This window comes from Diadema antillarum, unplaced genomic scaffold (genome assembly GCF_040938485.1).
Source record: "Diadema antillarum isolate AM-2024a unplaced genomic scaffold, OU_Dant_1.0 seq00001199_RagTag, whole genome shotgun sequence".
NCBI classification, from domain to species: Eukaryota; Metazoa; Echinodermata; class Echinoidea; order Diadematoida; family Diadematidae; genus Diadema; species Diadema antillarum.
In genome coordinates, this window is record NW_027271993.1 from 729,478 (window position 1) to 801,566 (window position 72,089).

Consider the following 72,089-nt stretch of genomic DNA (forward strand, 5'->3'; position numbering starts at 1 on the left):
GATTTCGAAACTGTGATCACCACTGGTTCGTCATTAATGGCCTTGCAGCATGAATGGGGTCATCCCACGATCTTGAGTGACACCCACGAGTTATCAAGCCGACGAGATGCACAGCCAACGAGTCATACAGCCAAGTAGCTTGCCACTAGGAAAAACTGCCCATCAGCTCGACACTAGGCAAAAAAGCCCTTGTCCGACACTGCGTCCACAGTAAGCCCGGTGATGTAATGTTGATCTCGTGGGCTTTATTTTTCCCTAGCGTCGATCTCGTGGGCCCTATTTGCTTATATAGTGTCAAGCTGTCGGACCTTATAGCTCGTGGACCTATTTCACTTGATGTCGAGTTCATCGGTCTTGTTCACTTAGTGTCCAGCTCGTGGGTTGTATGGCTTGTGGGCTGTATAGCTCGACGGCTGTACAACTCGTAGGTTTACTTGTATGATTCATGGACTAATTGATTCGTGGGTTAGAATGTGGTCATCCCGCTAGACCGATCCACATCCACGAGTCATACGGCCCACGAGTTCGACATTGAATAGAGGTCCATGAGTCGTACAAACCACAAGTCATTATATTCAGCCCATGAGTTTGGCACTAGGCGGTTGAGACCGATCATGAGTCAGACACCAGGCTAACAAGGCCCACGAGTTCGACACTAGGCAAACAAGGCCCACGAGTTCGACATTAAGCAAAAGAGGCCCATAAGTTCCACACTATGCAAAAACCACCCACGAGTTCGACATTACATCACAGGGCTTAATGTATCGAACTCGTGGACCTTGTTTGCCCAGAGTCGGACTCATGGACCTGTCATGGGCTGTATATGACTCATGCGTTGTATGACTCTTGGGCTGGATGATTCTTGGGTGTCGAACTCATGACGTGCACCCACAGGAATTACGACATGACCTTTCTTTCTTGCCAAGGGTCACACAAAAATTATATCGAATTATGTTCTTGGAGATCATGTGTTCAGAAAGAAAAAGGGAAATATGTTGGAATGTAATGTAGATCAAGATGTTGTTATAGTAAAAGTGACGACGCTCTTTATTTTAGAAATATTATGCGCTCATGCTAATTAGTACATAGATGGTGTAGACAAAGACGAAATACGGAAAATATACTGATCTGCTGCTGATGAAAATTACTTTACGAGTATATACCTCTCATGTAAGCAATACTAATGTTGATGAGTGTAAAGTCACGTGTTACAAGACGTATTGTAATCACGACTATCACATACGATACCAGCATCTTGGAGTAGACACTCGGCATAATGATATAATAAAGGAAACAAAGACCCTTTCCCTGAAGTGGGCAGTTTCCTTATTAATGCTCGTAGCATCGATAGTGTCTGAAAGTTTTTTTCAGAGTTAAGAGTTTTCCTCGGTTTTAAATTCCATCCTCAGAAGCGTGCTCCATAATCTGAGTTCAAAAGACCGATAATTTAATTCTCTGGAACATTATATTTGCCTATCCTGGCCTATAATGGTGTTAGTATTTGACATAATACATTATTATGTTCCTATAAACTATAACGAGACGAAAGAGACTGTATTTCAAGTCATGAATATCGTAATACCAAAACGCATCCTCTCTGTGTTATAAACCTGCCTGTTTCTCCAACTATAGAACTGGGCAACTCTCTCTGCATCTGCTACGTCCTTAACTTATCTGCAACATTTTCGCTCGTGTGAATTTGTTCACTCTTGGTGAAGGACACCAAATCATGTGATTATACAAAGAATTATTTTTTGCCGCCTCTGTATGATGAATGGCTGGTTTTAATGAATATTATCAAAGGTGTTATATCCTCTATTACTGCTCCATATAGTTTACATACTCAATATGTCAATTTCTAATGATTTCTTCAAAGATCAATAAATGAAACTTTCTAAAGAAAATCTTATTAAAAGGTAAAACTGTGACTTTCAGTAGTTATGATAATCAATTTTAATTTCATCATCACTGTTTAAAATTTTAGAAAAAAGTAGTAATAAAATGGGACAACAGTCATGACGCCCTCCTTGATATAGTCTAATACTCCAAAAGAAAGCTAGTTCTTCAAGTCATTTTGCCATTTGGTATTCTCCCATAATTATGCTCACATTCGAATGTATTGTTTGTTCATAGTAAGCTGTTAAACATTGGATGTTTGTTTTTTATTCACTTTAGAACAAATTAATGCAAAAGTATAACAATATTGCACTCCAGTCTGTATAGTTGATATATCCTCCCCCCCCCCCCAAAAAAAGGATAAATAAATAAATAAAAAATAAATCATATCACTATATCCCCACTCAGCGTAATAGGTTCCTACCTCTCCTAGGAAAGATAATAAGTTATGTAAGCTCGGAGCACTTTTGTCACCTCTGGCTTTAATTTTTGAAACTCCCGTGAATAACGCTATCAGGATAGCTCCTTCTATGATCGCTAACTTTGAAAGAGAATAAAGTTTTTTTCTCTCATACGATTTATCATCCACAGAATCAAACTAGCCCTTGGCCTGTTATCATTCACTTACTGAATCTACATTGTTCTTCATTTTATTGCTACTGTTAACCGGGTGCAGTTATCACAGCTTTGTCTCTCTTTCGGTTAAATTGCAATAATATCATAGTCATTTCGGCAATTCCTATATTTCCTTTCCCTCCCCACGCCCCACAAAAGTAACGCTTCTTGATTTACTTTTACAGGTTGCTGTCTGTATAAACTTGTCTCTTCTGTTGTCTTGTATTGTCGGTCTTGTCTCATTAGTGGGCTTTCGAACCTATTTTTGTACTAATTTTCTTCTTTAGAGGGGGCTTTTGGCTTTTTCATTTTCCTTACATATTAAAATATATTTTATCGCCTTATGGTGATCTATAATAATATTTCGTTATCACAATGTTTCTCTATTGTGAGCGCCTATATTCTTTTCGTTTCACAATACACAGTTGAACATTATCTTTGCTACCCAATGCCCAAGTAGCTGAAAATGATAATAAATTTGATTTGAATTGAATTGAATTGAATTGGGCAATTTATGAGTATAAGTGTGTGTGCGTAGGGTGTGTGTATGTGTGTTTGTGTGTGTTTGTGTGTGTGTATGTGTGTGTGTGTATGTGTGTGTGTGTGTGTGTGTGTGTGTGTGTGTGTGTGTGTGTGGATGGGTCAGTAAAATTGTGGAGGGAAGGGAAAGGTATACTATCAGCAAGGTATGAGGTATATTATAGGCCTACATGTCATATGCGCCTGGGAATGGGGTGGATGTCTGGATGTAGGGCAGTAGACTGTACGTGCCCGCGGATGGGAGATATGGCAGATGCCCATAATAACCCTGTATTTTGATATTATATGGCCTATACTGTATCTATATCTTCGACATTGAAGGGATGGTGTGGCTGCCTCACTTAACACGAGTTGCTAAGTGAGGAGTTTCGGTCGAGTTCGAAGAACGATAGCACTCCAACAGAATTTATTCCGAACAGAGAGATATGAATTTGCGAAAACGAATTTATTGGAATCCAAATCTCCCATGTAGAAGTAGAGTAGAGTAGATAAAATACTGCAAGAAGAATAGAACAAATAAAGCGAACATTTAGTATGCTAATCAACGAACAATATTACAAGGAAAACAAATTCATAATAGCGACTAAGTGCGTGTGATATTAAAGAAAAGTGCTTACAAATAACTCTCCTTATACTAAGGTCAACAGATGTGCATTCACTGAACATAACAGATATAAAACCAAATCAAACCCACATGTACATATCCGAATACAGAAATGTAGATTATTTCTTAAGCCTTAAATATTACTGAGCATTACAATTCATAAAATGATAAAACAAGTACAGCTCTATCTGTTTTACTAGACTGTTAATCTATAATACATTGTAAATACACACATGCGAACATACTATTCCAACAATGAATATGACCTTTAGACTATCATTTGAGTTACTAAAATCAGAGAAATAAAGGGAAACAGCATTACAGAAAGTAACTAGCAATAACATGAAAATCTTAACTTTTGTAATGAACTCAGAGTTGATGAGAAATTAAGCATAGTTATTCAGCCTACAATGTACATTAATCTTATCCTTGTAAAAACTGATTTCAATTATAACTCTGAGCAAGAAATCTTCCAAGAATTGAGTTCAGAAATGCTAGAATAGTTTTGGTTATTGAAATTACTAAATACAAATCACCTTGTACTGAAATAAAGAACTGTTCTTACCAATTGGAGGCTTTAAACTGTTGAAACTGGTTTCGGAACGAGGGAACGAACTTCGAAGATACGAGATACGAGATACGAGATACGAGATACGAGGTACTAGATATGAGATGCTTTCTCAACGATGATCGAACATGATACTGACTAGTTTGGCTTTCTTGCTGGCTTTCCAAGCCCAAGATGTTGCAAAAGCTAACTAGTTCCCACGCCAAGGCTACCAGCAGAAGTTGGGTTCAAACAATAGGGGACCACACAATTTGAAAGGGGCCTTTGTTGTGTGCTTGGGAGGTTAAGTTTATGACTAAGATAGGGCCCAAGCGTCCAACTCCTATACATAATAGAGGCTGGACAGACATAGAAATTAACAATAGGGGCTGTGGGGGCAGTGCTGCAAGCTTCATATTAAACGCCAAGTTGCAGGTATACAGGTGTATGTAAGATACATGTGTATGTAACTGTATACCAGCTATGTACAAAATTGTCACCATGAGTTATATCACAGTACACAAGTTGCATTCAGAATACTTCTGAGCAATATATACACAAAAAATAGCGATGAAATGAAATGAGAACTCTTATATCTCTTCACTGCATACTGCTGCAGTGACAGATGGTATAGTATTGGTAGGGATGAGAAATGGGCTTTAAACTTTTCGCGAGATATCAAGAGCATACGTTTCTGTTACCCAAGGTTTATACATGTACTTTATTCAACCATTTCTGTTTCTTTTTTACTACAGTGTACAATGTATAATTACTGTAAGGCCCCTCAATTATTGTATAATACGTATTTTCATTCTTTTTAATGTTCACTTTGGTTGATTAGGCCCGACTGGCATACGTCATCGTTGCCTAACCATTACAATTTTCATCAAACATATGCAAAATTCTTTGCAAAATTGTTCTGTTTTGTTAACGCATTCAAAGTGATTGTGTATAAAAATTGCATTTGCATTACATTGAATCATCTGTGAAGATATATCACTAGTACAGTTAGGCTCCGGGTTGGGGGGGGGGGGGCATGTATGCCTTGTATTGTATGGAGAGATCGAAGCAGGATGCACCCCTGGATCGATCATGTCGAGACCTCGCTTGGCTAGTCGCAGTCTGTCGTGTACTACTCACACCATTTAGAGAACGTGCTGGGACAAGTAGCATATCGCGTCGGATCAAAATCGGAGACCTCAATATTTCATAACAAAATACATGTAGAATTTGGCAACCTATTGCACAACGTCGCGTGTATCGGGAGACTGACTGATGTGAGAATGAACTCATTCAACTGTAGATTCAGCTGAGAAAGAACAGGAACGTGAGCCTGAGAGAAGCACATTGAAAGGTAGGTGAGACGGTTATAGGAGCACGCTGAGAACGATTACTAGTATTGTAATTTTATACTCGTTTTCTCAGTTAAAAGCAAAAACCGCTTGAACTGCGTTGCAATGTGTAGTCCCGTCTACTAAAAGATGTGTTGGTTTGTTAGCTTGTTAACATTGCATAGACCTATTGGTAATCATGTAGAAATGCACACCATGCACACCTAGGAACTCCTACCATTTCCTTCCTTAATTTGTTCATGAAAACTTCTTGGGGCTATCAGAAATGTCAGGATGGAAAATTTCGTTATAACCGTGTTCGTTATAAGCGAATTTTGTACCATAGACTTCAATGGCGATAATTCTGGGACCAGAAGTTTTACTTCGTTATAACGAAATTTCGTTATAACCGTGTTCGTTGTAACGGGAGTGCTCTGTATTGGTACAGACTACAGTACAGAGTAGAGTGGACCAGACAGAACAGAATTTGCAGGCTACTCAATTTGATAATAATACTAAACCTTTTTAGGACCTACCATTAAGTGTAAGCTACATGTAAATCTAAGTTATCAAGATCTAGACTATGTTAATTTTTTGTGATTTCAATTCTTATGGTAAATAAAAGCATCAAATTCTGACTTGAAACTGTTGTAGGTCTTTCCACTGTTCACACTCGTACATAGAACCTATCTGATGAACAGCTGTGTTGGGTCTAATTTTATTCCTAGATCCTTCTCTTCTCTTGTCTCGAGTTTGATTATATGTTTTGTTCCATCTCTCATGTCATGTGTTAGGCTTACTGTTGATTGTTTTTAGGTCATTATCATCTCCCTTCGTTAGTGCATGCATGATTATGAAATCAGGTTGATTTAACTGACTCAGTCTTTCTAAATTCTGATCAAGAGTGTCTCCTTCATCAGTTCTTTGAGCATCATTGTTTGCACCAGTACTTGGCATCCTTGTCATGTTTCCAAGAAGGTGCTTTGGCATCTTCCAAAGTAATACTCTTTTCTTCTGTACTGCATTTAGTTGAAGGTCTGATTTCATGATTCCTTGAAAACAAATAAATAAATAAACAAACAAACAAAACAAAACAAAAGTGAGGTCTTGCTAAAACTCTATGAGTACTTTCCCCGTTCGTGAATTAGCACAATGTCAATGTTCATCACTATAGTAAAAATAATAGCCCAGTAATTTGGCATCGTGTTGTTTTTCATGCAGACTTCAGGACAGGAATGGCCGGCTGCACCAAGTTCCCAGTTGTGAACAGTGAGTATTTCCTAGGCTATGGCAAGCATAGCCAGGGAGGTGGAAAGCTCTGTCCACCTCCCTGCTATCACTGCCTCTCTTGCCCTCAAAGATCAACTAGAATCTTGACCGAATTTCTGATGAATCTATAGATCAACTCAGTAGTAGGTATCTTGATCCAGAACTGTTGAATAGATTGAAAAAGAGGAATTACAGTCTATAGACACTGTCCAGACCAGGCAGCATCCCTGGTCTAGACAGTTACTATGGATGTAACTGGTTGGTGCAATGGTAACTACTGTAAAACATGATATATTCGCGGCACGAAATTTTCGCGAATTGGAGCCGACGGCCTTTTTCGTGGCAAGAAATTTTCGCGAATTGCCTCTTGCGTTCAATGCATATAGTGTAGATACGAAATTTCGCGTGCATTTTAATTTCGCGAATCTTGGCGCTCGCAAAATTCGCGAAATTAAAATGCACGCGAACATTTCTCGTTTTACAGTATACACAGCCCTGTCACGCGCTGCATAGCATTCTGTGCTTCACACAGTGTCTGGTGGACATAGCTAGTACTAGACATGACTGGCTTGTCTCTAATGTAAAAAGAATACCAAATTACACCTTAGCACTTCACTTTAATCTACTAGAACTCTACATCATTACCAACCATTCATTTATATCTGTTCACCCAAGGAGATTGTCCACATATTAGTAAATTTTCATGAGCTTGGAATGTCCTCCAAGAAAATGAGTTAATATGCTGCTTCAGTTCAATTTTCCAAACATAAAAGGCATCTTAAAAAATGAGAATATCGTTATTTGTTTGCATGTTGTCAGTAGGACAAGATTAGTAGCTTTGTCTAATCCATAATTATGCTCTTTAGTGAAAGTGAACAAATCATATACTCCAGGAATTTCCTGCATACCAGGCAATAATTTTCCTGATATTGCATCACAATTTGCAATGCACATTTCATGCCTCTGCTACACAAACTGTCTTTTGTGTAGCAGTTTTCTTCCATAGAAGTGTACAGGATATCATTTGGAAAATTATTCATCAGCTGAAATTGCTAATCAAATTCAAGTTGGAATATAATTTCTTGCATACATATTAAAATGTCTCAGTTTGACACAAAGTTTTATTTTTTATCAGAATTTTGATGCTAGTAAGGAATTTGGCAGCATAAAGGGAGAGCTGCGCCCCTGAAGAAAAAGTATATGGTTTGTCGTGTTTATCATTTTCCTGTTTAGTGCACTAACCAGCCTTGTTTGCCTCTCCCAGACACTGACTGAATAAAAAGAGCCTCCTGTCAGCCTGTCATCATGTTGCAGTCGGTCCTACGTCAGTCGGCACTGAAGATGGTGCAAAACAGTCACCCCTCAAGATGGTGTCAAATGTGGTGGTTCACTCCAGCAATGCTTCACTCTCCGCAGTCTTTCTGTCTTGAGAATACTGTGAGAATGTCGACATCATCAATCCCAAAGAAGTTCTCGCAAATCAATGGTGCTGATAAAATGACGGTATATATATTCATTATGTGTAGACATCATTGTATAAAAGCTGTACCTACTTGTGTACGAGTGTTTGTCGTTTAATTCCTTTCGGAGATGATCCTCTCAAGTTGATACATCCCTGTTATTTTGTTCCATGATTTTTGAGAAAGCTCCTCACCTGATATGTGGGCAGGCATTGGAGTGAGTGAAAAAAGAGAGAAAAAAAAAATCTTAACCAAGGAGCCTATGATATCAAAGACCTCAGATACAAAAAGACATCATAGATATCTGTGGAAAAAGAGTAGCTCTTACTGTCCTATTAGTGATGCAAGTGACATTGTAGTGATTTCTTTTACTTAAGTATTGACTTATTCCTCTTTATGATGTGATGTGATCATACAAACACCTATGCATCACAGAAACACTCGTAAAATGAAGAAATGCAGAATTGATGCATGAGACTTCCCATTACTTGATTAGCAGAGATGATGACAGTGACATTAATGTAAACTGAAATTTGAATAATTGTGTGCATTTGAATAGTTATATTTGCTTATTGCATACATTTATCTGTTTCTAATACAATTGTGAAAATGGAAACAAGATGTACAAAGATTTACTAGTGTTCCATGTGAGCATGTTGAAGCCTTGGATGTCTTGTCATTGTATGTGGTATTATTACCTCACCTCTCCACAGATTTGTGTTGAAGGCAACATTGGAAGTGGGAAGACAATGTTGCTGGACTACTTCTCCTCTCAGACAGACAATGTGCAAGTGCTTCCGGAACCAGTCAACATGTGGAGAAATGTAGATGGCAACAATGTCTTTGTGAGTTTCATTTCTCTCCTATTAGATCTTATTTTTGTGTGAAACTCCCCGGACCTTGAATTCCCTTGCCGCATCATTTCCTGGATGATGAGCACATCTACATTGCAGTTTTGTTATTCAAATATGAGTTTCTATGAGAGACACTACCCCTCTTCTGCCCTGCGTTCTAAAGTAAACAATGTCATGTAGCAGATTGATGTTGTAGCTTTCCAGTTTAAGGCCCTGTGATTTTGAACGATGCTTGAAAGAATCCACAGGCAAAATTTCTCTATTGTTAGTGTGTAAAGTGTAAGGATTGTGTTAAGATACAGTGGAACCTTGTTATAATGTATTCAGATATTTTAAACTACCTGATTTAATGAGGTACGGTGTTATTGTATGAGTCCCATTCCAGTAATATTCTTCTGTTTTTATCCCTGATATTACAAGATACCCAATATAACTGGAAATTTTGTTTATAGCCCCAAGCAGCTCATGATAACGAGATTCCCCTGTACAAGTCTTTTTTTTTTTCCTGCCCTGTCAGAACAGCTGTGTTGCATTGCTTGTCTTTGAATAACAAAGTATACCAGAACAGAACAGGAATAGGTTTGCCAAAGACTATCTTGATACTCTCTTTATTTGTTGCAAAACCTTGGATATATGAGTGCAAATTTGATGAACAATTGACAGTGCGAACATTGAAAAAAAAGAAGAAATGATCAATATGTACATACAGAATGGGCATGATATATGCTGAAAAATAAATTCAGTGTTAAGATTACAGTCCTTTGGGGAAACCTTTCCACAAACTAGTCTCCATACATGCGATTCACTGCTCAACCAGAATCATGCAAACCCAAAAGGTAAGCAGAAGCTTTCAACGAGAAAAAATGGGGAGGGTCTCTGAAGTGGTGATTATTTGAGAAATGCTTTTCTTGTAATATGCCAATTTCTCAATAGATGCTCAATAGTGCTATCTAAATTAGTACATGTATTGTAAATACACATTGTGACAGTACCTGCTTCACTCTTGCTTACCAGAAGAGAAAAAGTAATTGTTAAAAGTGTGTTGTTTTGCTCTTTCTAGGGTCTGATGTATGAAGACCCAGCCCGGTGGAGCTTTCTCTTCCAGTCCTACGTGCAACTCACAATGTTACGATCTCATCAAGCTCCTCACACTCGTCCCTTGAAAATGATGGAACGGTCTATTTACAGCGCCAAGTACTGCTTCATCGAAAACCACCTGAGAAAGTAAATAAGCTGTTTTAGAATAGAAATCTAGAGTGGATATCTCATTGGCTAGGAGACAAGGTGGCAACTTACTGGCGACTCTAGTCTCATAAATTGGTCGCAGAGACATCCTGGCAATGTCTCCATGACATCAACTCACCTGGAGACTAGCCTAGTCTCCAGAGAGTAGTGAGAGAAAGAAACTTCTTTTTTAGGAGACTTTTTTTTCCAGTCTCCCTCCTGTCTTACAGATGTCTCTGTGAAAATGCAAGATTGCAGAATGCAAATGGGGATATGCAAGCTTATCATAATTATGTTTTCTAGTCGAATATTTATATATGAAAGCTGTGCGTCTAATCACTCAAAATTTATTTAAGAATGCTGTGTTTGCCATATTCAGAGTTAAAAAAAGAATGTCCCTATTGTGTGGTAGTCTCCTCTTAAAATCTCACACTTTCTCCGTCCCTCTCTCTCTCTCTGTGTCTTTGTGTGTCTGTCTGTCTGTCCACCCTCCCATTTATTGCTGTCTCTCATTCTCTCTCACCAACTGCTTTCTTGTATCATCTCTCCCCTACTAGTAACATGATGACCAAAGCGGAGTATGCTGTCCTCACTGAGTGGTTTAATTGGCTCTTGACTCGCTCCTATGTCAATGTGGACCACATCAGTAAGTGTATCACAATGGATTTTAAAAGGAAATTGTAGTCAAAGAGATTATTGGACTTCAGACGTATGATGACCTTGTGGCATCCTGGGGTCCCTTTCATGAAGTCATCACATAAAAGTCTACATTAATCTTAGAATGGCCAAAGTTACTCATACATAGCTATGAGAGACTTTCAAATTCATTTCATGAAGTCTTTCATAAGTGTGTCTTACAAGAAAAAAGTCTCTCATAAGACTTGTATGAAAGGGACCCCTGGAGTTTACGCTGTGCCTACTTTTAAGGAATATGTGCAAGTTCCCATTGTATTGCATTAGTCTCATTGCTTCTTTCCGAAAAATTCTGTCCCATGAATAAGATCTCCTAAATGTTTTTCCCTCTGCAGCAAACATTGTTATGTTTTTCCCTCTGCAGCAAACATTGTGATGTTTACACAAATTCTGAATCTTAGTAATTACAATGTGTCCCAACAAAATGGCAAGGGCAGGTTTATCTGTGAGGTGTGAAAAAAGTGCATTATCAGGAACAAACTGAGTATGTTTAAGGTACCTAGTGATGGGAACTGGATGATGCAATGAGTTGAATTTAATATACTTGTTCATTCGTGTCACCCAGGTAATGCAAGAGTGAAGAATGTGTGTTTAATTTTAGTATGTTCGATATAGTTCAAAAAAATTCTATGGAAAACAGGAAAACAGTGTAGCTCATAATTCATCTACTTGGATTTTCAGCTCACTTGAGCCTTGAACCAAGGCCCCTGAGTGCCTAACCCCCCCCCCCCCCCCCCAGTTTGCTTTGTTCTTCTTGGTTGACAGTCTGCAAGAGTGTGTGGAAGGTGAACATGTGATCCTTAGATGAGCATGAGGCCCCCTGGTCTCTTGCTATCTTCCTGTGACTTAACCCGTTGAGGACGGTTTGATTTTATGTGGAAGACCTAAACTGGACCCCTTGAAACACAACTTTTCCTCTCAAAGTTCACCATCTGTTGAGTAAAATTACATTCTTTTCAAGCTGAAAAAGTCAACTGAAATTACTTGTAATGTGAAACTGCTACAATTATTGCCGTCAAGGTGAGTTCTGGGCGCACACCAAGTTGTTGTTGCTGTTATTTTCCCCCTTATCGCGTATGTATAGTTTACTTGAAAGCATCGCCCGAGTGCTGCCTCCAGAGGCTGAAGGAGAGGAGTCGTGTAGAGGAGAAGGGTATAACTCTTGATCTCCTGATGCAGCTTGATCGTCTCCATGAGGAATGGCTCATCGACAAGACATCTTTCCCTCTCCCGGCTCCAGTCATGGTAGGATACTTCAAGATTTTAGTTACAATTCACAAAGTTGTACATGTACAATGTAAGTATGAAGTATGATGGTAGAAGGCTTAACGGTGCATGTATTCTTTCTGGGGTATGTTTTTGGCCCTGAAAAGGGCCTACCCAGTCACAACGTTTCGGCAAGCATGTTCTCACCATTCTCAAGGGAATGAGAATGGCAAGATCTAAAAGTGAGAACATGCTTGCTGAAACGTCGGGACTGGGTAGCCCCTTTTCAGGGCCAAACACATACCTTAGAAAGAATTCATGGTGCACCGTTAAGCCTTCTACCACCAAACGTTCTTCCGCCACAGAAGCCTTCAAAGATTTCATCAAGTATGAAGTAGCAATAGGAGTTTTCACATCAGCCCGATGTTTTGAAATAGCGCGCTATTTTCTGACTTGGGAAATTGGAAAATATCTCGAGCTTGGATTTTTATCGGGCTGATGTGAAAACGCCTATTGATGATACTGATAATGATGTTGCCAGTTGTATTATGAGTGGTAGAATCATTAATTTGAGGGTGATGATGATGATGATTATGACCATGTTGATGAAGCCATATTTTCATAATGATGTGATTGATATGATAGCAATGATGATGATAGTGGTAGTACTGATGGTGATGGTACTTCAGGGTACCATTTCATGAAAGTTGTCAGTCCTGACAAGTTGTCAGTCTCTGACAATAACCATAGTAACAGTCAATGACCAGAGCATCTCATCCAATCAAAACCAAGGATTTTGCTGAAATTGACAGAGACTGACAACTTGTCAGCGGTGACTAAATTGATGAAACAACCTCCTGATGGTGCTGACAATGATGGTGATGAAAGCGATGGTAATGATGATGATATTCATGAGGCTGATGATTTGTGGTTGGTACACACAACACTTTTGTCATGATAATATTTTTCATTCATTCTGTGATGAAATTACACAGTAGACAAGCTCACATGGAAATACAATTGTCTGAAAGACACTGTATAAGCTGTTATTTTCACGAGGATTTAACTTTCACGAAATTTTGCAAATCAGTGTTGGACTGCAAATTTAATGTGTGAAAATGTTGCCATGCATACACTAAGCTAAAGTAGTGTACTAAAGATAAGCCTCAGTGTCAAATCACGAAAACAACATCTCACAAAAATGTCTGTGACTTCCCCATTCGGAAAAATATCAAAATGCAAAAATGACAGCTTATACAGTAACATTAGTATACAAACAGCTGAAATTATTGATAGTTGAGGTATGCTGTCGAATTAACAGACTTACTATCTATTAATGTATGTAGGCTACATTCCATTTTGTTACATTGTTAAGCATCCCATAATTGTAAGGTGGATCATAAATATAGTCAGTTCTTTGTGCATGATATGACACCTTTAAATGTGGTATCTGTTCAGTTCACTGTACAATCAGAACATGATCTGCCTCCCTTAGGTTTCTTAGGTTTAGTTTAATATGAGTTTCAGGGTATGGACTAGGGGTATGTTTGTTGGTAGAATTTATGTTTGGCTTAGCGTGCAGATATCTCATAGGGGTAATTGTCGCAGGAGCAAACATCATGGAACCCATCATATAATTAACAATCAAACTTGTTATGTACTGCTCTCTGGGCAACAACACTACCACCAGGCTATCCCTGGTTGCCAGCAGTGACACAATGAACATGGAACAAATACCCCAGCTCTGAAATTCTGACATTGTTATGCTAAGTAGTCAAATGCATATTAAATGAAAGCAAGAGATTATTGGGCAGAGGGATGGAGATATGATGTACGGGGGAAAGCAGTAGATGACAGGCTGATTCCTGCTGGTTCCTTCTCTCTTCTTTTTAGACATGTTTACTGAATATGGTGACAGCTGTTGTGATCTTACAAATTTTCATTTGCACAGAGGGAGACAAATTGAAGAAAACTCATTCCTCAGCTTCACCCCTCTGCTTAATAATCTTTTGCTTTCAAAGAATACTCTTGAAATGTTTATGGATCTTTCAAAAGCATTTGATGCAATACATCAATATATTTTGATTTATAACTTAAAAAAGATATGGTGTTCATGCTTTAGAACCTTAATGGATTACGGGTATTGATTATTTATCCAGTACAATAGCAAGCAGTATGTATTATTCAAATCATATAAATCCTGGAAATCCAATAATGTATCTACTTTATGCTGCCCATAGATCAGTTTTGGATCCATTGTTGTTTCAAATTGTATGATATAATTCGTAATTCCGTAGAGCTCTACATGTACATTTTGTATATACACACACACGCGCACACCATATGTTGTATACAGCCACAACACAACCCAAGCAACACACACACATCTACCTAGCCGACAATAAAGGTGAGGAAGACTTAAGGTTGAAAGCTTTTACCACCAGCCGGCATCTTATGACATCTTTACATACCGGTATATACTGTGGATGAAAATAATATATTTTCTTCCTATGAGAACTTTGAAACACTGAAATAGACAAAGTTTCTCAGTTGTTTACATGCAATAGATTGTTCCTAAAATTGCCCCCTCCCTCAAAAAAACAAAACAAAACAAAACAAAACAAAGGTTACTATGTGTAGGAAACTTTTTTTCCCCAACAAAGCTTTGGTAGTTATTGTCCCTGCCGAACGAGTTCGAGCAGGGGACTATGAAACGGGCTCCGTACGTGTGTGTGTCCGTGTGTCTGTCTGTCCGTCCGTCCGTCTGTCTGTCTGTCTGTGCGTCCGTGTGTGATCAAAATGTTCAATTTGCTACTTCTCTGTCATTTATGAGCCAATTTTGATTCTGTTTGCTTTATATGATAGCACTACATGGGAGCTTTGAAACTTCTACACAGAATTTCAGTTGTGACCTTTGACCTTGACCTTTGACCTATATTGTACATTTTGCTTCAAAATGCTACTCCTTCGCCATTTCTAACCCGATTTCGATTCCGTTTGCTTTATGTGATGGCACTAGGTGAGGGCTTCAAAACTTCTACACAGAATTTTGACCTTTGACTTCTTTGACCTTTGACCTTGATTTTTGACCTTTATTGTACATTGGCTACAAAATGCTACTCCTTCGCCATTTCTAACCCGATTTCGATTCCGTTTGCTTCATGTGAAGGCACTAGGTGAGGGCTTCAAAACTTCTACACAGAATTTTGACCTTTGACTTCTTTGACCTTTGACCTTGATTTTTGACCTGCATTGTACATTTTGCTACAAAATGCTAAGTAAACATTCCTTTGCCATTTCTAACCCAATTTCATTTCCATTTGCTTTATGTGATGGCACTACAGTCTAGGTGAGGGCTTCAAAACTTCTACACAGAATTTTGACCCTTGACTTCTTTGACCTTTGACCTTGATTTTTGACCTATGTTGTACATTGGCTACAATATGCTCCTCCTTTGCCATTTCTAACCCGATTTTGATTCCGTTTTCTTTATGTGATGGCACTAGGTGAGGGCTTCAAAACTTCTATACAGAATTTTGACCTTTGACTTCTTTGACCTTTGACCTTGATTTTTGACCTATATTGTACATTTTGCTACAAAATGCTACTCCTTTGCCATTTGTAACCCGATTTCAATTCCGTTTGCTTTAAGTGATGGCACTAGGTGAGGGCTTCAAAACTTCTACACAGAATTTTGACCTTTGACTTCTTTGACCTTTGACCTTGATTTTTGACCTGTATTGTACATTTTGCTACCAAATGCTACTCCTTCGCCATTTCTAACCCGATTTCGATTCCGTTTGCTTTATGTGATGGCACTAGGTGAGGGCTTCAAAACTTCTACACAGAATTTTGACCTTTGACTTCTTTGACCTTTGACCTTGATTTTTTTACCTATATTGTACATTGGCTACAAAATGCTACTCCTTCGCCATTTCTAACCTGATTTCGATTCCGTTTGCTTTATGTGATGGCACTAGGTGAGGGCTTCAAAACTTCTACATAGAATTTTGACCTTTGACTTCTTTGACCTTTGACCTTCATCTTTTTACCTGTATTGTACATTGTGCTACTAAATGCTACTTCCGGCGGGGACATATATTACGCACCGCGTAATTTCTACTTTTTATGACATTAATTTATAGATTATCTGAGCTCCATGTGCACCAAAGTCTCGGGAAATGTATTTGACTCCAAATTGACTTGATTATCATGTTCAAAATCCTCACAGCACATTAATCAATCAGTGTAATTCGATATTGCAAATCTGTGCAAAAAAAAAATGCAAATATTATTGTTGTTATTATTATTATTATTATTACTACTACTACTATTACTATTACCTGTCTGTCAAATAAGTGGGAATTTTACACCGACTGACTACTTAGTATCTCAGAATTCCCTTATTATTCTAGACAATGCTATGATTCTGCCTTTGTGGGAAAATAATTCTTACTCTCCAAAAACCTATTGTGTGGTTAATCACTAATTCCCATACTCAACCTCTTGAAATCATCTTTCGGAAGAATAAAAAAGAGCTATAAGGATTAAGAGCATTATAATTGTTAGGGCCTGGCATTGTGAAATAGAACGTCGCCATGACAAATTGCAACAACAGTATAGGCCTAAACAGCTCAATTTCGACGTAACGTGATCTATCCTTCCAACATGTCTACATTGATGAGCAAATTATTCGCTATGGAGGGTTGGTAGGACGAAGGCAATCGAGTGTCACAATAAATCTCCACCACCCACCCTCCCCCCCCCCCCACACACACACACTTCTAAACCAGTCACCCTCTCTGCTGTCTTTTCTTGAATAAGAATAAGGATAAACCTATGGAAAGACTCTTAGCTAGGCTTTATGAACACCACATTCAATCTCGGCAAGTTAAACTAACCCTAATCCTTGCGTGAAAGCAATCATCGAGTTAAATCCGCGGCTGGTGGCGTTATTCTGATCGCATATCTCGTATTCTTAAAAGAGAAGCTAATGCTTGTTTTTAAAGGATCACACTTTCGCAGTTTCCTAGACATTACATAAGTTTTCCAAAAAAAAAAAGAGGAAAGAAACAGCGCTCGGATTTTCTTTCATATCCTCAAGGCCAAGCAACTGCTAATGTTTCAGGAGTGCACATCCGAGGAAACAAAAGCACACAAGCAAAGTGGCTTCCTCAAAACTTTGGGCTCACCAGAGAGCGTAATTTTCGACAACGCATCCTATTTGTCCCAATGCACGGCTACCCGTGAGTTATTTAATCATTTAATCAGGCATCAGCTTGAAGAAGGAAGTCTTTCTCAGTACCAGCTCTTGAATAGCACTCCTCTATAAGGGTCGTTTAAGCGTCTTGGCGCTAAGAGGATAGAGCCGCCCAGCCACGAACTAAACCGCAGAAGGCCAGAATACCTTCTACCCCTGTCTGTCCAAGTATATTACAGTATGTTAAAGGAGCGAAGACCGCGCAGCCGTGGTGGTTCCAAATGAGTATCCTGCACTCAAGTTTGCATTCAAAAAGCAAGCTCCTAAAGGTAAGTAGAATCAAGAGAATCGGTGCTTTTCCTATGATACATACGCTCTTCAAATTTTGCTCACATGTTACCTAGACAGGAGAGATTGATTCCCACCTCCATGCTAAGACTGAGCTACTAAGATCGAGATACCCCAAGTTTCTTGACTGTAACGTGTGCAATATTTTGTGTCTCAGCACAGCAACTTGGATAGACGCAGTGTTTCCTTTAAAGACCTGTATTATTGAATATGAGTTTAGAGTGTTATGGACTAGTGCGAATATAGTTGATATCTGTATGCTTATTCATTTTTAGAAATTTAAAAATATGTAGAAGTGTCATTATGACTGCAGTCTTAATTGTATCATCGTTGTTACAATCGATCATTATGAGAAGTTCATTAGTGGTATCATTACTGTTGTCATTACAGGTATCGACATCATTATACTGTTTATCATCATTCGTATTCTGTACGAGTTATTAAAAAAATTATCTTTGACAGAAAGTCGCTTTGAGGATCAGCATAGATGCGGGACCAATGTGGAGACCAATCAATTTAATTATTCAAATTTGAATTACAGTGTATGTCTTGAAATTTACGTGACCGCTTAGAAAGCAATGCTTGTAAGCAAGCAACCAATACTTTTTTTTTTGCGTAACATTTTGTCCCTATTTAACAAATGCTTATCATCATCATGTGAGCGATTGTAACTTTTCTATATTTTCGTATTATACTAATCGAACTGTCAAAGTTACAAGAATTGAAATAAGAATATTTCATAAAAATGAAATACGATTAAAAAGAATCAACATTTGCCACAGTTATGCAGCTCTACTTTTTGATGTTATCTCGTCATCTTTTTATTTATTTCGTTTTTGTTTGTTTGTTTGTTTTCAGAAAGAAAAAAATGTTTTATGCACTGGAGTGCTCCTTCTCGTGATGTTCCAATAACGTGGGAGCCCCTTTTACTTCGCAAAATAGACGCGACTGAAGACCGTGAAAATGGCCGTCTACCACTTGGTCAAGTTGGCGAAGAAACAACGCCTGTCCCTCCTGGTCTTGGGGCTCACAATGCTATGTGGAGCGATTCTTCTCGCCAACCGCAGGACGACTTTCATGTCCGCCTCGACTGCAATTGAATCGAGAGTGTCTAAAGTGTTTGTTCCTGATCACGACATCCCCGTCGTCGACGCACTCGACAAGGGATGCTACCTGCAGACGGCCGATATGGCTCAGCATCGGCATTCGCGTCGGCTTTTGGCAGAACGGGACTGTCGGCAGAGGCTCCCGTCAGTCTTGATCGCGGGGGGCGCACTTTGCGGCACGGCGACCTTCAAGAGTGCACTCTCTTTTCACCCAGACGTTGTCGTTCGCGAAGGCAGTGATCCTGCCCTGCTCAATGTGAATAGCAAGGAGGACGATAGTAACTATCGCCTGTCGATGCCGTATTCGCTTCCCCACCAAATAACTGTCGATTCTTCACGAGAGTACATGTACAGCAGCAAGTTTCGCTTAATTTTGAGGAAGAACTTACCAGGGCATGACACTAAAGTGATCATCCTTATCAGGGATCCTGTAGCCAGAGCAATGACCGAATATTTGGTGCTGTCGTCGAATTTTGCTAAAGAATACTACGACGAAGGTGTGATTATAACGGTCAATCAGTCAGACGTTTTCCGTGAAGCTGATATTACCGTCTTGAAAAAAATGAACTACAGGAACTATGATGGCAGAGAAAAACGAAGCACGCGAAAACGAGCCGTGCCTTCCGCTCACAAGAAAAGAAAGCATAAGTCGAAGTTGAAGGCGAAGAGACGCAAAAAGCATCGCAGACAAAAGCGGAATGCTGACAACCAGCAGCCATCAGACACTGACGAACTTTGGAAGTTACAGCAAGATCTCAAAGGTTCATTTACGGAAACGATCAGCGATAAGTACGGCAGCATCAATCCTACACAGTTTTTGATCGAACGAAGTAAATACGGCTCAAGACTTCGACTCCTCTCTTTTCTTGGTTTTCGCCTCTTGGTTTTAGACGCAGAGGCATTCGCCAGGAACCCAGTAAACACTATGACATTAGTAGAACTGTTTCTCGGTCTGAAACCCTTCTATGATCGCAGTTTCTTTGACTTCGATCTTTCCAGCGGCAAACTGTGCTTTAATGCAGCTGAAGTCGGATCGTGTCAAGAGCCCATTTTCTTGAACCGCTCGATTCCGACCGTCCCGGATCAACTCGTCAAGGATCTGAGAGAATTCTTCGTACCCTGGATGAAAATGCAGCATAAGGTCGCTGATGCCTACTTCGAACATCGTGGAGAGCACCCGATAGTATTGACTCCATTTAGATAGGTATATAGGCGACCAACCATACTTCACCTTGCATGATATTGTAACCTAGATTATAGACCTTATTCACGTGACGTCAGGCTACGTGTTCGAACAGGGTAAACAAAGAGATGATGATATACACGTATATGGTTTGCAGCATTCCAGCTATTTTGCAATAAAGGAGGAAGCAGCCAAATTGTCCAAGGAAGGTCGCGGAATTGCTTGAACAACATAGAACGCAGGGGACTAGAACTGTCAAAGCCATTGTGCGTGTGTTCAGCCCATATCATTGTTGATACTGGACACTAGACGAAGTTAATGACGAAATAATGAAAAAGAATAAGATGATGCACCCAAACGTCTTTATAAACAATTAAAAAACAGACGCTAAAAGAAAGTGAAAATAAATTATACGTAATAATTTACGAGCCATTTTTTATGTGGACCAAGATTTTGTAAATATAAGACTGATAATCTTTATGCTAGCACCAATGTCCTGTACAAGATTTGTATAGCTGCTAAGACCCAAGGCTTCGGCCCGATACATTGTTTGCTGGACTGATATCGACTTGATTGTCATCATCAACGTTGTTTTTTTATGTAAACGAGAAAAAAAAAAGGTAAAATGAAAACAATTTGATGTCTTGCGGTTGCCGCTTGTGTTTAATCCTCGTGAATATTGTTTCATTCTACTGGACACTGGAAGTTTCCTTTGGATTGTGGCTAGTGAGTCGATAGGCAAAATTACGATATCAGTGTTTAAAGTCTTCAGGTTCGTGACAAGATCACTGTAGAGAAGGGAAAAAAGTATATGTAATTATATAACAATGATAATGTATCTCGGGTTCAAGTAATCAGCACCTACTCCTCCGTTTTATAGATGTGCATTCATGTCAGCAGTTCATTTCATTTTCCCCATTCAATCATTAATACTAAATGCTGTATGACCGACACCATTCTTTTGTTTAACGCGTGTTAAAATTGACATAACACAATATTCTTTTCTATAGCAACTTTAATGAACTTTTCCAATACAAGGTATATTCAGTTCAACTATTACGTGGAGACTCTTTATTCATAGTATTGCATGATAATAGATTGAATGATTAAGTATCATTACCATACAGTAGAAAGCTACAATGTATTTGATTTTGTCTGTGGAAGTCCTCCATCGCCGTAATGTATACACGTAGGTCATTTTTTATCTATAGGCATATGTCAGGTATCAGCGAAGGGCGTCAATGTGTGAATGGCTCAATAACTGCATACAGTGCACTCCCGTTATAACGAACACGGTTATGACGAAATTCCGGTTTATTTACAACGAAATATATATATATATATATATATATATATATTTTTTTTTTTCAGCAACATCATCTGCTCTATGTTTTTGTTGTGTATTTGTTCGGTTATAACGAAATTTCGATATAAAACGAAAGAAAATTGCCGGTCCTGAGGACGTCGATTTAGCGGTAGTTCTATGTATCAAAAAATTTCAGTGAATGTGTTTTATAATTCTACTTTGGTTATACATTGTTGATACATACTCTTGTGACATCACGTTTTCTTAGCTTTCCTGCACAACGATAAGCCCGTGAATTTGACAACCCTTTAAAAATTTGTATCTTCGAACAGTTCGTCCGATGTCCACAAACTTTGTAATTGTTGAGTTCACTGCTTTGTCTTCATTCAAAGAATCCTCATAACGTGTTCAAAATAAATTCCCCTTAACAAGCATCACGGTTACAATAAATGATATAAAATGAATTAAAATCTGAAATAAGGAGTGACTGCATTGGTGTCCTACAAGTGGAGTGAGTGGAAGATATTTGACAAGAATGAAATACATGTATTCAGGATTGCTTATGATGGATATGTTGATTACTGAGTATGCATTATGTTTCCAAGCATATGGCATATTTTACGTTATATATTTCCCATTTTACATGTATAAGCCCTTCAATATAGGCCCTCATATATTTTTGTAATCCATATATTTGTACATTATGTATATACATATACATATACGTAGACATATACATATATTATATACATTATTTCGTTTTGTTCAGTCAATCCATAAAAAGGTACAGCAAATACAATGCATATCCAATGCTTCGTCATTATTTTGTTAACAAACTTTAAATAAAGCCGTCCTTTAAATTCAACGTGAAAAGACCAGAGACATGAGGAGAGGCTCAGAAGTCTTGTTGAACATTACGCTATGTTGGCGCAAGTAAAAGGTTAGGCCTACAATACCGTATGTCCCCCCCCCCCCCCCCCTCAAAAAAAAAAAATACAACGGGGCCCTCCGCAATGATATCTTTAAAAATAGTGAATCAATCTAAATACAAATTCAGGGTATGAAAATATAACTTATTGCCCACATCTTACAGAAAAGCCCATTGCTTCAGTGGTCAAATAGAAATACGGAATTTTGTAGAGGATGTCGGGAATATCTTACCTCCAAGTTCTGTCTATTATTCACACACAAGATCATCGAAGTGCTAAACTTGGAAGAATCAGACTCATGACATGCTTTACAAAAATCCACATTTCTCTGTGACCGCTTAACCAAATCGAATGGGGTTTTCTGCAAAATAGAGCTAAAATGTTATATTTTAAGACCCTGAAGTAGCATTTAAAATTAATCGTAGTGGGTGTTATGCGAAAATCTGATTGTATTTTTTTTTTTTTTTTTTGGGGGGGGGGGGGACATGCTGCAGTATGTCCCTCAAAAACTACAATCAGATTTTCGAATTGATGATACCCAACACGATCGACCTGTCTAAGTGCTACCTCAGGGTCTTAGATTATAACATCTTTGCTCTGTTTTGCAGAAAACCCCATTCAATTTGATTAAGTGATCACAGAGAAATGTAAATTGTTGTAAAGCATGTCATAAGTCTTATTCTTCCAATTTTAGCAATTCAAGTTAGAGGACAAGTTCACCTTCACAAACATAAGGATTGTGAGAATGTAGCAATATTAGTAGAACACATTGAAAGTTTGAGGAAAATCAGACAATCCGTTCAAAAGTTATGAATTTTTGAAGTTTTTGTGCAGTACCCGCTGGATGAGAAGACTACTGCAGTGTATGAATAACTTAGATGTCACATGCGTACAACAATATAAGGAAAATATAAAGAGAATTTCACAAAATTCCATCTTTTGAAAAAAGTACACATTCCCCTGACTCGTTACCGACAAATGTTATGGGTGATATTATTCCCCCTGCCTTTAGAAAGAGGCAAGTCAAGTGCACTTTTATTATGCCAAAAAAGTGAAAATATGTTGAATTTTCTTTTACATTTTCTTTATACTGTTGTACGCATATGACTCACAAGCTGTAGTAGTCTCCTCATCCAGCGGTTCCAACACAAAAATTTAAAAAAATCATAACTTTTGTATCGATTGTGCAATTTTCCTCAAACTTTCACTGATGTGTTCTACTAATATTGTTGCATTTTCTCAATCCTTATGTTTATGAAGGTGAACTTGTCCTTTAACACAATTAGATAGTACATGCTTTTTTATTTTGAAAGAAAGAAATTGTTGATATTTTTTTTTGTTGTTTTTCTGAAGGTTATTGATGCCGATCGACCCATCGAGGAAATGATGAACTTTTACAAGGAGCATTCTGACGACATCTTGATCCCAAGGAAGGAGTTACACCAGACCTGATCCTGGGTTAAAGGTCAAGGGATTGGGTCATAGCGCCTTTGTTGGTGACGAATGGTGGCAGAAATCAAGCGCGTCCTTCCCCTCGACTGGCAGGGCCGGTGTCGTGTAATTAACGTTTTGCAGGACTTGGCCGCCATTTACCACTCTTTAATCTGGTCAGATGGGTGGTATTTGCAGCTCGTACTGTCGCGAAGTAGGCACGGACAGAAGTGTGCTCTCATGATAACAGTATCACTGTCAGACAACTGAGTCTCACGCGCATATATTCCTCGGAGGAATGCATCTATGATGAATCAAACCCACGGAATCTTTTGATACATCTCTCAGGGTATTTTTTTTACGGAAAGAGGATGTTGATTTTTGTCAGTTTATATTTGATTGATACAGTAAGTCATTTGTTCGTTTGCATAGTTTGCATGTTTCCTTTGTTGTTTGTTTTTATACAGTGTTCTGATTTACGATGATAAGCGGCATGATCAAGATCGATGATGTGGTGAAAATGAGTGATGTATACAGCTTCTGTAATCTTTCTCTATAGTGCAATTTTATGTAAAACAGTGAACCTTTCATTCCCCTTTTTAAGCCTTGGTGCAATGTGAGGAACATGCTGAAACATACTAAGATTTGCCAACCCATCACCCAAATGCAGGAGTGATGTGTTGGTTGATCGCACTTCTCTCATGTTAGGTCATGTACCGTTATGGCAGCAGCCTTGACTAGAATGCTAAGTCATCCAAAACTAACATTTATCATTGTGCAGTGGTCCAGATGTACTTGAAATGCAGGCACAAATGCACATTACAGGTTTTGTACTATGGTTTGAGTTACAGTGTATTTCATTTTCTGGAGATTTGCATAGTTCTCTAATGTTCTTTCTTGACTCCAGTAATATCTTTTCGGCAAGACTTAGTCTAACATTGCGGTCCAGTAGATATTAGGAACCATCAAAGATATTTAAAAACATCAAAGCACTTTTCATATTTGGGCGTATGAATTATTTAGGTTGCAACTGATGTCTTTTCTGGATCGCCAACAATAATAACAGTTACATGTAGCACAACAGTGTCAACATGAAGCAAGTAGGCCAGTTGAGGCCGAAAGAAAATTTGCCCGTTTCCAGCTTACTGCATAATGTGTCCAAATAATGTCGATGCTCCTAAAGTTGTGTGCATAGAAGCTTTATTCTGTGATTTAATGTATACCAAAGATATGATCCGTGTGCTAATTTATTCAACACCCTGGAACTCTGTTTAACTTTATATCGTAGTGTATGATAATAATGTTTGGGGATGGTGTGTCGAAAGCATAACTCCATCGGCTGCCATCGTGTGTGGATTTGCTGTACTGAGCTGGAGCAAATACCTTCTTGGCAGGAGTTCATTCAGTAAGACACATGGATGTGCTGGGCAATAGAATATAAGGACATGCTATGACATAAAGTGTCCCTATCAGTCTTATTCCAGTGCATGAATTCGACATGCTTTCTATGTTTCACATGAGGTTAAAAAGATGGGCTGCTGATTGTGATGCACAAATGCACTCCATTCATTTTCTTATCTTTTTACTTTTGTTTTTCTTAAAGCCAGGGTACCGTCTCAAGAAGTCAGTGACCTTACATTGGAGAAGAATAGTAGCATGATGTAAAGTTGTCATTCAGCCAGTCAGACTGTAACATTGATTATGCCTATGTTTTATGCATATTTTAGTATGTACAGGTAATTTGTCTATGTGTTAGCCAAATTTTCAGTGAAAAAGCGATAAAAGCGATTTATATGGCTTATCCTAAGAGAAAGGTAATTAATAGTGCTGTCTGCACTATTTTAAAAGGAAAACAAAAACAGGAGTACCTGCTTGATAGGAAGTAGTTTTAATCGATCACTTAGACAGTCACTTGAAATTGTGTGTGTGTGTGTGTGTGTGTGTGTGTGTGTTCAGTTGCGAAGCGACAGATGAGTTGAAGGTCAGGGTGCAAAGGTCAGGTTGCCAGAGGATAGCTTCAGAGAGGCCGATTGCAATGTAGTCTGTTTTCCTGTGATCAGAGATATTGAATTTGTTAGTGTGTATGTTGATGCATGTTGTATTCTATTGTATTATGTTTATATGCACAAGATGTTTCACTTATTCCCATCATTATTACGCAATATGCATGCAGTGAAACTTCTACCATATCTTCCTTTAACATGCTTGTAGATGTTCGTGTTTAGGTATTTTGCGCATAAATTTCTGTAGCAATTTTTATGCAGTTATAATTTGTGAAAATAAAGCACTTATTTGTACCAGTATTTTAGATAAAGCAGAGAAAACAGTAAAGACCACTGTATTTTGCATAAAGTTCTTCCTCTTCAAACAACTGTGAAATAAATGCTTGATGTCTGTTAAATCTAAGTTGATACTTTGATTTACTTTGAATACCATGTGTCATAATGCGTGGATTATTGTGTATGTATGTGGGTATGCCATTTTGTTCACCTTTCAGTTTTTCTCAGATTGTTTGAAAACTGGTCATTTAAACTTATCGTCTCTTCGAAACATGTGGGATCCAGCCCGTAAAGAAGTTAAACATTTTCTTCATTGTCGGATTAACGAACCTTTGGATTTACGAACCTTTGGTATAACGTTCAAAATGTATAATGTTCAAAATAAGGAACCGTATTTCATTTTTGGATTACCAAACCTTCAGAATAACGAGCATCACCCGAAAAAAAACAACAACATATATATATATATATATATATATATATATATATATATATATATTGCTGTTGCGATTCTACTTACACTATAGCCCGAAACCCAGCGAGAGGAGGAGCTTAATCACAATCGTGGAGCTGTTTTTAATAGTCCACCTAGTCTGGAGGGAATTTCGCTTAAAATAGAAATGTATTACATGTATATGCATGTCCTCGTTGAAGGAGAATTTTCCCAAAATATTATGTGGTATGAATGAATGCATTAATACATATTATATTAACAGAACACATCAGGGAAATTTGAGGAAATCGAACAATCCGTTCAAAGGTTATGAATTTTCAAAGTTTTGGAGCTTCCATCGCTGGATGAGAAGACTACAACAGATCGTGACGTCACTTCAGAACAACAATATCAAGAAAGTATTATAAAGAGAAGTCACCACATTTTCACTTTTCATCTTCTTTTTAATAATTTGCGTAGTCATGAGAATCAGAACACATTTCAGCAGCTTCGTATAAACAGTCAAAGGAAGAACAAATGTGGGAGTGTTCAATATTTGGATTGTGTTTAATACATTTATATACACATGAAGAAAGTAGACTTCACATATAATGGGGAATGTATAATCATTCCTCACTTTTCAATGGGAATCAGCTTATCTTATCGGTCATTGAAAATTCAAAACTTTCCATTTGATTCTTTGTTCTGTCTGCGTCAAGTCTTCAACAGCAGTATCTATATCATGTCTTTCTCGGTGAAAATTCCAAACCCATTTTTCTTCACGATGTCGTCATTGAGGGCCACACTGTCCAGAAATTGACACAAGATGGCCATACGAACATGGAATTTTCAATTCAACACGAAGCTGGTCCCGAACTTGCCCCCCTCCCCCCTCCCCCGACGGAATTCCTGGATCCCCCTTGCTTTGAAGTCTACACGAATATGTGATTCTTCTTAAGGGCTTTGGGATATTCTATTTTATTTTATGTGGTTTTGGGGGGTTTTTTTTCGTGCTCGCCAAATATTTGATGCTGGGAAACTCCACCGGCGGTCATACGATGGCAGTAAGATGCCCTCACGAATGACCCCAAGTTTATACGATCAGAACCTAATTGAAACATGTCCCTTATCGTGTGTCCATCTGTGCTCACAGAGTGACGTCTGCATTGCAAGTCCTTGCGCACTCTTAAATATCAATCGCCCCATTCCACAAACCAGTACTTCTTAATTCTTAATGTTCAAAAGAGTTTCTGTCCTAAAGATATGTGAGTGTTGGGTCAATGTTATCACCTCCATCATGAAATTTCCTAATGCCATTGTTATAAAGCGTGTGCACATTATTTTGATAGGTATCCATAGTTCGATCTTATTGCTCTGATGAGCGAAAGATGAAAGAACAGAAAAAGCACATGCTCACGGTTTCAAGACAGACAAGAACGTATTTGTTGGTTGCCAGTTTTAAGGGCCTTAGAATAGGACCGATGTCGCTATTCAGACATTGCAAACGAATTCATAGTTATGAGCAAAGACATTCCTTTTTCTTGCAGCCAAATTGGCTGTGAAATTGACCGCAGCACTTGGTTCTCCACTTTCATCATAGTAGTACATCTTCACGAATTACTGAAAGTTAATATTTTTGCTTGCTACATGGATTGTAGTTTGTTTTTCCCTGTACAAAATTAAGTATAAAATACACAAAATTCATTTAGATGATTGAGTTTAGTTGCACTAGACGGCTGCTTCTCGCCGACTGCCAGCCATACTGTTCATACCTTCGTATTAGAAGTAAGATATCGTGACCGACCTAGGAATTAGTGTTGAACATTCAGACATACGTGTTATAACAGTAATGAACCACTTTTCTGCGGGCGCATCTACCACCGCAGGTGTATATATAGTTCTGATGGCGCTTTACTTTTTATGTGGATTACAAAATTGTGTTATTTGCTCAAGTTTTTGACATGGAGTGTGTTGAATGTGAATGCATGTATTTCACTTCAAGATTACATCAAAGGTATTACCAATGAACGTGGCGCTCTTTACTAGGGACGAACTTTGAGCTGCGTTTCGAATGTCTCCATTCGGTTGCCCTGAAAAATCATAGGATTTATGTAAAAAAACAAACATTATTGCAATTGTATTGTAATTAATCTTTAAATTATTTGCTACCATTTGTGTCTTCACATGTCCAGTTTGTTTTTTATGTACAATATTACGATATTTTTCGCAGATTTTCATACGAGTAGTAAATCACTGCCTCATCGTATAGGCCTAATGCTATTTGTAAAAAAAATGATGAAGAAGGCTAGGGCAGCAAATGTGGAGGCACCTTTGTGGTTTTAGGATTCCTTTGATTTTGCTTGCACGAGTCTGTGATTTCACTTGGCTTTTCGAAAGTTTCTAAATACATTTAAACACAATACATATAATAGATCCAATGCACGACACATTATATCATTTAACAACAGAACTTTTGCCACGTTATCAACGCATCAATTCAGCTATCTTCACTGTTTGACCATCCTTATGAAGAAGCTCAACACCAAAGGCATTCCTCGCAATTTCCTTATTATTTGCTATAACATCGAGATGGGAAGAGTTTGAGGAAGAAAGGGCACAGAAAGTTAGGTTCACAGCTCCATGGCTCTTTGGCAATGATTAACGAAAATTGCCCATTTCTCTACATACTTTCAGCCTATGGAAACTCTAATTGGCTGAACATAAAACAGAGTCGTTAAGTAGCGTCAATAGAGAATTGAAAGTGCGGTGATGATTAAGTATTGCGGAACCATAAAGAATCAATAATTCTGTCTAAACTTCCCCTTCCCCCTACCTAGCCATGCCCGGAGGTAAACCGATGGTTACTACGCTATATTATGCAACATGTATAGACAGATCTAGGAATCCTCATCAAAGAGCTTTTTAACAACGGTTACACTGGCTTCTGGCTCGCCACTCTCAAGGGACCCAGCCGCTGCAGCACCGTTCTGATCGGAATCGGACTTGGGGTCCATCTCTGCAGCTGGACTCGACCGGCTGTCGCTGCTGCCCACGCGGTCTTCGGCACCGCTTTCTCCCGATTTCAAGCTCATCGTCGGAGTCAGGCTCGGGATGGGACTAACCGCGCCCACAGGGAGACTCGGCGGAGGCGAGTGGTTCGGAGAGTTGCTTAGAGAGAAATGCTTCAGCGGGGTCAGGGGTGTCTCTCGACGCCGGAACAACCGGCGAGCGCTTGCGTAGAAGTAGTTCGTGGCCTGCTTCAGGACCGATCGCTTCAACCCCGGAACTTTAGTGAAGATCCGTAGGGTGACGTCTTCAAATTGTTGGGGCAAATCGGCTGGAAGCTGAAATTATTGCAATCACAAGTAAGTTTGTTTGTTGAAGACTACAGATAAATTTTGTAACATTAGAGGGAAGCAGTCCTGAGATTTTCACTGTACTGATAATTAAGAAGAGTAAAAAATATAAGCTTTCACCAATTTATACGCTTGGACATCAAAAATTGTCTCCGTACGCGATTTTTGAAAAATAATTCCTGCAAGCGATCGTGAAAGAGCCGGCAAAAAGATGCTACGTAGTGCATGCACCGAACTAAAACATAGTTAAAATTATATACCTCATTTCTAGAATCCTCTCATCTGATTGGTTAAAAGGGGAGTCATGAAAATAACTGTGCCCTATTTTTGAGTTACTGTGACCGGGGCCCGGGCACAGTTAGTAAATAGGTTTTAGAGACAGTCGCGACCCCGCACACGTAGATCGCTCATAATACGCACCAATGATACGACCGCCGCGCATTCAATCAGCGTGCTGTAAAAGAGACTAGCGGACTGGTTTGGAGACAATCGCATCCCCGTAGTACACGTAACGTACACTGTACACATCACTGTACGCACCAATGATACGACCGCCGCGCTGTCGATCAGCATTGATTACGAATGCTGTAAAAGAGACTAGAATCTATATTTTCGGTATCTATATTTCGGAATCTATATTTTCGGTATATAAAACAAATAATAACTGCTTGACATTCGGGTCACAATTAAAATTATGGGCCCTCGGTGATGTGAAAACCGTAACCATGCCCTCAGCTTCGCTTCGGGCATAGTTACGGTTTTCACATCACCTTGGGCTCATAATTTTAACTGTGCCCTCATAAGCAGTCATTATTTGTATACTACGTTTTAGTTCGGTGAGTGCATGCCCTACTCACCAAGTTGACAGCCGTGCCTCTAAAACCAATTTAAGTGTTCAAATGATTAGTTGCAATTTCATCATATAATGTGAAAGTTTGTGGTTTTATAATTTCAAACAAAATATTTCAAGCGTAGATATATATAATTTACGAAAAATTAATATTGTAAACATAAATTTATATGTATTTTTAAACCAAATATACCATGAACTTGACATCAAATAGGCACGGTCGTTTTCTAGCTTCCGTCCGTGTTGCATACTTCTTAGCGTAGAAACCACTCTCGCGCGCAAATCCTTACCATACCAATGTATACATACCAAAGAGATTATACCTATTGACCGATTCGGGTTCGTTGAGGGCAGCAGACATTTTACGGCACAGGGCGCAGCCATAGTGGGTGTATCGGTGTGTATCAGCCGACCCCCCCCCCCCCCCCTGTTCTCCCCCACCCCGGGGCAACATGTTTATCACGCACTTGTAACAAAGGTTCGCGCACTAGCAAGCATTCGCGCACTCAGTACGAGACGCCTATTGGCTAAAGCAGTTTTTCATTCTGCGCGCGTGCTAATGTAGGGAGAGGGGTGGGGGAGTGTGGAGGGGGGGTCGGATGATACACCCAGTATGGCTGCGCGCATGCCAAAAATACACATAGCGCGTCACAGAATCGGTCAGTAGAGTAAGTAGTCGCCATACGCGTGCGTACAAATAGTGCGTCCAAAATTGAAGAGGGAGCGCACACTCAGCTCCTGGCACTGGATCTAAGTCTACGTTCAAGTCATATCTTCTCATATCATATCTGGAATGATATGTTATTCTTTATTACACATTTTCATTTTCAGAATCACAATGTGGTTATTTGTTTGAATATTAGTTTTTACGATGGTATCATATCATTTGAACCATTTGGTAGAGTCCAGACCTTTTTGTTGTTCGCAAAATAAAGAGTGGAAACTTGGGTTTAGACTAGACAGTACTTGAGCATTATGACGTTTGTTTCGCGTACATTCCCACTCATGCCATAAAATCAAACAACATCAGCACCATTATGACGCTTAAACAAGACCATTGTGACGTCACAATAAAACAACGCACGGTCACTGCGCCGAATACTGAAGTATTCAAGTCGAGCGCATAAAACAGTGCGCTGCTATCTACTGATTAATAACTGTACAGGATCTGTGCAATGGCGGCTCCCACAACGCCAGTGCCGTATATTAAGAGAGTCTGGCCAACTCATAAATTGAACGCCATGTCGTTACCCAGCGTACAGTGCGCTTATGGTTTTAGCGTGTGCGCTTTGGGGTTAGCGCGCGCAGGCGTCCCAAAGGCGCAAGGCACTGTGTTGCTTGACTGTTTTTTTTTTTCTTTTAAGAGAGAGAGAGAGAGAGAGAGAGAGATGTTGAACAAAGCCAACGATCAATCATTTTTACACATTCAAATAGACACAAGCACACAGGTATATAAACTTAATAGGGAAGCTGTTTAAAGGACATAATTCTAGAATATAAATATGATAAATTATTGCTGTATGAATAAAAGTAGAATTCACAGTATGTCGTGTCGTAAATTTTCACTAGACTGTAGGCCCCCTATGCTATATTGTTTATTTAGCAAGTTGTCCAGGGAACAAGAATATTGTCCAGGGAACAAGAATATTGTACAACAAAATGATACAATGTATATATATTTACAATTCTATAGCTGTACTGTGCACAGACGATAGACGAATTTACCAGTTTTACTGTTTCGCACATAAATAACCATCAATTACCATCCTATTTAGTACCATACTAGATAAACTGACATGAAGGCCTACTAGTATAAGTAGGCCCTAATTCAAGAGGAATACACCTATGTATATCCAATGTATATACAACATGAAAAGTCATCGGCAAGTGCATAATTATAATGGTATGTAAAATGATCTCAAATTGTTTAAAAATAATGTCCCCCCCCCCAAAAAAAAAAGACGTGTAATTGAACAATTGAACAAGCACAAGTACCTGGATAACATGATAACCATGAGGGATATCTTCAGTGACATCCGTACCAAATATAAACTATGATCAGGACCATTGAATGGATATGAAATGAGTTTTAAAAAATGAAAATGTCCAAATGGCGACCGGTATACCTCCGCCATATTACATTGTTCTTAGCAGATGTAGAGTTCGCCTTGACAATGTTACACGACAGTTTCACATATTATTCGCAAAAAAAATGTCACAAAATTTGATGCGTCGAGTGTTTACTTTCCTTGAACTATATAGGTGTAAATGGATGAGTTTTATTTAAAAGAGAAATAATGAGGAATTTGAGCATTTTTTACTCGTAAGTTGACCAATCTATTTTCATGGCAATACTTTCAGCGGTTATTTTACAAATCTGCGGAAATTACTGTCATTTTAGTATTTTCACTTGACCTTTGACCATCATGGCCAAAATCCTTCCCTATGCGTCATTGTGTACGAATGGTGGCATGCAAATACCGCGTTTGGTTTTAAGTTTGTGCATTGGGTATAATCTCCAAGGTATGGATGAACTGGGTAATAATATTTCAACAATAGATAGTAGAATTTTAACATTTTACCCGACATCGATCCTTGACCTTTGCCACCTCCCATGACCCCAAACCCCACCCCCACCCCCCCCCCCCCCAAAAAAAAAAAAAAACAAAACAAAACAATCACAACAGAATCACGGTCGGGCAGAAAGTTTCGTCTGGAAATACATGTGCTCACCTTCAGAAATTGAATACAGTATGGGGGAAATGGCAGTATTTTAAGATTTTAACCATTATGATTTTGACGGTTCACTTTGAGCATGTTTACGCAATCACACAATCATGTCAAGTTTCATGGCCAATGGTTTCAACAAAATTGATTACGAATGAAGGACAGACAAATGCCTCAGGCGACACTTCGTACGTTATAGCGGTGACATATACAATCTTAATGAGAATCAAAACTTGGATAGTCTGAGAGACACCGCGAGGAATCCAAAGGAAAAAAAATCATATATTAGTTTTCCCGTCACTCTCTAATTTCCCACTTCTTTCCTTCGTTTTGGATCTGTCGGAAAGCGGTGCATCATTACATTTGAGCCAGGTCGGTTAGCGCAACGCCATGCTGCGCAGGAAAGGCATGACGAATTTTCAGTTTATCGCAGTAAGATATCAAAATATCTTTCGCATACTTCAATAAAATAGACAACGGCAAGGACTTAACTTCTGATTTGAAGTGGACCCAACACATCAACAATACTGTCAATAAAGCCAATAACGTGCTTGCATTTCTAAAACGCAATCTTCGCATAAAATCTTCTGATGTTAAAGCCACAGCTTACAAAACGTTGGTTCGACCAATTGTTGAGTATGCTTCCACAGTTTGGGACCCATCTACCAAGAACCTAATCCACCAAGTGGAAATGGTCCAGAGAAGAGCTGCGCGATTCACTTTAAATCGCTACCATAACACCTCGAGTGTCACCAAAATGCTACAAGAACTTAATTGGACCACTCTGGAACAGCGCAGAGAAAATGACAGGCTAATTATGATGTACAAAATACACAATAATCTCACTCCTCTTTCAGCACAGGACTATATCATCAAACAGGCTACTCAGTTAACGAGAGCCTCGCAACCACACTCCTATCAGGTACCATATTCGAGAACTGAATCGCATCGCCATTCGTTCTTCCCAAGAACTGTAAGGAACTGGAATTCCCTGTCGTCAGAAATTGTTTCAGCGCCATCTGTGGGATCATTTCGAAACCGTCTAACGGTTGATCACAGTGGCTAGTATTTTCGTCAAATTTTCTATGTGCTTGTAAATATCTGTAAATAAATTGTATTATAATGTAAATAGCACCAGTCTGCAAGAATCTTCAGTCTATTGAAGGAGGCAGACTTAATCAGAAGAAGAAGAAGAAGGACACTGCACCGCGACTGATATTGGGGATTTCCCAAAGGCAAGCAATACACGCGTAGCTGCGCATGTTCAACAATGGGCACTGCGTATGAACTCTCCTCACGCCCGCGTGATTGACTTTGGTAACGACATGGCGCCTGTAGATCACGGGACCAGCTTTTGACCAATCACAGGCTTCAAAACACATAAGCCGAAAACCGAGTTGGCCAGACTCTCTTAATATACGGCACTGCACAACGCGAAATGGCAGCTCCCTCGCGCGGCTGCCTCCCCACTCAGTGCCGTATATTAAGAGAGTCTGGCCAACTCGGTTTTTGGCTTATGTGTTTTGAAGCCTGTGATTGGTCAAAAGCTGGTCCCGTGATCTACAGGCGCCATGTCGTTACCAAAGTCAATCACGCGGGCGCGAGCAAAGCTCATACGCAGTGCCCATTGTTCATTACGCGCAGCTACAGTACGCGCTAATTTTGTTTGCCTTTGGGAAATCCCCAATATCAGTCACGGTGCAGTGGGGATAATGAATTGTCATTGCCGTTGTCTACTTTATTGAAGTAGAAGGTATATAATATAATATTTTAAAGTTATTTTGATATGTTTCTGCTAAAAACTGATGATTTTTCATGCCTAAATTCCTGCCCAGCATGGCGTTGCTTGAACCACCTGACTCATGTGTAAATGATGCACCGCTTTCCGACAGATCCAAAACGAAGGAAAAAAAAAGTGGGAAATCAGTGTGCGACGGGAAAACTGTATGATATGTTTTCTTCGAATTCCTCACGGTGTCTTTCAGACTATCCAAGTTTTGATTTACATTTGTATGCCACCGCCATAACGTACGAAGTGTAGCCTGATGCATTTGTTTTGGTCGTCCGTCCGTCCTTCTGTCTGTCCTTCATTCCGTAATCATTTTTGGACACCGTTTGTAATGAAACTGTTTGACATAAGATGCATGTGTCAATGGACGAAGTTTTGTCTTTAGCTTATAAACTTTTGTGTAAACACGCTCAAAGTGAAAGGTCAAAATCATGTACGTAATGGTTAAATTCTTAAAACAATATTACTATTTCCCACATATCTACATGCAATTTTTGAAGGTCAGTACATGTATTTCCAGACAAAACTTACTGCGGTGACTATGATTCTCTTGTGATTTATTTATTCATTTATTCATTTATGGGGGTAGGGGGTATAGGGGTGGGGGTCATGGGAGGGGACCAAAGGTCAAGGATCAATGTCAGGTAAAATGTTAAAATTCTAATATCTATTGTTAAAATATTATTACCCAGTTCCTCCGTACCTTGGAGATTACCCAATGCAAAAACTTAAAACCAAACACGGTATTTGCATGCCATCATTACTACACAGTTACGCGTATAGGGAAAGATTTTGGCCATGATGGTCAATGGTCAAGTGAAAATAGTAAAATGACAAGATTTTCCACATATTTTTAAAATAACCACTCAGGGTATTGCCATGAAGTATAGATAGGTCAACTGACGAGTAAAAAAAGCTCAAATTCCTTAATACTTGCTCTCTTAAACAATAAAAGTAATCCATTCACACATAGTTCAAGGAAAGTAAACACTCGACGTATTATATCTTATGACAAACATGCCATTTTTTTTCTGTCAATTACAATGTATATGAAACTGACGTGTAACGTTGTCAAGACGTACTCTACCGTATGTACCCCCCCAAAAAAAAAATTACAACGGGACTCTCCGCATTAAAAATAGTCAATCAATCTAAAATTCAGGTTATGAAACTATAACTCATTGCCCACATTATTTACAGAAAACCCCATTCGAGTTTCTTCAGTGGTCAAAGAGAAATTAGGGGTTTTCTAGAGGATGTCAGAAATCTCTTCTCTCCAAGTTCTGTCTATTGTATTCTCACACAAGAGCATCGTCGAAGTGGAAGAATCAGACTCATGTCATGCTTTACAACAATCCACTTTTCTCTGTGACCGCTTTACTAAATTGAGAGCCAAGATATTGTATTTTAAGACTCTGAAGTAGCATTTACACAGTTTAATCCTATTGGGTGTTATCAATGCGAAAATCTGATTTTTTTTTTTTTTTTTTTTTTTTTTGGGGGGGGGGGGGGTTACTGTACACCTGCTAAGAGAACAATTTATGGCTGAGGTATATGCCGGTAGCCATTTGGACAATTTTATTTGTTTTTTAACTTATTTCATATCTATATATTAAATGGTCCTGATCGTATAGTTTATATTTGGTACGGATGTCACTGAGGATATCCCTCATCATCATAATATCTTATCCAGATATTTGTGCTTTCGTTCAATTACAGGTCTTTTTAAAAACTATTTCTAAACAATTTGAGATCATTAGTTACATATCTTAATACGCACTTGCCGATGACGTTTCATGTTGTACATTGTACATAGGCGTATTTCTTTTGGATTACATACTAGTAGGCCTTCATGTCTGTTTCATACATAACTATATGGTACTAAATACATAACTATATGGTACTAAATAGGATGGTAATTGATGGTTATTTACGTGCAAAGCAGTAATAACTGTGGAATTCGTCTATTGCCTGTGCACTGCTAGAATTGTAAATTTATTTATCATTTTGTTGTGCAATATTCTTGTTCCCTGGACAGCTTGCTGAATACAATATAGCATACAGTCTAGGAAAGTGTATGACACGGCATACTCTGAATTCTTCTTTTATTTTTACAGCCAAAAAAAAAAATTATCATATTTATATTCAAGAATTATGTCCTTTAGACAGCTTCCCTATTGATACCTGGGTGCTCAGTGTCTACAATGATCTATTTGAAAGTGTAAAAATGATTGACGATTGTTGGCTTTGTACAACATGGATGGAATGAAAGAATGTCCCTCCCCCAACCTACACCCTTTCTCTCTCTCTCTCTATGAAAAAAAAAAAGTCAAGCAACACAGTGCCTTGCGCCTTTGGGACGCCTGCGCGTAACGCTAACCCCCAAGCGCACACGCTAAAACCTTAAGCGCACTGTACGCTGGGTAACGACATGGCGTCCAATTTATGAGTTGGCCAGACTCTCTTAATATACGGCACTGTCCCCACTGGACTACGCCCGCCCTCTTGTGGTATAATCTCTTTGATACATACACAGTACACTCGATCGACTCCGTCCAGTCGATTTTGGCATTCAAACCGAAGATAACCTGTGCATGAGAGAGTCGAATTCTTCAAAGAAAATATTGTTTGTATCTCAATATTTCTGTAAGTAGTCAGATAATCGCCTTTCCTCGAAAAAAAAAATATGACGTGAGCCGGGAAGGGTAAACACAGGGGGTCGTAGGGATATGATTTCGCTCCACTTTGCCGTGCATGTCCAGTCGGCACTGGCAGCAGCTAGCTCAGTGGCACTGTACTGCATGCGCAGTCCAACCCCGGCTGCAGGCCCACGGTAAATTAAACATAGCTAGCCACTTTCCTTACCTCTCTACGCTTTTTTCCCTCGGTTCTCTTCGAAGTCGATGCTCGAGGTATTTCTGTTTTATAACTCATGTGAGCAAATGGTCAGGATTGCATCTGGTTTCAGGAGTTTTCTCGGTTTATAACCGAGGGCCACAGCCTGCCGGTCCACGTAAAAACATCGCTTTACAAATTGTCCACGCACAGGTAGGTCACAACACGATTTCGAGATTTTGTAGGCCCTAAGTTTCTTATGTTCGGCATCGTTGTACCGATATTTCCCAGCCACACAGCTCACCTTTCACGATACTTTTGTTGGTCTGGGACGGAAAAAAGGATTTTCCTGGGAAATTTTCTGCACGATTCGAGCAAAACTACTGATGTAAGATAGCCTGACCAGACGACGCTGAATGCGGTCGCCCCTGTAGTGTACTAGCAGGCCTGTGTAGAATCGTTTCTATCTACAAATATGTACACTCTGTACGTACTATATATAGAACATGCATGAGCGGCGACAGGTAGGGCTGCAGCTGCGCTTGAGACTGGAAAAGTGCGAAGGGCAAACCGCGTATGGGGTGCGTACGCGTATCTACCGTAGATCTATCATCTAGTTGTACCGTCCACACGTGCGAATATAATACATTATAAAATGGGTTCAAGAATGTAGCCAATTGGAAGCGCTGAAATGAGTCACGTGTGCGTGCATTATTTTCTTCAGGTAAGCACTAAGAAGAGTCTCTCTTCCACCTCCCTGGCCTGACGTACGTCACAATGTTTTACACTAGCAGTGCGCACTCAATCAGTTGTTACAAGTGCGTCACGCGCTACTATACGCGCTGTCAATCCTGTAAACAACTTCTAGTTCGGGCCGCGCCGCGGGCTGCCACAACACAGCCGGCGGCCTTTCTTGTGCATAACAGTACGTGGCGTACGTATACTCTTATACGTACGTACAGTACTAGGTGAGTGTGCGGGATTTCCGAGTGCGACGTGCGTAAATGTTTGGGACGAACATCTTCGGACATCTTGACTGTTGAGCGAGTGCTACATGTAGCTGACTGGTAATTGACCCACAAAGGTACGTGAATAATGCTGTTAGTTTTCGACCCATTTTATAAAACTAATGATGCACAGGATTATTTCGTGGCGTTAGTGAAGGTGCGGCTCACTCTCGAGTATTGACAACGGTTGCAAACATGCACTCGGCTGCGCCTCGTGCATGTCGCACCATTGTCAATACTCTCGAGCGCGCCGCACCTTCACTAACACACTCTATCCTGTGCATCATTAGTATACAATACATACACACACACACAAACACACACACACACACACACACACACACACACACACAACGTAGAAACAATGTCAAATACGAGTCGGAGTAGCCACCGACGTCTTCATGCATCCGGGTAAACTAGGGAGCGTACGGATAACGAGCAGAACACGGCTGGGAAGAGTTGTGCATCGACGACGTATGACTCTCCGCCAAGACTTGCTCATTAGCATATTCACCATGCAGAGTCACACTTTTTCAACCAAAATGTACGAGCTTATTTGGTGATTTTAAAGTTTGTTTTTGGTGAAAGTAGTTCATTGGAGGTACCAACAACAACATATTTTTTTAAATTTCGTGAGGACTGTGTCCCTTTAAAAGGGAATAAAACCTATTATATATCCGGATTGAATGAATGCATGAATATCAGAAGAACACATCAGTGAGTTTGAGGAAAATCAGGAAATTCGTTTAAAAGTACTTCTACATTTACTCAATCCATATACGTATTGGGTTTCACTCCCCATGAAGAACTGATGCACACGAGTCTGCGCGAACCAGGTATGCACTAATTATTGTCCTGATGAGTACGCCCAGTCTTAGATGGTAAAACTTGTATTTCGTGCCACATTGGTCTTATTTACCTTGTCCTCTTGTAGGAATCTTGCCTTCACTTTACTGTTTTCCTGCGACTTCTTGTAGAATGGAATATGCAGGAGGGGATTCTCGTTTCCCTTGCCGTAGTCAAAGTGAGACACCTGTTGGCAAAAGGGGAAAGTTGTTGTTTTTATTTCCGTATCCAAATCAAGTATGCAATGTAGAAGAAAATATATATAGGTCCTAAATACACCTATACGAAGAAACGGAGGATTGCACATTCGGTCGTATTTATAAAGTACAACTATTCTTCCCTGGGGGACCACATTTACCGTAGTAACAAATAATACAAACACTGGAAAAGAAAATACACAATGGAAACATTTACAGATATGCAGTGAGAAATTCTACTGTAATTAAAGAACAAAAAAAAAGTAAAAAGCAAAGGGAAAATAGTACTGATGCTACGTTTGATATACGTGTACAGGGCATACATCTTTTTTTTTTTACCACAGTGCTCAATCTAACTAATAAGATAATTGCATTCCAAAGGATCTTATAAGGTTAGTATGCATTATGGACTTTATTTGGTACAGATGTAGTCGATTACGCATCAATATTCCCCTATACAGAAAGTCATTATACAAGTATTAGACTTTGGCTTGCGTAGATTCAGATTACGAATCCACTCGAGGATCTCTCTCTATATAGGGTTGATTTCCATGATCTGCTTTTCAGTTCTAAGGAAATTTTCCGTTGTTTTATTTTCGCGTAGGCAGGGAATTTATCTCGATTTTCGTTCTCTGTGTAGATATCGCAAATTCTGAATTTGTGTGGTAATGGGCGACACAGCCTGACTGTTGACATTTTTTAAAACACCATCGTAAAGTGTCTCAGTTTTAACAGTTTGCTCAGTAGATAACAGGGTGAAGCTAAATTAGATGACATACCGCTATCTCCAAATTTTCGGAGCGCCAAATCTTTTCGTCCGACGACAAACTGTCTTCGTCGTCGTCGGCCACCACGCATTTCTTGATGTCCGCCGGGTCGATCGTACGCAGCTGAAAGGTAGTAAGTAGTTACACTTTGATGTCAATTGATTCGAGTTCAATACAAAAAACCTATCATCTTAAAAAAAAATGTGGAGAAAAGCCACTAAACACTTTTCCTGTTGGATTTTTTTCATATTTTTGACGACAAGTTTATCAGTTCTAGATACTATGACCTGTTAAAACAAACAAACAAACAAAAAACCTCGAAAACAATCAGAAAGTGTAAGTGACATATTTCCACAGTGGGTTGTGAGAACTGTGCATCAAATTTAAGATGCACTCAAACACGAAATTGACTCTACACAAAAGTCGAAAACAGAAAGCCTAATGTTTGAGTAAGAACACAGTATTGTATTTAGATATATTTGCAGTAAAGTATTTTTTAAATGACTCGTAACCATTATTTTTGTTAATGATGGACCATTACTTGTAAGATTTGAGGGCTTCTGTGATCCATGTCACTGAAGTTAGAAGCATTAAAACTTAAAACGTAATGAGACAATGCTGAAGGAAAGGAAAGAGAGCATTCTACCACTTCTGCGGCGTGTTGGATTTCAACGATGCACTGGTACAGTTGCCGATTGTGAATACGATCGAGTATCTCTCGCGCTTTGACCATGCCCTTCTCCGACGACCTCGAACGCATGATTTCGTTGATGACACCGTCGTTGACCTGACAAAACGCTTCCGGGTCTTTCACGCATTCTAGCAGATTGTACTCGGTTCTGGTTAAAAGGGAATGATATCAGAGATACAGACATCTGAAGTTGCGATGAAAGTCAGTACTTGTACTGACTGTTCCACAACAGAAGTACAATTGTCAAGGTCAAGAACTTTTACTCCGTGCAGCAGTGTTTTGACGTATGAAAGTTAAATTCACCGTCTTGGGTGTCAGTATTAATGATTATAATAGAAGTCCGTCAAAAAAAGTTGCTTATGTCGCTGCTACATAACCAGTATGAACAGTACATTACAGTATACGACCATAGGAGGAATTAAATGCATTAAATTTGAACAAATGAAATGATTCCGATTCGTAACTTTATAATGAAAGATGAAGGAGGGCACACCGACAGATAAAGCATGCACACTTTAATCCGATTTCCGTATTTTTTGTTTCTCACATGCATACTTCTTTGCGTTCATTTGTGTATCTTATTTTCCGGTTTAGACGGACGTAATTTTCATAGAAGATTCGTGCTCTTTTACATGCCTGATTTTGGGTTGTTCTTTCTTTCATGCTTAATCATTAATGTCAACCTAAACGCTGCCGTGAAAATAGCACATCTACTACACTGGGAGATCAACATTTTCATGTACAGTAAATGACAAGCCCTCTCTTCGCAGTCTGTCATGATGCGTCTCACTATGTACGTTACCTTTAGAAAGTCGCGGTCACGAGAACAAAGAAAACCGCAAAATGAAGTGATGGTTGCCGAAAATAGAAACCTGTTTGCTTGATCGAAACCTTGATACTTCAACTACTGCCTACTAGTATTCGAATTTAAAGTCCCAGAACGTTTTGAAATGTCTTGAAATTTAGAAGCATGAGGAAATCGTTGCAAGGCTGTCACATGCTTGACTGCTTCTTGCAGACTTTATGAAATCTTGATCATCCAGTATGCAGCTTTATCACTAATGAGCTTGTTCATATGTGGTATAAGTCCTGAAATGACTTAATTCGAACTCCATTTCCAATAAACATGTTGAAAGCTAAAATTCAGTTAATATAAACAAATTACGGCAATGAAAAAACGATGTTTGGTGAATTTATTAGGTTTTCGAAATAACAGGACCCGTGTGAGGTCTAGTGATTGAGTTTTATGACTCTCACTTCATCGTCTAACCAATATCTATACTTATATCAATCAGTATCTATCAACCACACAAAATAAGTAATGTGTGCAGTGGAATAACAAAAGAGGAAGCCATCATTTTCAAAGAATGTTACCCGTTTCTCCCCGGAAATTTGAGGTGTTCTGACGCGGCGAAGAGGGCATCTCTCAACCTACAAATAGATGGACATATAAAACAATTCAGGTGAATGAATAAGCTCTGTGCTCTTAGTTGAGGAATAATTTCGATTGATGAAAGAGGTGAAGACTGCAACAAAACATTTCAAGCTCTGCACAGCATTCGAGTGTAATTCCGAGTAAGGGAAATCAAATGAATGCAAGTGTAGAAATTTCTCCAATTCGGGCCTGGAGTAAATTTTCACATGTTGAGGGATACTTGACGCAATGCAAATTACCCGATGTACTAGTAATTATGGACACCTAACATTGTTCTTTCTGCTCTTCTTCAATATCTTATTTTTCTTATTATATTGGACATGGTAAGGAATTGTACTCTAAGAGCTCACTTGTCGTTTAAGTATCATTATAGTACAAGATACATGGTGCACCTACGAACCAATTTGTCCCACTTCAAACTGCCTAAGGCAAATTGCATTATTCCTATTTTATCAGAATCTGTTCGCAGCGGAGATGTTTGCAGTGATAATTATATATTGATTTGAAGCTATACAAATACATTATATATTATATACAAATACATTATTCATTGTTTATAAGTCATAATGTTTACTGATAGTGTGGCAAAACCAGCCAGAGAGAGAGGGAAAAAATAGTTGTTTTGTTGTCAGGGTTTATATCATTATAGTCAGTTGTACACAGATGGGCAATTGACAGAAGGGCAGAATAGCAGCTGGAGATCTGGATGTATTTCACATGGTTTTATTGGGGAAAGAGTTATAGAATACACAAATATTATTTATTTTCCTTTATTTTTGTTACAATATTTACATGATTGCGATGATGTTGCTGACCCTGTGTTGATACGAAGCGTAGTGGAGACGGCGTCTGGTGAGAAACATGTGGTTTAAGTCGCTGGAGACCTGAAGGAAAGACATCATTGGAAGAATGGTTAAGGTAGAGCTTTGATCGATTGAAGAGTCAAGATTGACGTATTGACTATGTGCCTATGAAGCCGTACCTCATTAGACTTCGAAATTACCTCAGAGTTTTTATGGGACCATCCTGGTTTCAGTGGGAGATGGATTAGAAAACATTCTTCGATCACAAGATGAAACAGGATGACAGCACAGGAAAGGAGAAAAAGAAAGTAAGAAGATAGATAATGAACCACGACAAATTATCAAGGAGATCAGAAAGGTAAAGAGGGGGTCATCCCACAAGACCACCACCCATGAGCCATACAGCCCACGAGTCCCACAGAACACGAGTCCTACAGCCCACGAGTTCGACACTATATAGGCAAATAAAGCCCATGAGACCGACAATCGGTAAAAACAGCCCTTGAGTTCGACAGATACAACACGGGGTTCAAAGTGTCAGTCTCGGGGGCCTTGTTTGCTTAGTGTCGAACTCACGGGCTGTATGACTCGTGGGTGTCAGTCTCGTGACGTGCACCCGTAAACAGGAGGGTATCACTCAGGTTCATTGACAGTTTGTGTATTAAAAACTTGGTTGAAGAAAATTCATTATCTCAAATTCTTCCTCTCTATGTTACAACTGCATTTAGTTTGTATCGAATATTAAAGAAGGAGAAATTAAAATTACTACGGTCCCATAGTTGCATGTTAGAAATGTATCAATAGTACATGTACCATGACGTGAAGTGACACATATACATCCATGCATCATTAAGCATTGTTCAGTTTTTTTCTTTAATGGATTAAGCACCTTGTCTCTGAAACACAGCTCCTTCCTCATCACTCCGCCTCGACGTTGGATGTCGTAGACCCGTACGAAGGGGATGATGCGTTGAAAGTCGAAGGCCGACTTCATCCCGAGGAAGAGAGCGTCTCGAGCAAAATAATCCCACTTGTCGACATCGACTCCGTTGACGCTGTTGTTTACGATTTGGTATAGGTAGAACTTGTTCTCGCGGATCTAAAAAATATGACATTGGCGCTCAACAGTGCATGTCAAACCATGGTGCTACGAAGTTTATTCCTATCCAGACTGTATTGTGACGATATACCACTTTCTCATTCCAGCACATACCCAAATTCAAACCTACAAGTTCAAGATGGTGGACTGCATGGCTTGAGAATGTTTCTTTTATAAAGTAACTGTTATCGTTCTGTCCTTGTCATTCTGCCGCAAGGAAATAAAGGAATCTTTATATCATGGATATTGAGAGAATCGATCATTAATTCTTTATCGTCTAAAACTATGAGACTGGATCGATCAATTGAAGCCCTTATGTAGACGACGGTTTGAACAAGTTTGGGCGTTTTCTCTAAAATGTTTCAGTAGAACTTCAACATGGCCATTCTTGGATTAACTTGGGGGACAAAAAGAGGTTCCATGCTTATTATGTGTATTTCAGTAGTTTTCATTTTTTGAGTCTGATCTTTGTTGAAACACATCATCGGCACCGGGGAGTTGTTGACCGAGAGTGCACTTTGATACCGCTAATGGTGGAGAAAGTGTGAGGAGAAGACCAATTCTTCTGTTTCGGTACGTTTTCGTTTATGCGTTTGTATAGGACATTAAACAGGTACAAGAAAGGCCATGCATCTTTAAAATCTTTATTGGGATAGCACTTGATGTCAGTAGAATGTAATAATTACTAGTTTTTGGTCTGACTGTCTGCTCCTTCCAAGGATGAGCTCGCAAATGAACTCCAGTTCCTGTTGGTAGATACCGAATTCCTGCATCTTCTTCTTCAGCTTGTTTTTCTCGATCAGGTACTCGAACACGAGCACGGACTGCTCCTCATGCTGTATCAACGGAAAGCAAAATAAATGTAAAGATTGTATGCGTATCTACAAATTACTTGACTGCGTATATGTAAGGGGGGGGGATTAGGTTTGGTGATTTGGGCGGACTACTAGGGACTAATTAGGAGGTCATCCCACGAGACCGACACCCACGAGTCAGTCACACAGCCCACGAGTTTGACACTGAAGAAAGGCCAGTGGGTCATGCAGCCCATGAGTTCGACACAAGCAAATAAGGCCATGAATTCGAGACTATATACGGTATATAGGTAAAACAGCCCACGAGTTCGACATTAAAACACGTGGCTCAATGTGTCGGTCTCGTGGGCCTTGTTTGCTTAGTGTAGAATTCATGGGCATATGATTCATGAGCTAGGTATATTTAGGCCATAATTATAACTTGTGGCCTGTATGACTCGTATGGGCTGTATGATTCGCGGGTGTCGAATTCGTGGCGTGCACCCCCAATTAGGACCTATTTACCTATTGCACAATAAAGTAATAATCTCTTTAGAGTTCATTCCTTCAGTAATTCTAAAATTCTGTCATTCCGTCTCTTTGTCTTTCAGTCACGCTGTCGCTCTTTCACAAGAATGGAAAAGGAAACCCTTGACCAATAAGACCAAGGAATCATTGACCGTTCATCCATTAGGTAAATTTCTCTTGTCCTGGGGCGGATATATATTGCAGTATGTTTGAAATGCTACAGGTGAGGTTATACGTCTAAAGATCGAATTCTAAGTCGACATTAGACGACAGAAGTTGTTAAGTTACATTAATCATTTAAAGTACTCTGAAAACACATAACTTCCACTTTCATGGCAGTTTTAATTTCTGTTTCATTGCACAACATTTCGGCATTTGTCACAAATTCCTCTGCCTTATGTACATGCGGAATATAAGTTTAAATCGTATATTCTATTGACTGCAATGAAATATCACAGCTCAATCGTTTGATATCGTATGTTGTCTGTTAACACACACACACATTCCCAAAGGAATTTAAACAAAGCGGCCTGCCATTGGCGAATATAACGAAATGATCCACTATCCTGATAGTCATATTCATCGTATACCCTCATCGCTAACTATACACATGTCGATTACTATTATATTAACCCATTGAACCCCCGGGGGATTTTCTTGCAGAAATTATCGTCTCCATTATGTATTGTTATTCATATCATTATTTGAGAATGATAAGATACAAAAGTTCATTACTTCTGCACAAGTCAGAATTAAAAACGTTTGCTAAAATTTGCCCTTTTCAGTGAAAAACGAAACTTTGAAGTTTTCTAAAATGTGTTGCCAGTTTAAGAACCAGTTATTACTTTAGCAATTAAGTGACTTGCGATGAAGCTGTAACCAAACAATTGTATAAACAATGAAGGGCTTATACAATCGATTAAAGCGATCTCTGTTTCTTATTCTTCCATACGGATCACTACCGATGAATAGTAAAATTTTGTTAAGTTGTTGTTTTAAATGGAAAAGAAAATAGAGATAATGGAACCTTATCAAAAGATAATTTGCTCCAGACAATACTGACATAAAATCGGATCATAACGAATTTCAAGCGAAATCAAACATTATTATTAGATAAACAATATAATGTCTCCACGAGGGAGCTAATGATAAAGGGAATGTAAAATATAGTAAGATATTTGACGAATAGACAAATCACCAATTTTAAAGCACTAGTTGCTCTCTTACACGCCATTTTCTTCCGTTCTCATCAGGTGGAATAATGTTCTCGAATGCGTGGGAGAATGGACCATGGCCGAGGTCATGACACAGACCGGCGATTTCCACGCAGGCAATCTCATTGGTTTGGATGCTGGGTTCGTGGCGCTGTAACGTTGTGGCAAGTTTTCCCGCCAAGTGGCTGACACTGTAAGGACACATGCCAAAGATAAATATATGCAGGTTTGTCAGGGTAGAACATGTTCTCCTTTTTTAAAAGGTTCACTGTCCAAACCATAGATCACTAAGTGATTCTTTTACAGAATAAATTGCTTGCTATACGTTAAATACACATATTCTGTCGTTATAGCCGCACATCAACTACGCTCAGTGAACGCATGGACATATCAGGATCTTAGTTTTTAGTTGATAGCAGTATCTAAAGTAGGATTATGTTTGCTTTATTTTTAGTAACATCTGAAATGTTGGTTCGTTGTCCAATTCATAACGGATATTTGCTTCACATCAATATCTTTATATTACTATTACCATTGTCAAAACTAACATTAAAGGTATGGTACAGTGTTGGTTGAAATGGGGCTTGAGGCTTCCAACGTTTTTCGATGATGATTCTTTGAGATATTGAGAAACCTCTTATGAGATATGAAAGAGCATGAAGAGGAATACAAAATTTATTTGATGAAAATTGCGTTTGAAATGGCTGAGACATGCAAAACAAAGCAATCCTGACAAACCAAATTTTATTAGAATTCCTTTGTTTTACTTTGTTTGGAGATATTTCTGTCATTCCAAAACCGATTTTCATGAAATAATTAAACCTTTAATTTTTGCTAGAATTGTGTGCTTTTTAACATTTCATGAACTGATTTTAAGGATCTCGCAAAAAGTTAAAAGTTGAATCCTCACCTCAACCAATACTGTGCCATCCCTTTAAGAAACATCGTTTGAGAATGATATCAATAAATATAAATAGGGGCGTGGGGTAAGAGTTATATCAGGGAACGGATGGCCGACAACGTACAGAACGTTGTGTATTATTCGAATTCTATGCTTTGCCTGATATAGCAGCAAGTCAAGCATGTAACCTAGATACCAAGAAGTACTAAACTGTCGTCATACTTGGAGCATTTAAAGAAAATAAATGATTATCGTCATGAGGAAATCGGCTTCTTTGATAATTCTATAAGCGAAATACCCTAAAGAGTGGTCGAAACGAGTGTGGACCGCTCCTGGAAACACGTAGCAGGTGCAGCCGAGTTGCTTGATGTATCTCAATCGCTGGAATTGGGGCGTGTCGATAATCCACTGGCAGTACAAAGGCATCTGGATGCTGCTGTGTACAGGGTCGTTAAATACCTGCAAGCCAAACACACAAAAATTGAATGTCTGCGTGCTACCTCGTCAGGATTGATATTTGATATTTTTGATATATTTGATATTTATTCATTTCTGCAATTTCATGACAAACGTGATATACGAATACATTTTTCTTTCGTAAAAATAGGATTTTTGAAGAAAAATTAATAAACTTGATGATTACAAAATAGTGACAATTATCTAATACAAATTACACGGTACATTAATGATAAAGAAAAATATTTAAAGGTACAATCAAAGGGGAGCAATTGCAGAACTTTACACATCACATTCATTTCCTTCAACCTAAACTTTAACCAAACTACATATCTTATTAATACGTGTATACCCAAAGCCCAGTCCAATTGCAATTGCAATTGCAATTGCAATTGCAGGTTGGACATGATCATGAATGAAAACGTGTCACAGTTTAGAATCATCCCGGTGTCATATCTTCAACGTGAATATTTATTCCACAAATGCGTCATTTTGGATGTTTATAAATACATTCATCTGTCACCATATTCCAGCACTTTCTGTATGTATACCGTCAGTTGGATGTCATGGCATATAATATGACGGTCATAAAGGCCCTAAAGAAAGTGATCAGTGCATAATGATTATCATTACAGCCGCCATTTTGGCCGTGGCTGTTTTCTTCCATAACTATAACAGTAGAAGTCTCGTGAACTTCGACAGCCCACCGAATTCTAATCACATTTCATATTTCACAATCACATGCTCATATTTGAAGTAATAATGTAATCTCACTGGTAAATTACATCTGGTACCCTGAATACATTTGAATAAACTCGTTTCACTTTTTAAATCAACTGTCGATGGCTCAATAAACATGACATGAAGCAAAATCTTGGATGCTTACCCTGCTTTGTCATTAGTACACTGCAAAAAGTCCGGTGTTAAATAGTGAACACCGAGCTGGTGTTAAATTTTCGGTGCTCATTTATGGTAACACCTCTGGGTGTCATTTTCAAATATAAAACTGTTTTTTGAAGAGTTTCTTAGTAACTGCACTTCTTGTTGATTTCTATATAATTTAAACAAGACGATCAAGAATTATTCATTAAAATACTAGATTTTTGAAAAAATGTGAAAATAAATTTACACCACAGTAACACCAGCTGGTGTGGTCTCTTATTGAAGCTGGACGGGTGTTAAACCATTGATATTAACACCAACAAATATCAAATCAACACCATGTGGTGTCATTTTTGAATTAACACCAGTACAGTGTCAAAATAACACCAGGTACAGTGTCAAATTAACACCACGAGGTGTCAGGTGAACACTTTTCAACACCATCACAGTGCATTTTCTACACCTGTGGGTGTGGTCCTCTATTGAAGTTTGATCAGTGTTAGATTTAACACCCATGGTGTTAAATCTAACACCGATGTTTTTACAGTGTACACTAATAGCGATATCAAACGTCCTTCGACGTGTTGTTCGAAGAGGCGGGAAAAGAAAAAACTTCACGGCCGACAGGTCTAGTGTTGTTTTTCCCCCTTTCCCTTACTCAGCACATTCATTTTAATCAACCTAAAACGTAACCAAACTACATATCTTACATATACCTTAAATCCAGTATAAGTGTCGCACTATTAACCCTGATGTTGCGCCCCTGTATCAAGTTCTAAACACCGTATTTTTGTAAGTCTAATATTCTCATCCAATTCTCGCTTTCACCCGAAATTAAGAAACAAAGCAATCGATAACATCCCTTTTAAGCACTATATTGATTTTATTTTATTTTATTTTATTTATTCTTTGTATTGCATTGCTTTATATAACTTCAACTATTATCAACTCGATTAAAATTATATTAAAATACGGCTTTACACCGTAAAGTTATTTTGAATAATTTCAACAATGTTCTTTACATACATCTGTAATACACATGCGTTACATCGTAATTTCGATACAGAGCCCCCCCCCACCCACCCACCCCCCCCCCCCCACACAGACACAAACATGTATCCAAAATTGCGCTCATTTCAGTTACAATGTGGAATGAGCGTAGGCAGTGAGTGTGCCCCTCGAACTATCAAAATATCAATTTCCGTAATCTGAAACTTATTAACGCACTAAACCTTTCCTCATTGATTATTTTCTCTACCAAATAAAAACAGGTTGCCGCCAATGACTTCAGTGTTTTCAGTACAACAATCTCAAGCTACTCAACAATTAAGAATAAGAATAAAATTTGTTTTGTAGCAACCAATAATGCAAAACATTAATTCAATGTCACTATCAAGTATTCTGCAAATTACTGACAAGTGCACTCCCTTTTATACCTAAACGATCCCATCCCTTTTATACCTAAACGATCCCATCCCTTTAAGTACAGTGTGTATACATTTAACTGAGTGGATTCATGGCGTCTAGCCATTAGTTTCCAGCCATTATAAGTTCTTGTGTCGTGGGGAAAACCCGGTGCTTCCATATCTCTTTTACCAATTATTGCCTTGAAAGTGTCTTGAAAGCAACATTGTTCGGGTGCACGTCACGAGACCGACACCCACGAGTCATACGCCCCACGAGTCATACAGCCCACACGTCATACAGCCCATTAGTTATACAGCTCACGAGTCATACAGCCCATGAGTTCGACACTAAGCTAACAAGGCCCACGAGACCGACACATTAAGCGCCGTGTTGTATCTGTCGAACTCATGGGCTGTTTTTACTTAGTGTCGGTCTCATGGGCTTTATTTGCCTAGTGTCGAACTCATGGGCTGTAGGACTCATGAGCTGAATTACTCATGGACCTGCTTTCAATGTCGAACTCGTGGGTTGTATGACTCGTGGGTGTCGGTCTAGTGGGATGACCCCCATTGTTCATGGCTGTGTGTGCTTGTATGTATGCAACAGTGTCTAATATTTTGTTGTAGTTTACGTCACTGCTGCAGCTCATCCCGTAAACAAAATGAGAGGCATAACACCGATAATACCTAGAGCAATCTGCATAAAAAAACGAGGTAAATAATGGTAAATATCTTACATTTTTTTTTAAGATTTCGAAATAATTATTGTCTGTTTTGCGATGATTGTCTGGGTGTAAGACAAAGGGTGCAATGAAATGGAAAGAGCGATTAACAGCAGTTCTCAAAAGAAGAAAATCAATATTATGTCTTTATTTGTCAGAAAAGGGTCAAAGCGTTAACACACCATGAACCATGGAATAACATTGCTGTCATTTTACTGCCATCAAAATGTATGGATCACTAGGTTGATACTTGTTAGAATTTTCTAAAATTGTCCCCTTGTATTCAAACACTTATTTCCAATGTTATTCCAATTTCATCTTTAGTGTGAGATGCCCACTCAAAGGTAACCATGATACCATATAGGCTCTATAATATGTGCATCAGTGGTTAACCTGCATTTCTTAAAAGATAAAGTATGTTCACCTTTGTCTCTTATTTGACAGCGAGGCATTAAAACACAAAGTTTTGATAAACATCTGTAGTAACTACTTTGTGTTTTTCCCCTCATGTTGTTTTATTTTGATTCTCAACAAATCTTGCAAGGATTGTTTTCTATTTTGCATGATTACGTTTATTTCTGTAAATAAATGCGTAGGGCCTACAATAGTTTCGCTTTGAGTCAATGGTAGTATCAGACAGTGGTGTGTTATGATAAAAAGTCTGGTGCCAGAGGCTGTGGCTTCAAGAACCTGAAACCTAAACTATCTGAGAATTAAATTCACGTGATTTTAAGTCAGTGCTTCACAGAGAAAGAGAGGAAGGCAGGTTGCCAAGGCAGGTTGCCTCACTACTCGACTGCAGAAATTCAGTTCATGAGTTTTTATACCCCAAAATTGTTCGATTGGAATATCAAAATAGACACATCTGGCTATAGGTCGTATAACAGTAGATAGTAGCATCAATGAAATCTTGAACGGTTCATGTGTATATCGTCGGCCTTATGACTTAAGGGCCTTAAAGAACCTCCACTGTTATGCCAAAAGGGCACTTATAGTGTACAAAGTCTATGGTGTTAAGGGCCTTTTGGCATTACAATGGAAGTGGTTTAAGGTCATTTTAACATTAGACCGACGATATGTATGCATATGTGCACGTATGTATGTTTGTAAATATGCTCGTTCATTGTGCAGTAACGAGCGGCCATTTATCTAAGCCGCAATTCCACACCATGAAGTTTAATAAGATGTGATATATTGAGTAAATTCAGACGGAGAGAATGGCATATTTCATCACAATCTGATCCAACCGGAGCGAATTGAATCTATTAAATTTCAAATCATTTCAAATCAAATTTTATTTCCAATATCACATTTTGTTGTTTTTATTATAATTTCAAGTAAAAACAAAAGAACAATGAACTACAATACATAAACATACAGATATTAAACTATCCATTCAAAATTATTGTACACTCTTAAAACATCCGAGTCAGAACTGACCCGGAACTGGGTCCGTTGGGGTCACACACCGTTCCGGGTCAGAAATGATAAGGAATGGGGTCAGATATGACCATTCAGAGTCATGAATTGGGTCAGGGTGACCCCATTCGGGATCTTCATGACCAAATTCCAAGTCATTTCTGACCCGGAACGGTGTATGATCCCTACGGACCCAGTTCCGGGTCAGTTCTGACTCTGTTTTTTTTTTAGAGTGTATTATTAGAAAAGAGAGGCCCACGTGCGGGAGTTGAATACGGGTGCGCGTCACGAGACCGACACCCATGAGTCATACAGCTCACGAGTCATACAGCCAATGAGTTCGACAAAAAGCTAACAAGGCCCACGAGACCCTGTCGAACTCGTGGACTGTTTTTACCTAGTGTCGAACTCATGGGCTGTGTGACTCGAGAGCTGTATGAGTCATGGACCTGTTTTTAGTGTCGAGCTCGTGGGCTGTATGACTCGTGGGTGTCGATCTTGTGGGGTGACCCCGTTCAATACATTCACACAGTCATGTTCCAACAAATCACTGATTTATATTCACAGCCGCATGATGGTCGAATTGCAGAAGACCAGTGATAGTGACATTGCCTCACAAGTCTAGAATTGAACACTGCTCACAGAACAGAGTATAGAGTTTTCTTTTTCATATCCTAGGTGTCTACTTTTCAAATATCAGTAACAGGTGAATTCAAAATTACTTCATCTAAAACAGGTGCAAAAACAAGCTGATATAAGAGAAGAAGTACAGGAAAAAAGAATGGCTAGTTATTTAACAAGCAACCAACCTAGGCCTATCTTGTGATATACGAAAAAAAAAAATGTGAGCTCATTTTCCATGAAGAAAGTCTCTAATTCTTACCTATTGTTTTATCAATTGTTTAAAAATCACCGTACTCGGAAGAGAGCTATTACAGTGGAGATGATATAAGTGTTAGTGCTCATTATTTTCATGTTTCCTGAACATTGCTGAAGGTAAACAGAATATATCTAGACATCCTCACCCGGTGGGCCATCTTCATTTTCTCGGCTTCTGCTTGCTCGGCCCATTATAGTTCTTTGTATGCGATAGATTCCAAATTTGGTGTCCCGTCCCTTCTAAGACGTTTTCTCAGTTGCTTTAGAACTTACTGGCTATAAATAATGTGATGTCTACATCTATAAACAACATAATGGCAAAACTGAAATTGGCTCCCCATTATCTTAATAACTCTAAGGTTCGAGACTCTTTCGAGATTGAGATAATCTTTAATTACCTTCGGGCAATCCATTATGCAAAGTTAATGGTCGACGATCGCAGTAGGCCGCTGCAGTTCAGCACAGTTTTGTTGTTTGCTGCTGTAGTTTCCACTATCTACAGGTCACATTAAATATTTCACGTATATTATCACTGGATCCACATCAGGCGATGATAGCGGGTAAGACTAAAGCAATATGATGCTTTATGTCCCAACATTACGCGAATAAGGTCATGTCATCAAGGTGTATTCCGCCGATATTTTCCCGTAAATCAGGTAGCGATGAGAAAGTTGGTTGAAAGATGCACACACACCTATGCTAAGGATGGGATGTCTGCCTCAACTCACGTGATGCTATCATGTGTGTGGAGTGGTAGTGGGCGTCAAGAAATGGGCGTCGAGATCTTAGTCAGCCTATTAAAAGACAGGCGAACTTGATGGAGTCACTTCTTCAGCTAACTGCACGTAAACTAAGACGGACACTCAACTTGGACGCTAGTCAGATCTCTAAGGCAGTAACTATTTTGTGACGTAGAGATAAACAAGGTGATGGTGGTGGGGGAGGGGGGATATTTTCGAAGAGTGGCCGTCTAGTGTAGCTATTTTTTATTGCGGTTGTGGTTTCACATTAATATCAGTGAGCTATTACCATGATGAGGATCAATGAACTACTTTACAATACAAGACTATATTCACGATCTTTTACCGAAACTGAAAATATAAATATCGTTTACCACTGAAGACAAAGCATGAATGCATTGATAGCCTATTAAGTTTAACCGTAAAGATATGAAAGGCTATACATAAAGAGTACATTAATCAATGAGTTATCAACGACAGATTCAAGTGGAAATCTGTAATTTTTACAGATACTATAATTCGACCTTAACCCGTACAGGGCGTGTACCACGCCGCGTATAAAATCTCACAGAATATAAAAGTCACGTGTTGTTCCCTTACGCCGTAGGCCTACGGACACAACAAATGAATATATTCTGTAAGATTTTATACACGTAGTAAATGTCTGACATACGATGTGATAAGCAAAGGTTAATTTATCTTCTTTTCTTATGATAATAGACGATATATCTTTTTGGTATGAAATGGACCAATCGAATCATTAAGACATGTACGGAAAACTGAAACTATCTATGAGTTTAGGGTCATTTACATCAAACATCGGAACATCTGTGGATAATTTATATTCTGATATATTAATCCTTCAATATTTATTCCCGTGGAATAATTTGTGATTCCTTTCACATGTTGCATTTAATCTGACTTGCTGCTTTGGCACCAAAAGAATATGCATGTGATTATTTGTTTGTTTTTGTCATTTTGAATGATCCGTTCGAACAATTATCTCTCTTACCTCTTTTCTCATTCCACACAACTAGTTGTAGTTACTTTTCATTGCTTTTTCTCCATTTTTTTCTTTGTTCTTATAAAAGGGTCTTTACTCTGTGCAGCATTCCTTTTCCGTTGGATAACGGTGTGTACATATTTTCTTTAATATGATGATTCTATCCTAAATGATTATCAATTGTTCCTCTTAAGAAATAAGCGTGATCCTTTTTGTGTGATAATAAACCACAAATCTTGACATCATAATCAATTTCGGATTAACATTGCTGTGTACAGCTAGATAATGCACCGTTTGTTATACCGATATTGAGAGATAATCGGTTACATTTAAACCATGATTTTTTTTTTTTGTAACCAATTTGAAGTTAATTCATAAATGAGTTTATCACAGTTATTATAAGAGGCTAAAACATTAGTGTCTTCCGCAAACATGAGAAAATTAACAATCTACGATGAATTTACGATATCAGTTAACAACAGAAAACACAAAATATTGAGTCTTTGGGGAGGACTCCACATTGGATATTTGACATGGATCAATCGTGATCTTGTATGCATACAAATTGAGTAACTTTTAAATCAAGAATTAGTTGGAAGCCATGAATACCATTATTATCTAATTTGCAGAGGAGAATTTTATGACGAGTGGTATTGAAGACCGTTTTAGTTAAATCTATATAGGCCTATACCCGCCAGCAATGTGCTCTTTTTGTAAATGTTGTGTACATTTTTAACTGTCAATTTGCAAAATCAACTGAACACTTTTCTAAAGTTAAACTGAAATTGACTAAGGATATTGTTGACTGTCAAAGAAGAAACTAAACTTCAGCGTGTGCAGTTCTTTACAACTTGTAAAATACATGTCAATAAAAAGATAGGATGATAATTTGCTACCTGCGTTTTATTGTCTTTTTAGATTATGGTGGCACTTTGCTCATAGACATACTGGTTGTAAAAGAGAAGAAATGGGATAAACTTTCTGTTTGAGTAACTTTGTCCTAAAACCATAATATTGGTTGATATGATTTAACAATAGTTATGATTTATGTTGTTTGATTAGAAATATGACTGTAAATGGACGTGATAAAAAAAAATCACAAAAATGAAAATCATCACAATGTAGGGCTGTCTTTGAAAGTAAATCAAGCACGATGGATAAAAAAGTGGGGTAAAGAAACGAATCAAATGCATTTGCACAATTATGATTTAAAGAGATCGTATAGTTTTGGTTGAGACCTAATTTCAAGTTTCTAAATTTTTTTTTGTTGAGAAAATGAGAAACCTCCAATGAAAGATTATGAAAGAGCATTCAATTCTATGAGGAATTTAATGTTTATTTGATGAAAATTGGTTTTGAAATGGCTGAGATATCCAAAAAGAGCGATTCTTATAAAGTGTGGAACCCATACTTCACTGCGATTGTTTTGTTTTACTTTGGTTTTTAGATGTTTCAGTCATTCCAAACCCGATTTTCATCAAATAAACTTACAATCGTATGCTCTGTACTTTATCATAAGTGTTTTCTTGGTATCTCGCAAAAAGTTAAAAGCCCAATTCTCATCTCCACCAATACTGTACCATCCCTATAATAGAAGTATTGAAACAAGTTCAGCGTGAACTTGTTCCAATACTTCTGTCTAAAGCTCTTCCTTTGAGGATATCGAGCACTCTTCATAGAAGGATAGAATTAATAAGTATATATATATATATATATATATATGTATATATATATATATATATATATTTCTATCATAAAAATGAATAGAGGGCATTTATATAGCGTATTTTCCATATACATGTTCAAGTGCGCTGTTATACAATTACTAGAAACAATTAAATGAGTTTTTGGATGTTTTTAAAGACGTTGAGAGAGTATATCTTTATATTTGATTTCCGTTTGTCGTCTCAGTTCTGTCGCTACTTTACTTATTACTTTCAGTGTTGAATTCGTATCGCCCTTAGCTTGTTGCAGTTCTTGGGAATAAAACATCAACTTACGGTAGATTTACAAATTGTTGTTTAAGGAAGCTTGTTTTGATGTTGTGCGACCTATCATAATTTCGTATATTTGGTCTTCACATTTATAATTTATATAACTGAATACGGGTTTTTATGTTATTGAATATTCTCTGTGTCATCCAAGTCTTTTCCGCGATTTTTTTTTTCACGACTCAAGTTTTGCCAAAGGTATATTCTTATCATGACATTGCATTTCCTTTATAAACTTTTCATATGCTCTGTTAACATCCATATCTTCATAAACATTCAACTACTGCTCATTGCGCTGAACAATCATTTGAGGCCGTTATATTTTCAATATTTTGCTTCCTATACATCCTTCTATTGGTTTGGTATTATTAGTACTTGGAAACAAGGAAAAGTAGAAATTACGCGGTGCGTAACATATGTCGCGAGTGGTAAACCCGCCGGAAGTAGCATTTTGTAACAAAATGTGCAATATAGGTAAAAAGATCAAGGTCAAAGGTCAAAGAAGTCAAAGGTCAAAATTCTGTGTAGAAGTTTTGAAGCCCTCACCTAGTGCCATCACATAAAGCAAATGGAATCGAAATTGGGTTAGAAATGGCGAAGGAGTAGCATTTTGTAGCCAATGTACAATATAGGTCAAAAATCAAGGTCAAAGGTCAAAGAAGACAAAGGTCAAAATTCTGTGTAGAAGTTTTGAAGCCCTCACCTAGTGCTATCACATAGAGCAAACGGAATCGAAATCGGGATAGAAATGGCGAAGGAGTAGCATTCTGTAGCAAAATGCACAATATAGGTCAAAAATCAAGGTCAAAGGTCAAAGAAGTCAAAGGTCAAAATTCTGTGTACAAGTTTTGAAGCCCTCAACTAGTGCCATCATATAAAGAGAAGTCAAAGGTCAAAATTCTGTGTAGAAGTTTTGAAGCCCTCACCTAGTGCCATCACATAAAGCAAACGGAATCGAAATCGGGTTAGAAATGGCGTAGGAGTAGCATTTTGTAGCAAAATGTACAATACAGGTCAAAAATCAAGGTCAAAGGTCAAAGAAGTCAAAGGTCAAAATTCTGTGTAGAAGTGTTGAAGCCCTCACCTAGTGCCATCACATAAAGCAAACGGAATCGAAATCGGGTTAGAAATGGCGAAGGAGTAGCATTTTGTAGCAAAATGTACAATATAGGTCAAAGGTCAAGGTCAAAGGTCACGACTGAAATTCTGTGTAGAAGTTTCAAAGCTCCCATGTAGTCCTATCATATAAAGCAAACAGAATCAAAATTGGCTCATAAATGACAGAGAAGTAGCAAATTGAAGATTTTGATCACACACGGACGCACACACGGACGGACGGACGGACACACGGACACACACACGTACGGAGCCCATTTCATAGCCCCCTGCTCGAACTCGTTCGGCGGGGACAATAAGTATCCCTTTCAGTCTCGTGATAACACTATACACAGTACTATTATCTGTTATGCACTCCTTAAACTATACCGGTGTTTGTGTGTGTGTGTGTGTGTGTGTGTGTGTGTGTGTGTTGTAAAATCCTGGGCCATTCATCCCATCAAATTGTAGACCTCTTTCAACTGGTACCGTTTAGCATGTCTTGTCTTGTACAGTTTCTTTTTGTATTTGTTATTGTATAATAATGTTATAGAGACCATTCAAAATTCCATCTTTGGCTAACCCGAGGTACCAAAAAAACAAACCAAAACAAAACAACACAAATTAAACAAACAAACGAACAAAGATAAACAACTTGAAGTCACAGGAATGAAAGAACACACAGAAAATTTTGAATCAAAATTGCCATGGGTTAATGTACATCAGTTTATTGACATTACCCTGAATTGCATTTCCCTTAATAACACTTAATAACAAATTTCGTAACAGTGTGATGAGGAACAATGATACATCTACATAAAAACTGTGGTGAATTGTATTAACAATATTATATCAAAATTTTAAAAAGGTGATGGAATAACATCTAGTAAAGAGTCAATCTGCACATAAAAACTTTAACATTGTGTTCTGACCGACTCTACCAATAACTGACACATATTCTAACTGACAGGTCTTATAAAAACATTGGAAAGAACGCAGACCCAGAGTAACTACAAATAACTCATTCACAGGCTACAAAATCCTCACTGAAGCTTACTCATGATCAAGGAAGCAAGTGCTTAGACATGAAACATTATTCCCTCTAGAGCAGGCTTATTTTGCAAGCAAACTTCAAGCACTAAATGGCAAATGGCCAACCCATATGCGTTGCCTCTCAGCTATTGCAAGACCCTATAAGGTTAAAGGTCCTATGCAATGCAAATGCATTTTGATTTGTATTGATTTTATAATACCCTGATCGTCACACGTGTCACCAAAGGAATATGTAACAAGGACTGTTGCTATAAACAATATTAAACTTAGCTATGCCAAGACCAATAAAAAGTAGAAATTACGGGGTGCGTAATATATGTCCCTGCCGGAAGTAGCATTTTGTAGCAAAATGTACAATACAGGTAAAAAAATTCAAGGTCAAAGATCAAAGAAGTCAAAGGTCAAAATTCTGTGTAGAAGTTTTGAAGCCGTCAACTAGTGCCATCACATAAAGCAAACGGAATCAAAATTGGGTTAGAAATGGCGAAGGAGTAGCATTTTGGAGCAAAATGTACAATACAGGTCAAAAAATCAAGGTCAAAGGTCAAAGAAGTCAATGGTCAAAATTCTGTGTTGAAGTTTTGAAGCCCTCACCTAGTGCCATCACATAAAGCAAACGGAATCGAAATCGGGTTAGAAATGGCGAAGGAGTAGCATTTTGGAGCAAAATGTACAATACAGGTCAAAAAATCAAGGTCAAAGAAGTCAAAGGTCAAAATTCTGTGTAGAAGTTTTGAAGCCCTCACCTACTGCCGTCACATAAAGCAAACAGAATCAAAATCGGGTTAGAAATGGCGGAGTAGCATTTTGTAGCAAAATGTACAATATAGGTTAAAGGTCAAGGTCAAAGGTCACAACTGAAATTGTGTGTAGAAATTTCAAAGCTCCCATGTAGTGCTATCATATAAAGCAAACAGAATCAAAATTGGCTCATAAATGACAGAGAAGTAGCAAATTGAAGATTTTGATCACACACTGACGCACACACGGACAGACACATGGACACACACACGTATGGAGCCCGTTTCATAGTCCCCTGCTCAAACTCGTTTGGCGGGGACAACTACAGTCAAACCTGTCTATAGCAGCCACACAAGGGAGATGAAAAAAGTGTTCATTATAGATACTGGCTGCTATAGACAGGTTCTTTAACATTTGTTTTCACTGGTTGTTACGGCAGGTAGCGCTATGGACAGGTGGTCGCTAAGACTGGTTTGACTGTATGTATCATATATCTCATGATTTAATTTTTGTTTCTACTGTGGACCATTAAATTTTTGTTCCGATAACATGTACTTTTGTATGCCAAAAAACAACAACAATAACAAACAAACAAAGCAAACTTCCAAACCAACATTCTGTCAACGGCATCATTTGTCAATCACTACGTAAGTACTACATGATTAACCAAAGGTACTGGCATGCACCTTCCCTTCATAGGCTGAGCATAACTTCCATGCTTCCATGCAATGTTTTCACATTAGCACTTTTGTAGTGATCAACAAATGATGTCCTTGAAAGAAACATGGTTTGGAAGTTGTTGTTGTTTTTTTGTAGGCATATCCGAGTAGTCTAAAGAAAAATAGTAGAACAATTATTATAGAAGATATGGCACATAGGGCCTACATGGATGTTCCTTTGGTCACATATGTGATGTTGAGGGTATCATGTATCAACATAAGATAACATGCATTTGCACTGGATGGGTCCTTTAATAAGGGGCACATCCCACTCCTCCTGGTGATGTGTCAATATGCCAACCAGGTAGACAAGCTGACAAAAGACTAAACGGGGCTAATTGTGCTTTAATAGAGCGAGGTCAGACAAGAAGAAAACCATCATAGTTTGAGTGAAAGAATACATAGACACATTCCTCTGGATTTTGCAGAATACACAAACTTGGCACTCCAATGTGCACATGTTGGCGATTTAAGGAATGTGGTGCCCTGTAAATGATGAGGGGGTATGGCATTCAGGGGCAGCTCCAGGAATTTCGTAAAGGGGAGGCGCCTTTACAAAATTAAGGAGGATGCAAGCCCTCCCCTATTTTTGTTCTTTTTTATTTCTTTAGTTTTAACAAAAAATAAAGAGGGGGTGAGCGCCCGGTATCTCTGGATCTGCCACTGGCATCTGCCGACATGCACTGTGAAAGATCACTTCACCCCCATCTCTTTCAAATTCATCCACCTTATCCCACAAAGGACCTGTTTATTGTACGTAGAGAACTGTTTACTTCAATACTGGATTTGATGCTAGTTGTACAGGACTATATTTATCAGCAGTATGCTAAGTCAGTTCATCCTGTTTTACATTTCAGTCGTTCTAATGGCCCAAATGAAAGGGTTGGTGTGGTTCTGGTTGAAATGGAGATTTAGGTTTTAATTTTTGTGAGATAATTAGAAACCACTCATGTAAAATATGGAAGAGCATACCATTCTAAAAACAATTCAAAGTTTATTTGATATAAATCGGTTTTTGAAATGGCTGAGATATCCAAAACCAAAGAGGTCTTAAAGAAAGGTGAGTCTCATCTTTAGAAAGGACCACTTTGTTTTATTTTGTGGATATCTCGGCCATTTAAAGCACAATTTTTTATGAAACAAACTTTGAATTGCTCCCAGAATCATATGCTCTTTGATATTTCATATAAGTGGTTTCTCATTATCTCACAAAAAATTACAACCTAAATCCCCATCTGAACCAGAACTATACCATCCCTTTAATCTTCATCCTGCAGTAGTTGTACATCAAGCAAAACTATACATGTATCTAACAAAACTCCGCATCAATGTCTGGACCTCATCTCCAGCTTTGATTTACCATCCTGCTAACACTAAATACAAAAATAAGAAATGCAGGGGAACTGTAACTGTAGAAAGTCTTGAAATAAACAAACTCAACAACTGCTGGTAACCTCAAAGACATGATATTGTATGCATCCAATCATGTGTACATGTAGTTTCGTTAATAAAAAAAGCTACTTGTAAGAGGAAGTGGTATGCACAACATTTATAACAGTACATACATAGTATACATCTATCCTTGTTTGCTGTACAATGCACATGCTAACTCAACATCACTTCAGCTGCATGTAACAACGGCATTGTTCAAAACATAACATGTGTATGTATGTACATGTATTTTACCATGCACTAACAGACACCAATGTGCATATGGTACATTGTAGTGTCCATCCACTTCAATGCCATTCTACCAACTGAATAGTATCTACGTACTCACATATGTTTGGCTATTTGATACGTACTGTGCTTTCGGCAAGGGCTTGTTTATTTCTTGTTTGTTGGCTTGTTGTAATGTACAGGTTCCTGATAAGGAATATCACATAGTCTTCTCTGAGTTCCCAAGGCTTTAAAAAACAGACCTCATGTACAAATGTACGTACCACATTCCCACGGTCTGAACCATAAATCATTTCATAAACTAATCGTTAGAAGTCCAGTGAAACTAGATGGGTTTCTATCACTCCTGGACGTATGCACTTCAATCTACATTGCCTCTCATATGCCTGTCATCTACCAGTGTGAGCCTGGAAAAGGTGGAAAACATCCCTTTTTCTACTCTTGGTATTTCACAGTATTAACGTTATCTGCCTTCAATTGATTTATAATTTTGTCGGTTTAGAACCAGAAGGCCAGGTGTTAGTGTACTTTTGGGGGGTATTGAATTATTGGTATCAAGTTTAAGAGCTCAATCTTCTCAACATTATGGTGACAAACTTTAATTATTTTCCTTTTCACTTCTTTATACATTGTGACGTCTCAAAACCACCAGGGTGCTATTTTACCCGATATTTGGAACAATGCTTAAAATATTCCTACTTTTGATGGAATAAGCTTTATATTTCATGAAAATTTATTGGTTTTTTTTTCCACATTCATGCTCAAATGCCATAGTACCCTTCTGATTCTCAGCTGATGATATGACTCACTTTATTTAGAACAGTCCACTACAGAATATATAAAATTGCTTGGAAGTTAGATGCAAGTCACATGTACAGGAGATTTGGTGTATAAAATACAATAGGGCAATTCAAAACAGTTCAGCAACATATCTCATGAAAAACTTGATTAATATTGGAATGTCAAAACACTCCAATGTACATAGATACATGTATGATGGGAGGTACATCACATCTCATATTTTCAAATGTCGAACCAACAACAAACTTTGTCTGTCTGCCAAACAACTCATACTACTGTTTGTTCTGTATCTTTAATGCTTGCGACCTTCTCGGGGATATGATTGACTGGTTGCATTACCACACAATCCAGCATTCATAATAAATACTGCACAGGTTCCATTCAAATTGGACTCATCTCACTAATATCACACTTCTAGGCTTTGAGCAATCACAGGTCACTATACAATGTTGTTATTTGTGGCTATTGTCTGGTGGTGGAGGTGAGATTAGATGAAAAGTATCAGCATGAAAATGACACAATTTAAACAGAAACTCGAAAATCATCATTCACTGTCTGACAATGGTACTATAAATACATTGTTTTATCAAATTATATTTAATGATCACTGGTAGTAAATGTAAAGCGAAAGCTATTACACTCCGATCATGTTTGGTTTCACGTCCGCCATTGCCAATCGTAATGCTCCATCGAAATGAATCTTCTGGGTGCTGCTGAGTGATAAATGAGTGACATACCGATCTGACGCAAACTGACCTTTGATCGTTAAGAATCCAGGGATAGTAGGAAGTGGGGCATTATGAAAAGGAACACGTGCTGAAGTGGAAAGGCGTTTCTACTTGAGGCTAGAACATGTGAAATTGTACTCCTGAATTACCTCATCGACAAACATGCTCCAAAATATACCACACAAAATAGAGGCAGTCTCTCATAAAAACAGTATCAGACTGAGAGGGGAAAATGCAGACATGAAAACAAATTAGTTTCATACTTCCCACTTAAAAAAATATTTTATAAGGGTCAAGTGATAGTTATTCACTAAACTTCCTCAATCTAAAGTGCAAGATTTTGAAAGGGGCTAGTGTCAAATTGTCTATCTTGATTAATACAAAAATTTTCAAAACATACTGCGATGCATGATACTACACAAAACTGCTTTATGACAGTGGTCATATCAGTGAAACCGCTACACTCTGCATTTCCCTAGAGCTGTCATATGTACATAGTCAAACATTACCAGTTTGGGGAACATTGTTCAATCATTGATGTTGTCATGGAAGAAACTATATGTAAATTTGCTGAGGGATTCTTATTCATAAACTGTTCGAATTATTTGTCAGTAGAAGTTCATCGATTGCTTAAAATGTATGTCATTGCATGTACATGTACAGTTTTGTAGGACATTATAAAAGTACATTATTGTAGCTGAAAATTTCCTGTCAGTTGCCTGCCTGTATGTTGTCACACACTTCACCTTTATTGAAATACAGGTTACAATTTAGGTTAAACATGTCCAAACTGTAACACCAAACCAGTTAAAGAATACAGCACATACACAACATGAAATCCAAAATCAGGCAAGCTCAGCCATAGCAAAATGCATGTACATGTATACCTGCAAACACATGGCTAACAACACCTACATTTGATTCATCGATTACAGGTACGTTGTCTGTTATCAGCTAGCCTCCTGAGTGGACAGTAATCACGACACAATGGACCTTGCTTCAATGCAATAATGCATGTGAACAGTATTTGTATCACACATATTGAAAGCTATCAAACTGTAATTAAACAGCTTCTGGTAAAGAATGGATTGAAGAAAGTACTATTAGATAATCCTAATTGAGGTCTGCAAAACAGGTTGTATTGTCTATGAAAATGACCACAAATTGTAGTATTCAATAAATACACCTGCTATAGTGTGGTCAATATTATTATGAAGTGTGCCAGTTCATGAGATTTACCATGCTTCGTTGAAACGTCTCCAACTTGAGGAAGTACAATGAGGAAATTTTTAACTTACATTCTGATTTGCTGGCAGCATCTCCCTCATCTTCCTTATAAAGGTCATCTCAATGTATCAAATGCTTTGTAGTCCGTTAAATTGTTCAAAACTTGCATCATACATCTATGCATTTTATTAACAAAGGGAGGAACTTTTAATGCTCCACATAAAAAAGGCTGTTGGATTAGTCCTCATAATTTGTTACCAAAACATTTTGAAAATATATGTTTTTTCAGCTAAATTTCATGACCTGGTCAAAGCCGATGTTTCTGAATTCCATTACAGTAGTGATATGTGTGTCTTCATAAGTTTGCCAATATGATTTTTGTTTGTAGATGTAATTCACTCAGTGTCAAGGGTGGCCAGAAAACTTATCAAGCATCTGTTCCATTCAGACATGACCTTGTATTAATAGCTGTATGGTACACCTGTGTGAATTATGTTGACTCCATAGAACAATAAATGTCTTACAGTAAAACTTATCACACAAAAGAAGCTGCTATGATCATAGAGTACAGTGTACATACAACTAATAAAATGCTGCAGTATTATTGCAAATGAAATATTGGATTTTTTGTTATAATTTGGTCTTTGTTTTTCAGGGACCTCAAGATATCCCTTCCGTGTCTCACGTGTAAGGACTTTCATTTTCTAACCATTGACTATTTTAGGCAGTCATCGCAGAAGGACAATTCAACTGAAACTATCTGAGGAAGATTGATACCAGTTTTAAACACTCAGATGATATGAGAGAATAACAATAATTCAATATAGGAATCCTGCAAACACCTCCATGTACGCTCTACAAGAGCAGTGATAATAGGCAGGGCTCGACACTAACGATGGCCCGGTGGCCCGGGGCCACCAAAAATGAAAGTCGGGCCACCAAATTTAAAAAAAGGGCAAATTTGGTGGCCCGCCTCGGGCCACCAAAATTTTTTGAAAAGTATGTCAATAAATTTGTAACTTTTTGCGCCGGAAATTAGCAGTTAAATTTGTTTAAAGGATAGATGAAAAGGACTGAATGAGTGCCTGAGAGTGAGTGTTGCAAGTTTGTTGAAGTTTATTTATGAGTAGATATGTCCAACTTCTAATTCTTACTATCATAAAACTTAAATATTTGACTCATTTTTAAAAAAAGGACTTTTAATGTTTTTAATTGGGGTTTTTTCGGGACACCAAATTTTTCTCTCGGGCCACCCAAAATTTGAAATTTAGGATTTTGGTGGCCCCATCGGGCCACCAAACCAAAAAGTTAGTGTCGAGCCATGTAAATTGGAATAGGCTATGTTCTATAATAAAATATGCCTGTAAATGAGGCTAATGAACACTTACAATAACTTCTGAACAATCCTCTTGTGAACAGATTAAATTTTCCCATTGTTTTCTGTCCCTTTGATTTTTCCCATTGCCATTTTGTTTAGTAAAAGTAAGACTCACACACTACAATACTACGCTACACAACAAATTCTTTTATTTTGCATTTGCTGCATTAAATGAGCTCCAGAGAAAATGTTTTCGCCTTTTTGTGTGTATGTTTGTATGTTTATTTGTTGAGGGATTTACTGACAAAATACACAAAATATGTCTGAAAATTTCTATTGCGAAAGCACAGCTGGTTAGAAACAATGTGAGTGAAATGAGTGACAGGGTTGTAGATACAGACACCACACCAAGACTTGGTCAGGAAATGGCCAAAATCTTTGTAATGTTAGTGACACATGTAGGAGGGGAAAGGAGAGTGGCTACAGCTCACACAACATCCCACTCTTTTGCACAACTTGAAAAAGATCAAACAAAACATGGCCTAACTTGAATAACAAACTTGTAATTGACTCCGATAAAAAAGGTAACTCCTTACGTGAACACTGATGATGGCAAAATAACACCTGCCATTTTGGCTTGCAATCGAATGAAAGTCAGTGCAAAAAGAAGGAAATATTTTACAGACCATAATAGTAATGATCAACGACCTCTAGAAGTTGGTGAGCTGCCTATCTATGAAAACATGAGGAGTCAGAGATTGGGACATTTTTCAGTTCAATCACAAAGTACCTGTAAGAGTCGCTTCATCCGCGAAGATTAAGAAGCTAAAAAAATGACCTCACCTCCTCCTATCTTCACTGGGAAGTCCGGCATCCCGGTTCTTTCATGGAGTCGCCAATCAACTTACCCTGCACTCATGCATAAGTCACTGACCACTGGATGGCACAAACAGTGATTTCTTAAGGTGGTACACAGCTCATCCTTGATCCATGGCACGTGTCCCATCGAAACATTTAGATCTATACAGTCAGTACCTTTAAGGAAGGAGCAAAAGAGAGGTCACCAGGTCACCTCCTGGCTTCCTGGAGTTTCTTGTTAACGATGTCTGTCAGCGAGCTCAGCTCCTTAGTGCGGTCCATCTTGATGTACCACACCTTGCGGATGTTGATTTTCTTCAGCCACTCCGGCAGGATTTCAACCATCAGAGCAATGTGCTTCTCCACCTCATCTGCCATGAGAGAAGAAAACAACCACATCCACTACTTTCAAGATCGCTGTTATTAATGAGATGAGACATCTGTGCTGGATTGTTGGTTGCTGTGAATCAGACAAAATTACCTGTTGTCTCTTGTGTTCAGCATCAGATACATTTTAGCAAGACACAAAGAAACAGACGACACTCACACACAAACACATACTTTCAAAGGGAAGGACTTCTCTTTTTGCTAATATGGTTTAGTATGAAGAAGTTGCCATGTGCCAAGCACATGACAAAACTCTTTGACACTAAAACTTCTAGCCAACTGAAAAAGGAAAATAAGTAAATTTACTTGCCTCATTACGATGAAATTTTAATCAAAAAGGAAAAGAAAGAAAATAGTTTATCCACTTTACAAATTTATGATCCTTTGTCGATTGATGGAGACTCTGTTACGTGTGATTGCATAATTTTCAAAATATGCAAAAACAAAATTAAAAATTGACTAAAAGATATCACTGAAGGAGATTAATGCTGCTTAATTCTACTGTACTGGTTCACTACTGAGAATTATAAACATCAAACGAATGTGCTGTTACCATGCCAACATACTTTCAGCTACACTTGAAAGTAAAATATCTGGCATAACTACACATTATCACGATCAAATGTGCAAAATTTCAACTCAAATGCTCAAAAACTTAGGAAGTAGTTCCATTCACAATATTTTTAATATGTTATCGATTTCTATTGAAAATGCCGTTGAAAGTGAAGAGTTTGTTTGCAAAAACCGATAAGTCCATTTTTGAAGATTTTGAAGTACGGTCTCTGTCATAAAGTACAAAATAATACCTTTTAAATGATATATTGGTCACTACATATAAAGGTATATTTTTGAAGTTATGGTCAAAAGAAGCAAACATTTTCTTATTATTCTCTTTATTTTTCTTGACCTTTAATCGCAAATATCTCCATTTGACAAATATGGACTTATCGGTTTTTGCAAACAAACTCTTCAAGTGCAACACATTTCTTGACCCTCATGGAAAGGTGGCTTGCACAATAACATATTAGAGAGATCATATGTCAAAAATTCCAAGTCAATTGCTCACAAACTAAGAGTATTTCCATAAACAAAATCTTGTATGAAAGAAATGTTATTGCAATGGTGAAACATATTAATGCTCACAAAAAAAGGTAGTCTTGCACATAATGTTTTTAATTCTGTGAAATCAAGACATCAACTACTGGAACATACCGCAACAGAAATATTCATATGCTTTATTTTCGTGCTAGTTTCTGGTTGTGCGAAATGCGTAAAAATATCAACACCGTGAAAATTTCCACTTTTACAGTACCTACAATAGTGCTCACATGTGCTAAATTTTAGACATATTGCTAAAAAAATTGAAGGAGTGCTTTACCTAATTTTTTTTCATTAGACCAACTGACCAGCCACCTGACCTCAGAGTGATTCCCTACCCCCTTACACATTACATGTATGTGTTGTTAGGGGTATAATGATAATGGCTCACCTCTTGCCAGTGCTGACCGATAGCTCTCCATCAACTTCTGGGAGACAACATCCAAGGGTAGAGCTGCCTTCTTCTCAGCTAGGAAAAATCTGGTATCATCACCACCGTCAAGGAACTTGCACAAAAATCATGTCTGCCTACAATGTTTCAAACTTTCCCATATGCTGTCAAACCAGAAATATTTGTATACATTTTAATTTTGTGGGAGCCAAGATTTGGGAAATTAAAATGCACACAAAAGTACTCTCTACACTACAGGCATTGAATGCCTGTGGCAAGTTGCAAAAATTTCATGCTGCGAAGAAGGCCATCGGCTCCAACTCGGGAAAATATCTTGATTTACAGTACCCACAACAGCAGTATAAACCATTTACAGTTGAAGTATAAATACAACAACTCAATTCTAGTCAGTACTCATGAAATGCAATGCCACTTCCTGATCATGTTGAATGTTATGGATAGAGTACAATCAAATGAACGTAATGGAATAAGTTTCATCAAACCAGAAATGTAATTGTCAAATTGTGTCTAATATGTGAAACCAAACATTGGTATCATTTGAAATCAAGCCTGTAAGCTGGGGGTAATTGTCATAGGAGGCAATTGTCCTGATATGTTTTGAAACTTAATGTGGAAACCAATGGCAGAGAAGTTGGGTAATGCCACCCCTCACTTTAACAAATGTAGCGCCGCCCCTGTGCTTTCACAAAAGAGCAATATTGATCACAAGTGCATATCAAAGTTAGATGAGGCAATGTTGTCATTATCTCACATCTCTACCATTCTCCGAACATATCTCTGAACGTCCGCTAACAAGCAAAAATGAAAAATAAAAAACACATCTCGTGGAAGATATGACAAATTGAAAAGGATACCCTCGGAGGATGCGGATAAGCTCTGGGAGTCTCTCCAGCATCCCGATCCTACTCTCCTGTTCGGGACTCCTCATCATGGCGACTTCAGACCTGTGGGCTTCCTTTGCTTTGATCTGCAGAACATTTCAACGGATCGGAGCATCGTCACAATTATCCCCGTCACCACATCCTCTTCCACATTATTATCACATCATCATCATCAATGTCATCATCGTCTTCACCAGCATATACTGTCAAACACAATATTTTCGCAAATAGGAGTTAACGGCCTTTTTCGTGGCATGAAATTTTTCGCGAGTTGCCTCTAACATTCAATGTGTGTAGTGTAGACAAGAAATTTCACATGCACTTAATTTCGCCAATCTTGGCTCACGTGAAATTAAATTGTATGCGAATATTCCTCGTTTTACAGTACATCATAATCATCTCATCTAGTTACCACCACTATCCATGATCACACTCATTATCATCATCATCATCACATCCTCCTCCTTGTTACCATGACGTCATTGTCATCAGTATCATCATCACCAACCAAACTTCATGATCCAATAGTAAAGTGCTTTGAACAAGTATGTATATGAAAAGTGCACTATATAAATGTATTCTTCTTCTTCGTCCTTCTTTCTCTTTCTTCTTCTTCTTCTTCTTCTTCTTCTTCTTCTTCTTCTTCTTCTTCTTCTTCTTAGTAGTAGTCCTAATAAAAGTTGGGTCCCACCTTTTATAGGGACCTCTTTGTTCTTGGATATCTCAGCCGTTTCAAAACAGATTTTTATCAAATAAACTTTCAACTCCTCTTAGAATAGTATGCTATTTAATATTTCATACAAGTGGTTTCTAATTATCTCGCAGAAAGCCGTAACCTGAATCCCCATCTCAACCAAAATTATATCACCCCTTTAACATTAACTCAGTAACAAAACAAAACAAATAAAAACTGAAAGGACAGCAAACTGACAAATACCGGCACTTCACAAATCATTTGAGGACTTCCACTGCCTTTATCAAATTTAGTAGGATATATCATAGTGAGATCATTCAACCCAGACAAATGATATTTACAGCCAGCGATAATTTCACAACAAACATAAATCAAATGTAAACTTCTGATTGGCCAATGACATGGCAGGTGTGATCATTTCGATAATCATTGACCGAGTACCACAAGCCGAATGAAACAAACTTGAACATAGATACATTGATGTCATTTCTACGACATACCCTGTTGAGGAGGTCTTGGGAGACCCCTTTCAGAGCCTTGTTGGTTTTTGGTTTGGACGAGGGTACTTCCTCTTTTGTCTGCTTGGCTTCAGCATTACGCTTGGCC

The 72,089-nt window shown here is 38.3% G+C and overlaps 5 protein-coding genes across 5 annotated transcripts in view; 3 read left to right on the forward strand and 2 right to left on the reverse strand.

Moving 5' to 3' along the window:
- The window catches only part of LOC139744629 (monomeric sarcosine oxidase-like), a 17,964-nt gene extending 17,948 nt beyond the window's left edge, over positions 1-16 (forward strand). Inside the window, exon 8 of the mRNA XM_071655059.1 lies at positions 1-16. This exon is cut by the window's left edge and continues 153 nt beyond it. Within this exon, the coding sequence (XP_071511160.1) occupies positions 1-16 (16 nt within the window).
- An 8,229-nt stretch (positions 17-8,245) lies between these two features.
- LOC139744631 (thymidine kinase 2, mitochondrial-like) lies at positions 8,246-23,763 on the forward strand. The gene is made up of 6 exons (XM_071655060.1): positions 8,246-8,305; positions 8,976-9,107; positions 10,177-10,340; positions 10,898-10,986; positions 12,118-12,278; positions 23,665-23,763. Exons 1-6 carry the CDS (start codon positions 8,246-8,248, stop codon positions 23,761-23,763), a joined length of 705 nt encoding a protein of 234 aa, XP_071511161.1.
- Positions 18,751-20,461, forward strand: LOC139744646 (uncharacterized). The gene has a single exon (XM_071655076.1). The coding sequence runs from the start codon at positions 18,751-18,753 to the stop codon at positions 20,095-20,097; it is 1,347 nt and encodes a 448-aa protein (XP_071511177.1). The 3' UTR covers positions 20,098-20,461.
- Positions 23,764-29,305: 5,542 nt separating the features above from the next.
- On the reverse strand, positions 29,306-54,802 carry LOC139744639 (deoxynucleoside triphosphate triphosphohydrolase SAMHD1-like). The gene is made up of 11 exons (XM_071655069.1): positions 54,456-54,802; positions 48,592-48,752; positions 47,406-47,583; positions 45,543-45,692; positions 44,647-44,856; positions 43,747-43,838; positions 42,894-42,950; positions 41,475-41,667; positions 40,841-40,951; positions 39,938-40,051; positions 29,306-29,798 (listed from the first exon to the last, which is right to left on the reverse strand). The coding sequence occupies exons 1-11, from the start codon at positions 54,468-54,470 to the stop codon at positions 29,352-29,354; spliced, it is 1,728 nt and encodes a 575-aa protein (XP_071511170.1). The 5' UTR covers positions 54,471-54,802; the 3' UTR covers positions 29,306-29,351.
- A 13,419-nt stretch (positions 54,803-68,221) lies between these two features.
- LOC139744640 (DNA replication factor Cdt1-like) overlaps positions 68,222-72,089 on the reverse strand; it is a 12,604-nt gene continuing 8,736 nt past the window's right edge. Inside the window, exons 7-10 of the mRNA XM_071655070.1 lie at positions 71,984-72,089; positions 70,763-70,875; positions 69,888-69,976; positions 68,222-68,382 (exon numbers count right to left, since the gene is read on the reverse strand). The exon at positions 71,984-72,089 is cut by the window's right edge and continues 56 nt beyond it. Of these exons, the coding sequence (XP_071511171.1) occupies positions 68,222-68,382; positions 69,888-69,976; positions 70,763-70,875; positions 71,984-72,089 (469 nt within the window). The remainder of the gene's footprint in view (positions 68,383-69,887; positions 69,977-70,762; positions 70,876-71,983) is intronic.

Excerpts from the sequence above, each read along its gene's own strand:
- LOC139744639 (XM_071655069.1), bottom strand. Across the intron at positions 40,952-41,474 it reads TCCAACACGCCGCAGAAGTG|CTGCGTACGATCGACCCGGC; the intron begins GTAGAATGCTCT and ends ACTACCTTTCAG. Across the intron at positions 40,052-40,840 it reads CCGAAAATTTGGAGATAGCG|GTGTCTCACTTTGACTACGG; the intron begins GTATGTCATCTA and ends TTTTGCCAACAG.
- LOC139744646 (XM_071655076.1), top strand. The coding sequence starts at position 18,751 with ATGGCCGTCTACCACTTGGTCAAGTTGGCGAAGAAACAACGCCTGTCC.
- LOC139744631 (XM_071655060.1), top strand. The coding sequence starts at position 8,246 with ATGTCGACATCATCAATCCCAAAGAAGTTCTCGCAAATCAATGGTGCT. Across the intron at positions 8,306-8,975 it reads ATGGTGCTGATAAAATGACG|ATTTGTGTTGAAGGCAACAT; the intron begins GTATATATATTC and ends ACCTCTCCACAG. Across the intron at positions 12,279-23,664 it reads CTCTCCCGGCTCCAGTCATG|GTTATTGATGCCGATCGACC; the intron begins GTAGGATACTTC and ends GTTTTTCTGAAG.